A 70,200-nucleotide genomic window follows, 5' to 3' on the forward strand; every position below is an offset into this window, starting at 1 on the left:
GCTCTGTGGGGGACTGAGAAGCCCAACACGAAGGCAAGGCATTACGGCGCTGGGGGGCCGATGCTCCGAGCAATAGGAGGAGAGCTGGGGACCTGACCCCCGGGGCTGGTCATTTCCGCTGGAGGCGAATATGGAAACAAGTTCAGCAAAGGAGCTCCTGGGGATCTGGTGTCCCCCGAGACCACCCCTCGGGGCTCCTCGCTGAGCACTCCTGGGTGGAATGCAGGCGCGGGGGAGCACGGGGCCGCCCCTCCCCCCTCGGCGGCTGGGCAGGCACGCGGCCCCATCCACACGGGTGTACATTTCCTCGGTTTTATTATTACAAATGCCCCCGGGCTCTCACGCTGCAGGGTTTGGGGTTCTGCGTGCTCTACACACCCTTGCTTTTCTACCTGGATAGAGCCACAGAGAAGCGTCCAAGCCACACGTAGATGCGAGACACATCTGACAGAAGAGTTCCACTCCTAGCTTATAACGACACCATTTCCCCAGCCAGGCAAGAGCTTTGCAAAACTACACCAGCCTCCCCGGAACACTGACTTGCTCGGGTCACATCCTCGGAGCTCTAAATCCTGCAGCTCCCTCTTCCAGGCGCTTGGCACAGGCGGAGGATTCCAGGCTCGGGACTGGGCCTTTCTGGAAGTGACGATCAGGCGGTGGGCGGCATCCCAGTCTTTGCAAGTAGCCGTGTTTGGAGGCCGCAAAAAATAAAAGACTTCTCTCCCTCCTGCCCTCACTGCCCAAGGCTCAGGTCTCATAGGGTGCGGGCCATGTACACTGAAGGGTGATATTTGGTTTCCAAAACAGTCTCTTTGGCAAACAAAGATGCTGGTGGGAAGCTGCCACGGTGCCTTCCTCCTGTGGTCCGCCGCGTTAGTGCTTCATCCTCTCCAATAGCCTCTGATAGACAGGGGCTGGGGAAGAGCAGGGTGAAAGGTGAGAAAGCGCACGCCCTCCCACCGCTGTCTCCCAGCACTGCAGAACCCTGGGGAAGGGGCTGAGCAGCCTCCTGCCATGCTCACAGCAGGTGCTTTTTCGTTAGTGAAATCTCCCATCCCCATGTCTGATGTTCTGGGATTTTCCATGTCTACCAGTTTGGAATCACTTCCTTGCCAGGGGTCCTGAAAGCCCCCTGCAATATTCCCAAAGCCAGAGCTCACTTTAACCTCAAAAGGTTGTTACTGTTTTAATATCTCCATCGTACAGAGAGAGGCCTGGGGCTTTGGGTCTGGCCCTAAAGGCCAGGCTCGTTTTACTGCACCAGGATGCTCTTAGCTACATGAAACTGGTGGCAGGTTTGGACCCACATAGATCTGCAAGGACTCGGAGCCATGATCACACTTACCTAGTCGCACGGACCTCTGGGAAGCCTGAAAGAAAATGCAAGGCATCAGGTTTTGTGGGAAGACCGCACCTGCACGTGCCTACCGCTTCCTCTATTCAGGACAAATGCCAGGGCAAGGAAGAGGAGGGGCCAGGGGAACCAATGGGGCCCCGGAGCCCCTTTTTGGCCTCAGCAGCCCCAGGCTGTGCAGGCTTAGGAAGCCAGCAGCACTGCCTGGGCTCTTTCCACGGAATTGCAGAGATCAGGGCTGAAGATGTCCCAACGGCGTGGGCAAAGTTTTGTGAGCGGCCTGGGAGGACAGCCAAGGGAGACAGGCACAGGTGAGCCCCTCCACGGGCCGGGGCAGAGGACCCCGTCACGCTCAGGCCCGGCCTGGCCCCAGCACGTGTCTTACCCTGGAAAACGCCGACGCCTGTTTGAAGATTTCCAGAGCGGAGTCTGCGAGTTCGTCCCCGCGTTCCTGAGGTCTGTTGGCTGCAGAGGACAGAAAAGGCAGCCATGGTAAGAGGGAGGAGCCATCAGCACAGCACTCCTGCTGATGTGACTGACAGCTGGGTGGGTGCTGCTGGAGTCTCTGGGTCCCCTTTGCAAATGAATTCTTCCTCTAGAGCCTTTCACAACTCCTGGTGGAATCTGGCCCAGAACCAGCTCTGAAAAGGTTGCAAGTGAGGGGGGAGGAAGAGGGACTGACTTTTAACTACACTGCAGCTCAACACAAAGCCTGAGACCAGCAGCCACACGTTGGCAGGCAACCGGGCCGTGTCTGGGTGGGGCTAAGAAAGCCAGGCGATTCTGCAAGGAGAAATGTGTCCTCCAGGCCCTCGGGTCGGGTTGTGTGTTAGAAACCAAGGGCTCTCAGGCCACTCCTCAACCAGACACAGGAGTGTGGCCACGTGGCCACAGCGTGGGGGTCACAGCGACACGTGCTCTCATCTCTGCTCTCCTCTTGAGCACCGGCTGCCCCAAGGCCGAAGCACCAGCTGTGGAGGCAGGTGGCACCTTAGGGCCTTACCTGGAGGCTGCAGAACGCTGGTGATGGCATAGACCACGCCATTTGTGGCCATGATGTCACTTTCAGCAACAGGCTCCTTGTTGACACTCACCGCATTGTTTTTCTAAGACAGAGAGACAAGAACTGTTGGTGGGAGGGCAGACGTTGTTCACTCAGCAAATGTTTGCTGGGCGCTTACCCAAGCCAGGTCCTGAGTGCATACTGGGGATGCTCTGGCGAATGCAAAGGTCCCTGCCTTCCGTAGACCTTCGGTCTGGTGGATTAGCCCAGCCCCTTGTGTGGGTTCAGCACATGGCAATTTACAGAACACTCTGTTGGGTTAGCTACCTAACCCTCACCGTGCCATGTGGTAAGGAGAGCAGGCACTACTGTTCCCCTTAATGCAGGAGCAAACGGACGCAAGACAGGGAAAGGAAAGGGAATAGCTGAGAACGGAAACCAGACCTCCAGCGCCCAGCTCCGGACACCAGGTTCTCTCCAATTCTCCTGGATGCACCACTTAAGATTTTCTCCCAGGGGCCACCCCCCCCCCCTTTTGTCCCCCACTCAGGGTAAACCTCTCCCAGGCCGTCCTGACTGGCCAGGTAGCAGATGGAAAGGGGAAGGGGCGCTGAGGCTTGCAGCAGACAGAACCCCAACACCTGGAACTCCATGCTGGGAGTCTCAGGGACCTGCACATGCTGAACAAGTCATCCCCATGCCTACTTCCCTCTGTTGTTCCCCTGCTCCTAAGGGAAACTGGGAAGCCAGCTCTGGAGAGAGGAGCAGGGAACAGAAGCCAGGCACAGGGTGACGTGCAGTCCTTCCCTAGGGAGGTCTCGGGAGGGGTTGGCTGGCTGCTCTCCCCCCGAGGGAGGGGCGCTCTGAGCACAGCTCCAAAGGGCAATATGCTTCTCAGCAGGCAGAGCAAGAGAAGGCTCGTGGAGCCAGCACCTGAGCTGCAGAGGCTCCTGGGAAGTCTGGCTCAGGGTGCAGCCCAGTGAGCCCCATGTTGGGGGGTGGGAGGGGTGACGACAAACCATGGGTGATTGCCTGCCATCTCCCTAAGGGAGGGGAGACCTGGCAGCCGCTCCCAGATGCCTCAGTGTCCTGTAAGCCTGGGTGCTCTTACTCGTGCCTATCACCTCGCACCCTCACTTGAGTTCCTGGAAGGCCCCATACGCTTCTCTCCCTCTCTTTGGACACACGGCACTCAGAGACCCAGGATGCATCTTAATGGCTTGGTGGGTGCCCAATGCCATCCCCAGCTGAGATGTACCCGGTGCTGAAGCGCACCAGCCTCGTGACTCGCAGGCCACTCACCGAGCTGACTTCTAGCTTGTCGCCCTGGAGGGACTTCAGCCGCACCAGGGTCCCGATGCCCCCGCTCACCAGGATTTCTTCGCCCACGTGGTATTTCAGGATGTCAGCAAGTTCCTTGGCATTTCCTGCAGGTTTGTCAGAAAAGGAGGCAGAGTTGGTCCCAGGGTTGGTACTGGGTGTGGTCAGGGAGGGCCCAAGGGAGACGAGGCAAATGGTCACCCCGTCCAGTAACAAGCGGTCACTGAGCACCCACGGCGCGCTCTCTGACCCACTGCCTGCCTGGTGGGTGGCAGACACAAGGCGGTGAATCTGCCCGTGCAGCCGTGGGCTGCTGGCTTCATCGCAGGCAGAGAAGGGGTTAATCCATACTCCGGTGCGGGCATGACTCATGGTTCCATGAGCTAAATATTTGCCTGGGAAGCCAGGGACGTTTCCTGCACCAGCATCTGGGACATGTCATCACCAGTGAGGCTCCCGCCGCTTGTAACACGGTAGTGAAATATTTACACATTCTGCCCTCAAGTGCGTATTCGTCAGACGGCTGTTTCCTGCAGGGAGGACTTGAAAGAGCCAACAGCCGCGGAGCCGATGAGGTCAGGGCCGAGGGGGGTTCCCTCCGCGGCGGCATCACTCCCCGTCACGTCTCAGCGTTCCTTCCAGCCCACGTCAGCCTCTCCCCCAGCCATGAAGGCATCCGACGGCTCAAGAGGTGCACAGGCTTTTCCCAAATTAAGTGCGGCAGGCGATGGCGGAAGCTGCCAGCTGTCTCAGCTCTCGGATATTCTCGCTCTCAGACAGATGTCTGGGTCACCCCAGGGCTTGCGGATGGCTATTTCCAGCATCTCAGAATCGGGAAAGGTTAAGGCACTCTGCAGGGCTCTTTTGATTATCAACAAATCCATCTTGGCACCAGTGGGTGGAGCCCCTGGGCACTGAGTGACTTCCACCCTGCTTCCCTGGTTGGGGAGCTCTGCCTTGGAGGTACAGCAGGCTGCTTTCTGTGCATACCGCAGGGGTACCCAGACCTACCAACCCTGCCTGCAGGCCCTGGGGGCGGGGGTGTCTGGGAAGCCTGCCTTGAGCCCCTCCTCTGCCCCCACACAACCGAACAGGACAGGGCCGCAGAGCGGGCTCGGGCCACCTGGCCGAGTCCTCCATTCCGGCCAGAGAGAGGATGGGGAGTTTGTGCTGGGAGTGAACTTCTCCCCTGACTCAGGAACAGGCGTCAGCGTCACAGACACAGGCCCCGAAACAGGGCGGGGTGGGCGGCATGGGCCCAGGTCCTTCCTCTTCCTCACACTCGCCTTTCTGTGAGAGTGGCCCTGTCTCCCGTGGGCCTGCATCGGAGCTGAAAACCACAACTCCCACCCCACCTTGCTGTCACTCCAGCTGTTACTCACCGGGGACACGTGCCCACGACACAGTGAGCAAAGCTCAGAGGTGAGCAGCTGCCAGAGGTCACTCAGCAGGGAAATGCCTAGGCCAGGGTTTGCACCTGCTCTCAGGGAGCGCAGGAGCCCACGCCTGTGACCACCCTCAGCTCAGTGTGCCAAGGCCACCACCAGCTTCATGGATGGCAGGGGTGGGGTGGGAGAGCTTCACCATCACTGTACTTGCAGGTCCCCAGCGGGGAAACACACCTCCGTGACTGTGCCTCACTCTCCCCTGCCTGCTTGGTGGCTTCAGCATCCCGCTCCTTGGGGTCCTGCTTTAGCCAACGAGAGGCCTGGCAGGCTGGGGAGCCTAGTTGCCCCCTTGCCGTGGCTCTGACAGCAGCTGCTGTCCGTGGCACAAGCCCTCCTGGGTTCCTGCCCTTGCCCTGGCCTGGGAATGGTAGAAACTTCTGGGGGGGGGGGGTCATCATCCTTTGTTGGTCATGCAGCCCCACCCAGGCTTCTACAAATAGTCCCATCATTCAATTCTCAGCATCAACCCCTTGGAATGCGCCACCTGGGCCCCGTGGGGGCCCTGAGGACCAGTGCTGGGAAAGCAGAAAGATGGGCTGAGCCGGTCTTTACCCAACAGTTTGTTCAGCTCTCCTGGTGGCAGGGCTTGGAAGGCTTCGTTGGTGGGAGCGAAGACGGTGTAGGCCCCTTCCCGGTTGAGGGTCTCAGTCAGCCCTGCGGACTGGATGGCGGCCACCAGCATGCTGTGGGCACACACGGAGACGGTGTCACTGGCCTGTGGCTGACCCCTCCTCACCATGGTGGGTCATGGAGCCCGAGCACCAGGGAGCACAGCCTGCTGGTCTCCATGCCCTCCCTGTCCCACCTGCAGCTTCCCTCGCACCAGCACAAATGCCCTGCTCAGGCAAATGGCCCCAAGTCAGAGGCCAGAGTGGGGAGAGGTCAGAGGCATGGTGACCAGGAGCCTGGCTGAGCCATGGGACACGGGCGGCAGTGTGTGGTTCTGGGGAGTACCCACGTTGCTAGGTCTTTGTGCAGGTGGCTGAAGTCACTGACAGGGAAATGCTCAACACGTCAGCACCCAGTAGGGAATGAGCAAGTCAGGGACAGAGAAGGCCGGACTGGGAACGAGCTGGCCAGGGGCTGCAGCTGTCCTGAGCAAGTTCTGCACAGAGAGCAGGACACTTGCCGCCCACCTGCTCTGGTGACAGCCCGCTCTCCCCTGCCCCAAAGGTGAGGGCGACACTCCCCGAAGCGGCCCTTCTGCCCTACTTGTGCTGTCTGGGGCACTCGTCCCTCAGCATCCCCCGCCTAACAGGTGACACCGGCGCACGCCACTGTTAGCTGAAGCCCCTGCAGGGAGGGAGGCTGGCAGAGAGCTGAGGCCCAGCCCCTGGCCCTGGCGTGAGCACGAGGCAGGAGCCCACCCTGGCCTGGGTCTGGTTACCTAAAGCGGTTGTCCCCCTTCAGGACGTCCATGACGGTGCCCACTGGGGGCGTCAGCATCCGGTCCATGATGAACAGCGTCCCGTACCTCCCCCTCTTGTCATGGGCAGCGATGCAGCTGTTCTCAATGCACAGGCTCTGCACAGAACAGGGCCGGGGGTGGGGCAGAAAGGGCTGGTTATGCTCCCCGGCAGGGGCCTCCCAGTTCGCTCCAGGCCTGTGCTGACAGCACAAAGACCAGTGGACACTCATGGGGAGGGGGCAGCAAGAATGGGCTGTATTTCCCCAGGAGGAAAAACAGTAAACTTAGTGTTCCTTCTCAGGCAAGGAACGGCCACGAGGCCCCAGAGCATCCACCACACGTGAGGCTTTGACAATGGTCAAATCAGTCCATCAAGTCCACTGATTCATTGATTCAACAGACCACGCTGGCTGGTCCCAGGCAGAGGCTACGCTGAATTTAATTGAATTGTGCTTCCTATTTAATTCCAGGTGCCTGTTGCCTTTGAAAACAGGGAAGAGACAGTAGGGGAGAGAGAAGAGAACCTGTGAAGGTTCAGGGAGGCTGTGCTTTGGTTCTGCCAGCGTCTCTTCCTGTAAGCTAAGAGGCACTCACAACCTCCCCCACGTTGTGCCGCAACGCCGGCATCCCACATGACAACCGGTGCGAGTCCCAGCTACTTCACTTCTGATCCAGCTCCCTGCGAGTGTGCCTGGGAATGCTGCAGGAGATGTCCTAAATGTTCGGACCCCCACACCCACGTGGGAGACCCACATGGAGCTCCAGGCCCCTAACTTCAGCCTGGTGCAGCCCTGGGCTGTGTGGTCGTTTGGGGAATGAACCAGTGTACGGAAGACCTCTCTCTCTAACTCTGCCTTTCAAATAAATACATAAGTCTTAGAGAAGTCAACAAAAATGTCCATCCCTCTGACCATGTATTATCCCCTTGAGTTCAGGGTGGCTCAGCTGCTTAACAACCCGGCCAGAGGCGTGTGGATTATTTTCAAAGGCCTCCAGAACAGGAGGTGCCACTCCATCTGCAGGACCTCACGTGGTATCGTACGTGCTTTCCAGAAACGACTGCTTCCCTTAGCAGAAGCCGTTCTCGCACAAACTCTGGCCATGGAAGACATCTTCTTTTATCCTAATACAACTTCCACTTCTCAGGGCTGAGCCCACCAGGGAGTAAGACCGAGGGCCCAGAACTTACGTTACGATAAACAAAAACTCTCAGCTTTTTGCCTCCCAGCGTGTCCAAGGTCTGTCCGTGGTACAGATATTTGGAGGCCAGCTGGTCTTTAACAATGTGGTTCAGAAGCAAACTCTTCGTGGAGGCATCGATGGGAGGGGCTCCCTCTGCAAGAGAAGCTGGGGTTAGGTGCAGAGAGCCAGGCTCCTGGAGTAGGAGAACGAGGCGGGGCGGGGCAGGGGGTCAGGCAAGTGCAGGGAAAAGCCCGGCCCCGCCTGAGTTGGGAATGATGATTGGGAAATGAAATGAGGCTGCCAACATGCCTTCACATCTGGCATCATCTGTGAAGAGAAGGCGCTGAAAATGGAGGGTGTTTGGAGCGGCGCCCTGGGAGGGAGGGGAAGGCGCGCATACAGCTCGGCCCCTTCTCTGTCGCCCGCGTGGCTGCAGCTCCGTTGTCTCCTCACTCAGACCTCCTGACTACACCCTGGCAACTGACCTTACTAACAAAAGGCAAGGGAGGGGCGAGCGTTTGCCAAGCAGTCAAACCCCGACTTGAGATGCCCACGTCCCCTATGAGAGTGCCTGTGTTTGAGTCCTGACTCCGTTCTCTATTCCAGCTTCCTGCTACGTGCACCCTGGGAGGCAGCAGGTAAGGGCTCAGGGGACTGAGTCTGCCACCCCCATGGGAGACCTGGACCGAGTTTGCGGTTCCTGGCTTAGCTTGGCACAGCCTGCCTGTTGGAGACATTCGCAGAGTGAATCAGAGGATGGAAGACTGCTCTCTGTCTCCTTTGCTTTTCACATAAACAATTAAAACAAACAAACAAAAACCGCAAGGGAGAGCTCTGCTCCCCAGAGGCATCTGGGCTCCGAAGGGAACAACAGCGCCCCCTACAGTTCCTGCTGCAGTTGCTCCTGCTTTGGTGGAACTGGCTGGGGATCCGAACATTACACTGCAGAGGGTGGCAGAAAAGACAGCTGCCTCCAGGGACAAAACCCCAGGACTGCTTCCCTCAGGTTACCTTCGAATACAGAATTCAGGGGGGCCAGGAGGGTGAGCCGCTCATTTCCAGAGAGGTGAGTGCCGAGGCCAGCTTGTCCGAAAAGGTCGATGGCCGTGGAGACGTCGGACCCTGCAGCCAGCTCTGACAGCGTCTTGGCTACGAGCGCAGAGAGAGCAGGTTCAAAAGTTAAAAGTCCTGTTTTCACTTAGCGGTCATCCACCCAATGCATGATACGCAGCAGCAGGAGTGTCAGCTCGCAAGTCAACAGCCCCGCCGATGACTGCGGGTCCAGCGGGTCTGTCAGCAGAGGGCAGTGGCCCACCTGGGAGGTGAGGTGAGCTTCAGTTCTGCCCCAGGCCCTGGGCACAGGGTGGTCAGGGCACCGCCTAATGTGGGGGCAGAAGGCAGCTTCCAAAGAGCACGTAAAGTCTTCTGTGACCACTCTGGTGGGGAGTTTCGCTTTTTTCCCTGTGAGATTCCCTCCCTCACGGGCAGGAGGCCCCCCGAGATTCCCGAATGGGACTAGGACGCTGCATGAGCACCGGCCAAGGTCTGTTCATGGGGCAGTGAGCCTAGGGAGTCCATCAAATCACTTGTTCTGGCCCTGCCAAGGCAACCACAGGTGGGGCTCAAAACTCAATAAACAGAGCAGGCTCATTTTTAACTTGAAGATTCTATATGGCCTGCAAATGATGTCCTAAGTATCAAAATGGCCCTTGGCAGAAAATTGGTTCCCCACCCCTGGGCACTATGTAGAAAGCAAATGCCCTGAGGGCAGCATATGGCCCTCCATGGCCCTCCCAGCAGACAGGCCTTCTGAGAGCTTTCTGTGATTGGGACTCCCTCCCCAGACACCGTCAGTGGTTCCCCACTGCCTCCAAGGCAATGCTGGGCCCACCGTGCTCGGGGCTCAAGACTCTTCAGGATCTTTCAGTGGCTAAGAAGCTCTGGGCTGGGCCCAAGGGGGGAAGTGGCCCCACAGATTCCCGCATGCCCCCACCCCTATGGCCAGGGGTGGCAGAAAGGACCGTGGGCCAGACAGGACCAAGGTTGCCTGAGGCCTGGCTCACCGGAGTCAGGGATGAGCAGCTCGTCGATGAAGTGAATGACACCGTTGGTGGCCAAGACATCTTTATTGGAGATGATGGCCTTGCCGTTGATGGTGAGCATGTCCCCGCTGCAGCCCACCTCCAGCGTGGTGCCCTCCAGGGTCTCCATGGACAGCCCAGCGACGATGGCTTCAGCACACATGGCTGACTTCAGGATGTGGTTGTTCAGCAGGTCTGGAGGCCAAACAGGACACAGGTAAGTCTCAGCTGCTCCAGGCTGCCCTGGCTGGGGGTGGGGCAGAGCTGGGGCACCACAGGGCTCAGCGGTCAGGCAGCTGGACAAGTCCCTTGGCCTCTCTGAGTCTCTCCTTGCTCCTCGGGTGAGAGGAGGCAGGAGGAGCATCTGCCCCCCAGCCCGGGGCTGGGACAGCGTGAGATCCTGAGCATCAAGCCCTCAGCAGAGGTTGGCAATTAGCTTGTTAGAACCTGACCTTCGGGCTCTAATTAGTGCCCCAACTTCAGGGAGAAAGGAAACACTTTCCGAGTCTACTGTGGGATTTTTAAACAAAATCTACTGACCTTCAAAAAAAAAAATGCAAAATGTCAGAGGAAGACTGCAGCAAATGACAACCTTGAATTATCTGCAGATTTTCTTCCTACAGATTTTCTTCCATTGACCCGAGGGTCTGCTGGTCGTAGAGGCTGGGAATGGTGCTAAGACATGGCCTTGGCCGTCCCATTCACCACACCATAAACAACACACAGTTCTTTATTTGCTTGCCCAAGTGCCACGTGAGCAGACGGCTCTAACCCAGTCATGGCTGTTGCTGGCATCCATCAGCCCCAGGCTGGACAGTGGAAGCTACAAGGGTGGCCAGCAAGAACCTGCCCCAGCGAAGGTCCCGCCCAGGCCCAGCGGGCTCCCGCACTGCTGCTCACCGAGTTCAGCAGGGCCCAGGGCGCGCTCACCGCAGAAGCGAGCTTCTATCTGCCCCGGAGTGTGGGAACCAAAACTGCGCCATCACGGACAGAAGGAAGCTCTGAGGTCTTGCAGAGGCACCGCCTCCGGCACACAGCCCCGAAGTCAGTGCTGATGGTAACAGCCAGAGGGGCAGAGGCAGGACAGCAAGCATGACAACGCACCCTCCACAAGAGGCCTTGAGGGGTTTCTGGAAGGGGACCTGAAGCCCCAGGTCCGGTAGCAGAGAGCAGGGCCAGGATGGGGAGCGCCGGGCTGCTGCTCGCCTGCCTGCAACCCTGCCGGCAGCAACGGGAGCCTGAACGGGGGACCTGTGACCTTCTTCCTTCAAGGCCTCAGCCACAGCGGTGCACAGAGGGTGCTAGCTCTGAGCAAACTGGCCACTGAGCAGGAAATTAGACGACTTTCTTTCCTTAGAGTTTACAATGAGTGACGGTACCCAGGAAGATAAAAATGGGCTCTTCACAAAACATGTTTTAATGAGGCACACATCTCAGAAATGGAAGCAAAACACACAGAGAGGCACCTGAGTACCTCCTGCCCAGGAGGCCTTGGGACCCTGGGGGCCACTTGGCCCCAGCCCCGCCCTCCTTCTCGGGCTGCACGGTGAGGATCTGCCTGGCACTCCCGACTCACAGCTCAAGGGCCTGGTACTGCTGTGCCCAGGAGGCTTGAACTTCCTTGCAGGCCACATGGCCCTGTGCCCACCTCTGAGGCTTCAGCCTGGCACAGAGCAGGCACACAGGGGCACCACAGCCACACCCTCAGAAATGTGCCCTTTCCCGCCCGCGGCTCCACAGGGAGACTGCTGTCAACGTCTCGCCCGACACTGCCAAGGGGCTCTCAGCGATCCAGAAGGAATGACATCACCCCGATCATGTGTGGGAGCATGTGTGTGCCTGGGGCACACAGGGACCTCCTCCCCGTCCTGGTTGACTCAGGGCTCATGGCCCTCAGAAGTCCTGGAGCGGAAGGGGTGGGGGAGTGCAGAGCCCCCTCCTCAGCTCCCGCACTTGCTGGCTCCTTCCCTCCGCTCACCAATAACCAACGCCCCACCTCCCTCAGCGGCAGGATGGAAAGCCAGGGGCTGATGACTGCAGGCTTCTAACTGACCTTGTGGGCCAGCCCCGAGGCCCCCTGCCACACACAGGAAGAGGTGAGGGGTGCCACGGCAACTTCAGCTTGAGGGTGCCAGTACCTGCCACCCGCCACGCCCTCGGGCTGCCAGGTCAGCGGACAGCCTGGCTCTGGCTCTGGCTCTGGCTCTGACGTGGGAGCCCTCCCTCTCCCTGTGTCGGGCCAGGGCTGGCTGCGGGCCTCCAGCTCCACCGCCCTCCTCAGTCCTAGAAAAAGGCTGATGGGCTCTGTGCTCACCCCTAAGAGCCAGGGCTCGGCTCTGCTCTGGCTTCTGCAGAGACGCAGCTGGCGGGGAGCAACGGGACAGGATGGCTGCCAGCCATAGCTGTGGCCGACATCCTGAGAGTCACCTCAGGGCAGGCAAGGTGTCTGTCCCAGGCCAGAGTAGGTCTTGGGCTCAGTGTGGCTGCTCTAGTGAGGCGGTGGCAGCAGCAGCCAAGGGCACTCACCTCTCAGGGCCTCTGGGTCACCCAAGATACGGTTCAAAGTTTCGGTAGGGATTTTCTCGAAGGCCTCGTTGGTTGGGGCCAAGAGCGTGAACTGGCCATCACTCTCGAGCAGGGTGTTGAGCCCCGATGCAGCCACGGCAGCCTGTGGGGAGGGGAGGCAGGACAGCTAAGGGCTGCAGCAAGGTGCCTGCAAGGCCTCGCCAGTCCACCCTCAGGGCAGAGACCCTTTTGGAAGCCCAGCTGAAGACGGCCTCTTGCTGCGACCTTGGGTGGGGCTGGCCAGACTCCAGCCCCAGCAGCCCTGGTTCAGGTGCGGCATGCCTGCTGCTGCCCTGCCTTGCCCTGGCCTCCCTGACTCGGATCTGTGTTTGGCCTTGACTACACGCCATGTCTCTGGGAGGTCAACCTGGCTGGCCTGCACCCCTGGGACCCCCAGATGAAAGCGAGGCTGTCTGATGCAGACGTGAGCTTCGCTCGCTGTGCTATGCACAACCTCAGCAGGTCTGGGAATGAAGTCTGAGTGGAAGACCACCTCCCCTCATCTCTACCCAGCAGTCAGGACCATCTTCTAAGAGCCTGGGGGGCTTCCTCCCAGGGTCTATAAGGCCCTGGGCATCCACCTGGCTGCCCACCCTGTGTGCCCGCTGAGGCCCCTCACTCCAGCCGGCCAGCCTCAGTCCTACGTTTCCTGCTTCTAAGCTTTCCTCTTGGCCCTGTACTGGGTGTGCTCTTGCCCCTTCAGGCCTCAGCTCCCCTCTCCTCTTCCAGAGATGCCTTCCTGACCATCCCGTCCCACGTGGGGTCCCCCACCCCACTGCTCCTGCTGCCTTCACAGTGCCTGTCAGTGTGCGGCCATCTTGGCTGTTTGATCCTCGTGTCACCCGGGATAGAATGTGAGCAGTGCCAATGGTCTGTCTGGTTCACCCCTCTATCCCACCACGTGAAGCGCTACCTGGGCTGTAGCAGGTGCTTAGTAAGTGTGCATGAGAGGACAGGCAGATGGGAGCTAGGCAGGGTCACAGGGGAGGAAGGGAGGCAAAGTTGCCAAACCTCAGAGTTAGTAGTCAAAGGAGCTTGCTCAACACGATTGGCTGCAGTTCATCCAAGCGTACGCCACAACTTGGGGGCAGATCATTCCCTTGCAGACCACACCCCTTGAGTGACCCAGAGGAAAAGCAGGGAGCAGAGCTTAGGGGCTCAGGCTCCCCAGGACCCTCCAGAGCCACCTACGAGCCAAGCCCACTTGCTGAGGCTTGTCCCTGCCAGCTGCCCAGGCTATGTTTGTGGCTCTGTGTTGGAGATCTCCAGGGAGGGACCGTCCTACTCCCACTTGTACTCTTTGCATTTAGGAAGTTCTCCTCGAACAGGGGCAAAAACCCTGACCAGGCAGCCCGCAGTCACTTCCCCCGGGCAGCTGCTGCCAAGAGGAACGCCCGCCTGCCCCTCCCATTGTAAGACAGATGCCTGCTGGGCATGGGGGAAGGACAGTGCTCTTGTGGGCACGGTGCAATCAGCCGTCCGCCCTGACGTCCTTGTCCACAGCGGTGGCCACTCTGTGGGTCTGGGCTCCAAGGAAACGAGTCGGGCACTGGCGTTGGGACTCGGGGTCTGGAAGCCTCCTGCAGCCCCACAGCTTTTTCCTTCTAGTCCCCCTCGTTGGGAAGAAAAGGCCACGCCACCTCTGGAACCCACGGGGCAGCCCCAGGCAGCCCAGAGCTCAGAGGACCCACTGCTGGACCTCCTGGGGAGCCAGGGGAGGGAGAGCTTCACAGAGGAGAGACGGGTGGGGGAGGCTCACGGGTCCGTTCACGCTGAGCATCGGATAAGTGGGTTCCCCCCGCGCGCTCCGTGTTTCCCTGCGGGGAGCCCCGCCAGGTCCTCTGGGCAGGGGCTGTGTCCCCGGCTGGGCCTCTCCGGGGCAGTGCCTCACCCGCAGGGTCTCAAAGGTGTCCTCGATCTCGATGATTTGCTGGATGTTGTTGGTGACGGTGGAGATGACCTTGTCGATGAGGTGCACCACACCGTTGGTGGCATGGTGGTCAGCCTTCAGCAGCCGGGCGCAGTTCACGGTCACGATCTGCAGGGAGAAGCAGCGGTGAGCAGCTGACACAGCAGGGCCAGAGTCCCCCCAGGAGCGGGAAGCGGCGCCTCCAAGCCCAGCAGCAGAACACAGGCTGCACAAGCTGGGGAATTAGAGGCTGGAGGAGCAGCAGGCATGGGGGACGGGGGTCGTGCACAGCTTAACGACCAGTGCAGGACCAAAGCCCAGAGAGCGTGGAGCAAGGACAGCCCGGGTGCTGACGCAGTGGCCTACCCCGTTGGGATAGTGGTGGATCTGGATGTTGGAGTTCTGGTACATGGAGGTGAGGGCCATGCCGTGCTTCAGCTCGTCGGTGAGGACCCGGCGGTCCACCATGTGGTAGCGCAGGGCGTTGAGCAGCTCGATGTTGACGTTGCTCACCAGGGAGTCCAGCACCTCCTGTGGAGGAAGCGCGGTGTGATGGCGAGGGGGCTGCAGACCCCACGCTCAGGAGCTGGGTGGCTGCTGTCCTGGGCATGGTGCTGCTCACGCCCCTGTGACCCCGGGGCTTTCTGTCACCAACGATCCCTCCTCAGTGAGCCCCGAGCTCTGTCTGTCCCAGGGGGTGGATGGAGCACGGGAGGCCACTCCGTAGCTGTAGCTAAGGAGTTAGGGGAAAAGCTCCCTGAAATAGCAGGAAATCACTGCAGATCCCACTCTCCAGCCCGGCCCTGGGGACGTGTGTGAGGCAGTGCCTGGTGACAGCGCCGTGGGCAGAAGGAGCTCATCTCACCGCTGGCAAGGAAGCCCAGGCCTCGTTGCTGGGGGCGAAGATGGTGAAGCTGCCGGGCCCCTCCATCTCAGGCCTCAGTTTCTCCGTGCGGTCTGTGTACAGCTGGGTGGTGGTCGATCCAACAACCCCCAGGGTCTCGTAGAGGTTGGAGAGCGGGAGGGCTGAGGAGGCAGACGACAGAGGCGGGGTGAGCCTCCGGGACCCCCAGCTGAGCCACCCCGACCCTCTGGGCCAAGATAACAGCACGTAGGTCTGCAGGTGCCGAGCGCCCGAGCATGGGTGTGGGGAAGCCCAGAGCACCCACTGCTGGGGAGCCTTCACCCCAAGTCCAGGGCCTCCCAGGGGACTCAATAATTGCTCACTTCTCATTGCAAACCCAGCAGAGTAAGCTTTGGTTCTTGGCTAGTTAGCCAAGGCAGGTATGAAGTCACAGCAGTAACAGACATCCTAACCACAAACCAGTCTTCCAGAGCCAGCCGGTCGCTGCTGCTGGGTCCTGCACAGCCTCTACTAAGACGAAGGAAGCTTACATGTCCTTGGGGCACTTGGGGTCCTTGTAAGCAACAAAACGTCATTTTTTTTTTTTTTTTGACAGGCAGAGTGGATAGTGAGAGAGAGAGACAGAGAGAAAGGTCTTCCTTTTTGCTGTTGGTTCACCCTCCAATGGCCACTGCGGCTGGCTAATAGCGCTGATTCGAAGCCAGGAGCCAGGTGCTTCTCCTGGTCTCCCATGGGGTGCAGGGCCCAAGCACTTGGGCCATCCTCCACTGCACTCCCGGGCCATAGCAGAGAGCTGGCCTGGAAGAGGGGCAACCGGGACAGAATCCGGTGCCCTGACTGGGACTAGAACCCGGTGTGCCGGCGCTGCAAGGCGGAGGATTAGCCTGTTAAGCCACAGCGCCGGCCAAACGTCATTTCTTAAAAGTAGCCGGAAACATAGGAGGACTCTCAGACACAGAACCCAGTGCTGGCTTCCAGGGGTCTGAACGCAGGTTTCGGAGGCTGAGCCCCCCTTCTAAGCTCCACTGCTCCTCCTGCTCCATTGGCCCTGCACGCCAACCACACCCTCTCATGACAGTGACACCAACCGAACTGTCCTCCTTTAAGGCTCAGCCCCATCCTCTTCACTCATAGCTAACGTTAGGTGGAAACAAAGCAACCCCTGGTCAGAGGTGGCACCCCAGGGAAGGTCCTCACAAAATCCCCAAGTATCACGTGTTGCCACTGGTGGGGCCCTTCGTGGACTCTGGGTGAGCAACCTGGCCTGCTGCTCCCCTCCATGTTAAGATTAGACACAGAGTGAGGGCGACAGGGGGTGGTGGGGAGCCTGGTGTGCCCAGCCCAGCCACTAACAAGGGCCTCCCACCTGCTCTCAGAGGGGCTCATTGGAAGCCGAGGAGCCACCAGGCCACCCCTGCTGGACAGTTTTAGGATCCCCCACCCAGCTCTGGCCAGAGACACCAAGGCTCAGAGCCTGCATCTGCTCAGAAGAGCCGGGAAGGCCAGAACCAGAGCCTGCTCCACAGTCTGTCAAGTAGTCAGGAGTAGCTTGGGAAACACACTGCTCCCAGCCTCCACCCTTGGCCCCTCATGGGGAGTCGAGCCAGTACACATGTAGGGAGAAGCCATCCTCTCCCCACTCCCCTGCAGACCCCACAGCTTCTCCTGCGGACACTCATCCACCCTCCTCTCCTCTCCTCCTACTCTGCGGCCAAGGCCGGGCTCACTCACCTGCTGGACAGCCCTTCTCTCCGGGGACCTTCTCATAGCCGGGACAGCACTCGTAGCTGATGACGCTGCAATGGGAGGCGCACACGGGTGCATTAGCTGGGCTTCACCCCGCCCATGTGCCACCAGCCTGGCCAGGGCAGAGAGCCGACAGCAGACACCTCCGCTCCCGGGTCACCTGCCAGGTCTCATCTGTGCTGCTCATCGTTAAGGAGCCTCTCAGCCCTCCTTGGCCTTGCCAACACTGCAGTGAGCCAAGCAGGACACCGAGGGCCACGGCAGCACATTCAAGAGTGGGAGGAGGAAACGCAACTCGCCAAGAACTTCTCTGCACGGAATGCGTGGGAAGCCGGAGCCTGGAGCTCCTGCAAGGCCACAGGCAGTCCTGCTCCAGTCCCAGTTCTGATGTGGCCGCCACCTTAGCTAGAGCAGCCCTGCCTGGCACCCTCGCCTCCAGGGCCCCGGCTCTGCATCTGCAGATCATGGAAGGAGTCTTTCATGGTCTTCTTGCTCTCTGATTTAATAACCAAAAAGGGTAGCACAGCTAGGATCCGGTTGTTTTCAGTCTTCACAAACTTCTTTAAAATTAAACCAAAGCTCTTTTTAGGAAGATGCTACTTTTTTTCTTACTTCAAATTAAAAAGAAATTTTATTAATATTTTATTTTATTAAAAATTTAAAATTTTATTTTAGTAAAATTTTATTCAATTGAAATTTTGTTTAACTACAATTTATTAATATTATTTCACAGCTTTCAGCTGAAAATACACCGAGGCTTATACAGTGAAGTGTCCCCCAGTAGGGATCACTTGCCACCCATCATCCTTCCAAGCAGCAATCCACATGGCTCCCTGCACCTGCATGAACACGAGGCTGAAAGAGCACAGTTCTAACCTTTCAAAGAATTTACCCAAGAAAACCAAGAGCTTCCTCCTCTCCCAGCTCAAATCAGTCTATCCTGGGACAGGGACCATTTTCAGGAGGTCCCAAACACACAGCGGCCACTAAGCCAGTGTTCCAGTGAAGCCCCAGAAGCTGTGAATTCCCAAGAACATTACAAGCAGGCAGGGGCTCTGGAAGCCTGGCTTAAATCCAGGTCCCAAGTTCAGCTGAAGGTCACTGTGCACAGGCAGAGCAGGCCTCTCCTGACCCAATGTGTCCTTTCTTCCATATGGAGGGGCCCTGTGGGGCGAGAGGCTTCACCTGCAGACCTGCTCACGGCGGGACTCACTGGGTACTGAATGACATCACCAGCAGGGAGCAGACCGGAAAGGAATCTGAGGTGCGGCAGCAGGTTCCCAGTGCGCTCGGGACACCCTGCTTTTGAATACTTTTTGTTAATTTTAGAGGCAAAGATATATATGCATATATATACAGAGAGAGAGAGAGAGAGAGAGAGAGAGAGAAAGACACACGCTCTCGCTCTCACACACAGAGACAGAAAAGGAGCTCCTATCTACTTATTCACTCCTCAAATGACTCCAACAGCAGGGGCTGGGCTGGAGCCAAAGCCAGGAGCCGGGAGTGCAATCCAGGTCTCCCATGTGGGTGGCAGGAATCCAACTACTGGAGCCGGCATGGCTGCCTCCCAGGGTCTGCCTTGCAGTCAGGAGCTGGAGCCAGGAACTGAACCCAGGCATCCTAACAGCTGGGCTCATGCCCGCTGCTGTCCCTGTGAACTGTCTCAGGGAAGACATAATCAAGTGAAGACGAAGCCAGGTCCAGCTGTTAGGCGGGGTTTGCTGCAGCCTCTCCAGCTGCCGTAGGGGGTGGGGGGCTGCAGGCCCTGCTGGTCTGGAGAGGGACCCCCCCCCCCAGCAGTGACAGGGGAGTGCAGTCTCACTTTCTCCTGTGCCCTGAGCCCCCCAGCCTCCCACTTCCTCTTCCCTTTTCCCCCAGGCCTCCTCCCACTCTGTTCCTTTCTAGCCTTTCACCCCTGGACTCGTAAGAGCTAAACAGGCTGCGGTCTCGGCACCAACCCTGGCCCAGTCACAGCTTTGTCTTCTCAGACTGAAGTCGCTGAAGTGATTTCAGGGACACACAACTTGGAAAGCCAGCATGGTACAGGATCAGCCCCAGAAATAGGAGACTTGGCTTGGGCATCCATCAGTAACTAGCAGGGGGACCGGGAACTTCAGTTTCTCTCTCTGGCCTTGGTTTCCTGATCTATCAAATGGGCATGAAGTTAAACCTGGTGACTTCTGAAATTCCTTCCAGTCTCACACTCACAATTCTATGGAACAGAACAGCACGGTTTCAAAGGACAGCATCGGCCGACTTCTCCCAGGCAGATTTAAGGAGAGCTCCAAGCCTTGAGTGCACAGACCCAGGGCACCTCTGTGCCTGAAACCCCAGGCCTTCTCTGATATACACTAAGGCTCTGTGGCTGGAGATGGGAGGTGAGGAAAGGGCAAGACCTCCCCAAACTTAACTTTTCCCCGCGAAGCATCTGTGCCGTTGGAGAAGCACGGCTGAGGGAACAGTCTGGTCTGAAAAAGTCTCATTTCTGGGGCCCTGCGTGCAGGGGTGCTGCACACTCCATGGCATGGAGACCCCAGCCACGCTGGCCAAGACCCTTCCCTGATGCTGGCTCTTCAAAAACCCACGAGACAGCTGGCCTCAGGATTTCACTGAGGACTCATGAAACCAGTTCCCCAAATGCACGCCTCCTGCTCTCTGTGGGCAAGTGTGTGTGCACGCTGTGTGTGTGTGTGGGGGGGGTGGCAGATACAGCAGTGGGGGCCAAGGGGTTGGAGGGAGGAGTGGAAGTGGGCAGGACAGTCTCAGCAAGGAGGGGGGTAGTCAGGATGGAATCAGAAAGCTAAGTGCCCCCGACCCCCTGCCAGCATAGGCATTCGGGGAGTGAACCAGTGGATGGGCGTTTTCTCTCTCTCTGTCTCTCAAAAAAATGTTTTTAAGGCAAGAAAGCTGCAAGGGCTCCGAGGGGCGAGGGGGCTTCTTGAGGTCACAGGTGGGAAGGAGCAGGCCTGGGAGTCACCTCGCATCTCAAGTCCAGCCCATTTTCTATCAGTCGTGACACTGCACAGGCGCCTGGAAAGTAAAGGGATTTGAAAAGCTGATCTCTGGAGGACACAGTGGCACCTCCAAAGTGACCAGGGCCACACCCTGCCATGCCCTCTGCACCCGGGTCCCAGGGCGGCAGGACCCTGTGCTGCTGTCACATGTGGGTGGGTCATACAGCCAGCTCCCACCACAGAGGCTCGGTCCCCGGGGCCAGAGTGCTGCGCCCAGCCCCAGGCTTTTTCCTGGTCAATTGACTGCCACCTTCAACCTCTCCCTCCATTGCCCTCCGTGGTACAGGGGAGGGTTACGTCTCTCAACCTGTGCACAGCAGCCGTAGGGGTGGGATGGTTCTAGACCGGGTGCTTTCCTTGATCCTGACTGTCCCAACAATTCCAGCCCTTTTCAGAGCAGGTCCTCGTGGCCCTGGAGAAGCAGAGGGCATGCCCGGGACACAGCCCACTGAGACAACCCTAACCAGCCCTTTCTGGGCTGGCCCATCCCACCCGCCCCAGGTTCAGTCTACTAAGGCATGATCCTTAGGCCCTGGTGCTAGCACAGCACAGACACTGCGGGGATGTGTACTGGAGACAACCAGAGCGGTGAGCTTGATGCCCTCCCTCAGTGGGAAACACAGACCAGGATGGAAACCACAGGGAACCCAGGTCTGTGTCCTCCAGCCCTAGGTGTCCAGCCTGCCAGTGTCCAAATGTGACCATACCAACCAAGACTGTTCTGGCGAAAGGCTCCTGGCTTCTCCCTGGCCGGCCCCAGTCTAACAAGCACAAGCCTCAGGTTAGAGAAAGTCCGTCCTCCAGGACAATGATCGGCTCTCCAGCTCGGAAGCAGGGAAGGTGCCTGATGGACAAGGGCATTTATGGGAGGGGGACACAGACAGAGAGTGTCCACACGAGGGCTGAGCGTGGCCATGCCGGGAGCTTGCCTCTGCTCCCTTCCAACACGGTCCTTCCTGAGGGCATGGAGAGGAATTTTCCAAGCAGTTAATACAACAAGTTCAAGTGGACTGCACAAGCCTGGCCAGCCACTCTGGCTGTGGACGCTGGGGAGTCACCAGACTTGAGGGGCAAGAGGAGTGAGGCACCAGCCAGGGCGTCAGTCTCCTGAGACAGAAGGCAAACCACTCAGTGTGTCACGGTTTCCAAGAGAACTCGCAGGCAGACACAGACTGGTGTCGTTTGGAAGCTGGGCAGGCTTGAAGAGTGCCTACCGCATGGTTCCTTTCCTGTGCTCCCGGCCCTGGGAACGCAGCCGAGCTGATTCGGGGCTCTGGGGAGGGGATCGCAGGCTGCTTTCCCTGCTGTCTGCCCGGAAGGCCTTGGCCCAGTTAGGGAGAAGGACAGTCCTCAGGAAACACTTCAGTTCCTGTGGCAGTATGTGAGCAGTGGGTGAGGGCGTCTGGGGCTTCCTGGCCGCTGCCTGGGTCTCCCCAGGTCCCAGACCACCCTTCGTCTGACACGGGGTCTCAGGCATCAGGGCATCATAGCCACCAGCAGCCGGGGGAGGGGTGGTGAGATTCTACCAGGAGTAGGCTGTGGGGTTGGGGGAGTGATCTGGGCCAAGGCGCTTTTATGACCCTGCAAAGGATTCTCTCCAGGACCCATGGCCACGGATTTGGGGGCTGCAGAGAGACTTGGGGCAGTGTAGCCAGGCCCTACAGGCCTGCTTACGCATCCACTTCCCACACCACTGCCATCGGCTGCTGAGCGTTGTTCTCCCTGGGGACACACAGCAGGGTCCACAGACCTCCCCCAGTGACCAGCGTGGCAGGGAGGCTCAGAGCAGGCTTCTGAGGCTTTCTGAACCTCAGTCTCCCCATCTGCAATGGGCTAAAAATTCTACTCATGGTACGGAGCGGCTGAGAAAACTGAACGAGCCGACATGCAGGAAGCCCCTCACAGATGTGGGGGATTCACCGAGGGTCCTGCCAAGTGCTCAGCCTCTCCCACAGAGAACTCCAGGAATCCACTTTGAAGCCAAAGCCAGGTTAACAACGTCACAGTACGTGATGTCCGCCACGAGACCACTGATGGCCCAACCCTATGGTCATAAATGAGCCACAGCTAGAACTCAACACACAGCCCGGGGCTGGCTTCCTGTTGCTGGGGTGAGAAGTCACCAGAGACCACACAAATCAGCGGCCTCACACTGATTTTTTTATCTTAAAATTCTGGAGCTGGGAGTCAGAAGCTGGCCAAACGGAAGTAAAATCAAAGGTGGCCTCCTGCCTTCCTTGCTTTTCCCGCCATACCCACCCTGTCCCAGCTTCCCCGTCGCATCTCCTAGCCAGGCTGCCCCTGCTGCCTGCCTCTCACAAGGAAGCTACGACTGCACTGGATCCACAACAAACCCAGCGCCACCACTCCCCGCAAGACCTGCAGCTTCAATCTGCCACGCCCCCGTCCATGACACAGGAACCACGTGCACAGGTCAGCAGATTAGGGAGTGGCTATCTTTGGGTGTGTGTGTGTGTGTGTGCATTATTCTACCTGCCCAGTGTCTGCCCCCAGATGGTTCACAGGTTGATGTGAGGGCTCTACAGAACAAAATCCCACATCAGCACCGTCGAGAGGCCCTGCTGGGCAGTGATGCTGGGAATCTCTAGCATTGGTGTGATGTGCGTCCAGTCTGGGTTATCCCGGAGCACCTTAGAGTGCCTGCTGGCTGCACGAGAAATACAACACAAGAAGCAGGCACTGGTGGGGGGCTGAGTGTCCTCCAGGGGTCCCTACCACCCTCTCCTCTGTTCTCCAGGGACCAAGGTGGTGCCACATGGGGGAGGGAGGAAGAGGGGAGCTCTTCTCTGGCACCTGGTCCAGGATGGCCTCTGCTAGCGTGGGCCCAGGCACGATGGGCAACTCGGCCATGCAGCAGCTGTTCCAGGACGAGTGCCGCCTCCAGGCCTGAGGACAGGGCTGAAGAATGGAGGATGGTCCCGCTTCAGCCTGGGGCAGGGCAATGCCGGCTACCAGAGACAGGGGCGGGACTGCCACTCAGCCTGGCTCCAGAGAAGGGCTTCTGTGCTTGGGAGTGTGCAACCGATCTGAGACCTTCGGAGCACACGGCTGCCACCCCAGCTGCCAGCCCTGCTCCGGGCTCGCCTCGTGGGAGCTGGACTATGCCTATCAGCTCTCCATGGCGCCAGCCCCGACTGGCTGTGGACTGGCTCTGTCTCTCCAGGACCTGCACAGAGGAGGCCTGTCCAGAGGCAGCCGGGCTCTTGGCCACAGTTTCCGCACCATTGCTTGGGTCGCCACCCATGGAAACCTCCTGGTCACTCATCCAGCGTGGGCCCGGAATCACGGAGTGAGACACCATCTGAATCCCCAGCCTTGTTTGGTCAGCTGTCCGCCAACGTGTGGCTCTGGTGCTCTTTAGGATCGGAACTAAAAGCCGACCTGAATTCCCAAGTCAGAAAACTCGCTCACTGGCAACTACTTCCTGTAACAAAATCCCTCCTTGGAAAGGCACTCAAGCTGCTGTGTGGAGACAAGGCAGCCTCACCTGAGGAGAGCGGGGCTGAGGGGGAGGCCAGGACCCCAGGCGACAGACAAGTGTCTCCAGGAGGCTCCAGGAGACCTCACACGGCCAAAGCTTCACCTCCAAGTCTCTTCGGCCCCTTGATGCTCTGTGCTGTGCCCCCACCCCCCAATTGTCACCCTGTGCTGCCGTTCATCCCAACACTCCCCTGCCCCTGGGAAACCACACCCACCCCTGCCTGCCCCTGGGAACTGCTGAGAACTCCCCCCCACCCCGCAGCTGGTCATCTTCCCTTCGCCCCCCACCCCAACTCCTATCTCCTAGGCTAGGGACCCGCAAGCCCAAGGATGATGTCAGCTGCAGCCAGCACAGCCCTGGGCCCTTCCCACCCGACCCCCCACGGTGCACAGAGCAGGACGGGGTGGGTGGTGGGGATGGGTCCCCAGTGGTCTCCGAGCCCCGCACAGCTGCTCTGCCTCGGCTCTCGACGACAGCAGCTGAGTTCCCCTTCTTCCCTTCCCTCTCTGAGCTCGCTGGATCTCTCCCAAGTCGGCTCCACCTTCCTGACACTGCACGTGATGTTCCAGGAAGGGCCTTCTTGTCCTGGATCATGAAGTTTTAGATCAACTCATGTTTTTCCACCCTCATTTCCTCTTTTGGAAGTCGCCTAAAGCAACAGCCACATCCAATTGTGAGCTGAACGTGAGTGTGCCTTCCTCCGGCTCCGTAAGACCAGGTCAGCAGCCAGGCCTGGGGACTGACTTCGGTCAGCCTCTGGCAAGAACGTCACTTCTCTCACCCCATCCACACACCCTGTTAGTACCCCAGAGTCTGGGCTCCCCTGTGCTCCCTGGGGCCAGGGAGCTCAAGGCCCAACTTGCCTCAGAGGGGAAGACTCGGGCCCCAGGAACATTTTGCCAACCCATGGCTCTTGCTTGCACGACGCCCTGGGATATACATGGAAAAAGGCACAGGCAGCACAAGGCAGTGCCCTGGGGCCATGCGTCACTGACTAGTGCCACCTGGGCACTGCAGGGAGTGCTACCAGGCTACTGTTAGCCAGCCAGGGAAATGCTTCAAACAGGGCACCTGTCACAGCTCAGCACGTGCCAGCCATGGCCAGCTGGTCCTGCGTTTTGAGACGCTTGAACTAAGAGAAATGTGGCACCCTCAGACACCATGGGCAGAGCAGAGAGCTGCTTGCCTGGCATCAAGCTCTGGGCATCTTCCAAGAAGCAATTACGTGGGCCTGGCCAGGTAATTAGTAATTAATTGTTTATTTGAGTAGATAATGTATGTACATGGAAAAGTCAATTAGCACAAAGGGCTTTTCTTTTCTTTTCTTTTAACATAGGTCTCATAGACAGATAAGTGGTATAGAATTTGGACAATCTCCATTCATCCCTAGCAGCAATAATTATCACGGGGCCTCTGTTGACAGAACAGAGGTGTGTGCTCCTAGCTCACAGCGCTGAGCAGGGAGGCTGGGCCCTGCACCCCAGCGGCTACGGACCAGCCCTCCACAGCTGCCCCCACTCTGCCAAGATTGCTCATTTCCCTCCACTCAGGCTAGGATTGATGCGTGCCACCCACGCTCCAGGTCACACCGGGATCTGGATCTCCAGGAAGGTTTTAAGGAAAAAGTGGTTTTCTTTCCCCTAGTTTATGGCGTCGGAGGAGACGGCTGCTCAGAAGCACGTCACAAGCAATAAATTTTAAAACCGCGACACTGGACAGTGTGCAAAAGTCGGTTAGGCTCTCTTAAGCCTCTTGCTGTGCACAGCAGAGGGCGGTGAGGCCCCTGTAGCTCAGGAGGTTTTGCACAGTGCGTCTTCCTATCCAAGTTAGGAGATGTGTCGACAACACCCAGCCTACATTTCCACGGGATTCTGTTAGAACATGCGCGTGCCCTGATTCTACCTGGCACCTGGGTGGCTGGTGGCGCTGGGGTGGGGTGGGGAGGCAGGCCACCTCCCTCCATGGTGACAGTGGCACCCAGCAGCTGAACCGTCACCACCCCGGTCACACCCTGCATGCGCTCGCCCATCCGTTTACGTGGTCTCCACCTACACCTTCTGGGGTACACGCACGGCAGCTAGCAGCTCCTGACACTTACCAGGGCCGGGTGCCATGTCAGTCTCTTGTGCACTCAGTGTCATTCAGTCCTCACAACAGCTCCGCAAGATCCATCCTTTAGCCATTCCCACGTTACAGACGAGGCAACGGAGGCTTGGCAGAGCCAGGGTTTGCACATGACCTGCCTACTTGGTAACACCTCATCATAAGCACTTTCCTAGGCACCCATGACTTTGTGGGGTGTCTCCTTTGGACAGCAGAGCCAGGTGGCATTCTTCAGCATAGGTTCACCTACGGATTTCATTCCCAGTCACAGGCTTTTCCACTAATGTTGCTACCACGCAGTAGGGCTGAGTGCCTCTCTCTCTCTCTCTCTCTCTCGCTCTCTCTCCCTCCCTCCCTCTCTCTCTGTACGTATGTATGTGTTTCATTTTCGTAATCCCCAGCCAGCCCTGAAACATGCATCTAGCTTTATCAACAGCCTTAACCATGCAAGACAAATCGGCCAGCTTCCTAAAGACGCCACGCCCAGCACACAGTGCTCTGACCCTGCTGTACTTGCACCTACCTCCATGGCACCCTTGGCAGCCCGACCTTTGGGAAGACTGGCCGGGCCCAGGACCCCGGGACCCCGACACAGGCAGCTGGCGTGCCCATAGTGCAGCTTTCTTGGGGGTGGGCGGTCCCAGATACTCACGTTGGTTTGCCACAGATTTTCCTCTGGTACCACTGCTTGCAGTTGGTGAAGTACTTCCTGTTGGTGCCGATGACCTTCTGCACAGCGCACACGTTGGGGCTGGGAACCAAGTAGACAGGTTAGCAAGAGGGCCAGCACGCCCACCCTGCCCCGAGGTCCTTCCCCTCCTGTTGGCCTTCCTGGACCATCCGAACTTCGGAGAGATGGAGCACACATGGCCATTTTAGTTGTGGCACTGGCGTCGCCATGGGGCAGACCTTGGCCCTGCCCACCTGGATGTCTGCCCACGTGGGACCTGTGGTGGGACCTTCATGGGGAGCTGCTGGGGCAGCTCCATGGTGACAGCCAGGAGTGATCTTCCCGAACTGGAGGCAGGCAGTTTCCCTGACGAATCGCAAGACAGAGGAACGCAAAGCAAACACACCGAGGGCTTCCCCCAAACCCTGAGCTCAGGGAAGCTCAGGGGTCTCACAAAGCAGGGGGTGTACCTTCACCATCGACTCCTCAGTTACTTTACACGTGTCACCCACAGGTGTCATTCCGCATGCACAGTGGTTGGCAGGAAGCCTCACCCAGTGGCCCCATCACCTTGCCTACAGGAACCCGGCCAAAGCTTCTATTTGGAGTTGGGTCACAGAGGGAGAAGTCACCCTCATTACTCCTCTGTCCCATCTCTTATATTGTGGCTGTCACCTCCTGTCCTATAGGCAGAGGGGAGCGGCTCAAGAAAGCACAGTGACATAAGGACCTGAAGACAGGAGTGCTTAAGGCGGCAGAGGGACACACAGGCCAGCAGCGGGGAGGTCTGGGGCCCCTCAACCCAGCTGGGCCTGACCAAATGCCAGCAGATCTCTGAACCTCTGCTTGCTGCCTGGGATGCACAGTCCCCGAATAACCCCTGACGAATCCGTGCTGGCCACAGTCCAGCTCTACATCCTATTTATTGTTGTACGACCCTGGGAGTTCTTCTATCTGACCAAGCAGGAAACACTGACGGCTGATGGAGTCCCGGCCACTGGCCAGAGGTGTCTGGCGCAGTCTCTGTGGACGCAGCACCAGCATTCCTCTGCAGAGTGACTTTCCACTGCTGCTGTCCTCGGGGACACGAGCAGAGCTGGGGGCCGCTGGGGTCCCTTTCACACCAGGGGTGGGGGGTGGGGTGGTGGGAGTGGGCAGCAGACATAGGAAATTGGCGCTGAAGTATCAAGCATTTCTGGGCCTCCTGCCCCTAGCACAACAGCACTGCCATTGAACTTGGACTTGAAAGCCAAGTGCTTCGGGGACTCCGTCCAGTTTTTGATTGTTGATATTAACAAGTATGACTGCATTTTTAGCTCTTGGTATTATGTTTCTGCTTCCCTCCGGCAGCACCGACGCAGCTGGGAGTCAGGAGAGCAGGCCACTTAGGACTCTCCCTGCAGCTTTCTGTGTTGCACAGTTCCTCTCTGTCTCTGAGCTACAGTTTCACCACCTGTACAATGGGAGCGTGCAGGGGGAGATGGACGTGAAAGCGGAGATGGTGTTCCCGTGCTTCGCGGAGCACATGGCATTTCCTGGAAGTGGCAAAGATGCTCTCCTTCCCAGGTCACCAGTTCTCACTGTGGCGCTTGAACAAGGTCATCCTTTCCCACGAGGTGCCATGCCTGTGCGTGAAAGGCCAGGCAGCCCTAGGGTATTTTCAGAGACAGTGCAAGTCCACGCAACCATGCTGGTACCCTTTATATTCCACTTCTTGGCCCCGTGCGCCCACGTGTGACTGGGGCAGGGCTGTTCCTGTGCCCGAGATCACTCTGCCTGTCACTCTGACTATGGCCTCGCCAACTACACTGCAAGGAGCTCATCAAGAGGAGTGGCCTGCTGGGGTGTGGTAGGGCAGTGAGCGGATTTCTGAAACTTGTAATACAGAGCACGTGCTGCCCAGTGCCGCTCTGGGCTCCCAAGGACAGGAGGTTTGCCATAGCCAGGACCCTTGGTGGGGCCCTGCACTGTGGCCGGGTGGACAGGCCAGGCTGGGTTCCACGCTGCAGGGGCACCCCTGGGCTCTGCTTCTGACTCAGAGGTGAAGGGGCAGAAGGAACAGCCACTTCCCAGGCCGACTGTGGCATGGAACACAGCCTGGCCCACGGGTGAGAAAGCAGGGAGGGCACAGGCGAGCTGGCAGGGGTCATCAAAACGCCGCATGCGCCGTGGGCCTCACACCCACTCATCTTTCTGACCTTCCCTCCTAAGACCAAGGGGAGTCTCCCATTTCCCTGACGGTTCCTGGACACTCTGGTGCTCTTCTTCCCAGGATGACACTGAGGTTGGGAATGGATGTCATCCTGCTCCCAGCACCACCTCCCCTCAGACCGGCCAAGTGGTGCCAAAGCCACGGGCAGAGGATACAAGGGTAATTACTCCCTTAAAGAGGCCGCCGATACCCCTGGGAGCCCAGGGCACTGGCAGGTGTGGGGAGCCCAGGCCTTGGCAGCGCCTAGGCAGGCAACTTTCTCACCCCCAACAGGTGGTTTTTGGGTCTGAGGGCAGAGCTGCCCAAGGTGTGAATGCCAGGCCCCAAGGCAGTGGGGCTTCCCCTGGGGAACCATTGCGAGACTCTACCCACCCACATGTGGCTTTACCCATAAAAAGGAAGTCAGTACCACTAGGCTGGCTGGAAGTGGCAACAAAGCCGGCCCAGAAGTGAAGTAGCCACAACCTGCGTGAGCTGGGATGCAGAACACTGCCCACCTCCACCTGGTCCAGGCCAGGCTCCTCACCAGCTCAGACCCGCTGCCAGGGTTTCCCCCCAAACCAACACATCCCCTGCATCTCAAGGGAGTATCTGCAGTGCAATGTCCCACAGGTACAAACCCAGCTTCTGCTTTCAGATCACCCCAGGCCTAGTTTCAGTGCGTGCTCCAGGACTGCGGGGAGTGGACGGGGCCGTGTGTCTTTTCACGACTCAGTTTCCCCAGCCACACAATGAGCACAAGGCCCAGAGAATTCTGCTCTTTGTGGGGCAGAGGAGGAAGCACCCACCCCTGTGATGCCAGGTGGAGGGTGCAACTACAGCCAAGTGAACAGGGGCTTTGGGGCGCCTGGGGTGCTGCCACTTGGGTAGCCCCCGCCTCCTGTCTGGGGTCATGGGACAAGGGCCTGCACGGGATGGGTAGGGGTGCGTGCACCGCTGAGTGGGCTTGCCCTGGGCACCTTGCCACGGTGATTCTGGGAGAGCAGTTGAAAGCGCCACAGCCTCTGCCTTTTTGCTTGAGCTGGGGGTCGCTGGCCACTCCCCGACCTTTTCCTCCAGGCTTTCCAGCCTCCAAGCCGCACCTCCCTCCTTCCACCGCCTGCAGAGCTGGTCTTCCCCCGCGCCCCTGCCTGCTTTTCCTTCGGGCTTTGTCCCCTGCGCCCCTCGCCCTCTTGGATGCCTGCCCCCCGCGCGTGCGCTCCGAGCCCGGGGCCCCAGTCCGTCAGGCGCCCCCGGCGGGGCGGCCCGGCTTACCCGTGCTGGCGACCCCGGAGCCGGCTGTGCTGCAGCACCAGCTGGTAGGGAGACTTGGCGGGGCCGGCCAGGGTCGCGGAGGGGCCCAAGGCCAGCGCCAGGGCGAGGGCCAGCAGGCGCACGAGGAGCGCCATGGAGCGGGAGGACGCGCGCGGACCGAGGGACACCAGGACGCGCGAGCGGGCGGCTCCGGCGAAGTGAGGGTGCCTGGGCCGCCCGGGCCAGGTTAAGTAAGCGGCGAGCGGGAGGGAGCGGCCGCGAGGGGCGGGGTAGCGGCCGCGGCGCGGGGAGGGCGGGCCGGCCTGGCGCCTCCCCAGCCGCCGGCGCCCCCCGCCCGCTGCCGCGCCCGCGCTGCTGCTCCGGGCTCTGCCGGCACCCGCGCGCCCAGCGCTCCCAACCCGCCCTGGTGCTGGGGACACTGGGCGCTGAGCGGCCGCTGCCACTGAGGCTCGCCTCAAACCCCACTCCCTCCTCAGGCCCTTCACGCCCCAACCCCGGGGACCGCGCACTGCTCTGGCTAACAAAACACTACAGGGACGAATAGAGGCAGTGCTGGCCCCCACAACACTCCGCATGCCAGCCGCACCAGTGCTAATGGAGAGACCAGCAAACCTCGAGGCGGGGTGTGTGGGCCCCTAGCTGTTCCTGGAAACCTTGGGGAGGCCATGCACTCACTCATCCCCCCGCCCCCAGTAACAGCTATGAGCACCATGCACCCCTGGAGGAGCTCAGAGCAGAGAAACATAGTCACCTGTTGAGGAGGCAGGGATGCACCCAAACACCTATTAGTCAGGAACAAGCCACAAGGCACTCCTAGCCCTGAGGGGTGAGGGGAGGAGGAGGGGGAAGATGGGTGAGTAGACTCTTTTCGGTACTTTCTGAAAGAGCCCACAGCTGGGGAGATCCATGGGCCAAGCCATGGAAATGGGCCGAGGCTTTCAAGTCCAGAGGCCGCACCTGGCCCAGGCAGGTGACACTTGTCCAGTCTGAAGGATGAGAAGGAATTCGCTATGCAAAATGAGGTGCACATTTAGGGAACTCGAGTTAACTGACAGGAACACGCGGGGAGGTGGAGGGAGGGGTAGGGGAAGAAGGTAGGAGCACAGCAGGGCCCAGAGCCAAGCTCGGAGCCCTGGGTGATTGGGGGCACAGGCAAGGGCTCGGTCAGTGTCCTGAGCAGGCTTTGAGTAGATCAGACAAGGAAAAAGCAGGCTGCAGGCAGGATCAGGTGACCAGAACAGGCCATGGCAGAGCTTGGGAGTAGAGTGGGGATGGACAGTGGTGGGCCAATGGCATGGGTGTCGAGGAGGTTGCCTGTGTACCTCACCTGTATACCAGGAATGGGCGAGAAAGAAGCCACGGGCGAGTATGGTGTCTGGGGCAGGGGCATTCTGGTGGGAAGTGGTGCTGTTTTGGGGATGAGGGCCATGGAGAGAGGGGTCCAGGCCTGCTGTGATTTGAGGTGATTATGATGCATCCCAGTGGAGCATCCCGTGGGCAGTAGGACTGAAGATCTGGCATGGAAAGCCACGCCTGGGAGTCGTCCTGCAGCCTGGGGAAGGAGGGGGAGATGGGGAAGAGAGCAGGCCTTCAGGAGAGGGAGTGCCGACAGCAGCAGGGATGGAAGCTAAGAATGGGGAGCTGCCATGGGACCCAGGGAGTCCAGGAGCAGGGGAGCTGTCAACAGCCTGCGCCCAGCACGGTTCCGAATCGTATCCACCTCCTCAGAAACAGAGAGGTCACCGGGGACTTGGCTGTGGACAGCAGGATGGCTGAAGCCAGAAGTGGTGGCTGGTGGGGAGGAGAGCAAGTGAGTGTTTTAAGGCTGTGCTCTAAGAAGCTTGTCAGGGAGAAAGCCTGGGAAAGTTGAGGGAGGCTCCAAGATGCTGGAACAGCGCTGTCAGAAAGGAGGGGGACGGGGCAGGTCAAGGCCACCGGCGGGAGTGGGGTAAGGAGAGGGCTGAGGAGCAGGACGAGGCTGAGCTGCTGACTGGGGTGGGAGTGAGTGCAGGGCAGGACACAGGGTTAAGGGAGATTGTAGTTTGAGCATCGACCAGACTGGGAAATCTGTTGGGCATGGAGGGCAAGGAGAAGGAGGGGCAGAGGTAAGCTCAAGGCTTGTGCCTGGGAGGACCAGGGCAGGTTCGCTGCTCCCCTGGGAAAGGCACACCTGTGGGTGAGCCGTGACTGCAGCTCTCTGTGCACATGGTGCACGCACAGCCTCCTGCATTTTCAGGTGGCGGCAATGAACAGGAGGGAGCTGTATTCAGAGGTCTGGGGTTCAGGGAGGTGGAGGAGTCGGACACGCAGATCTGAGTCAAACACCCTAGTAGATGCTTGTGATTGTCATGGACTGATGCGCTCCCTTGGGAGGAGAAGCCAAGGGAAGAGGAGGAGGAGGTGGCAGAAGCCAGGGGGACACCCACCTGGAGAGGTGGAGGAAGTGGGGCCCCGGCCGAGAAGGATCCCTGGGGGGGGGGGGCACAGGGGCCAGGGAGGACACCGGGGAGGGCTTCAGGGAGCCACCAGGCAAGCAGGATTCAAGCTGAGTGGCTGGTTGCTAGCATATGGCTGGCATTCAGAAAGGCAGAGACCATAAGGCTATACCAAGTTTCCTGGAGCATTGGGAGCTGAGCCTGTATCTTTTGCATTGAAGACTAGGGGTGTTCTGCTGTGGCTTTGACCTTGAGTAGAGTGAGGTCCTTCTCGGCCTCCTCCTCACCCCATCTCCCCAGAAGGGAGAGGTGGGACATTTACTCCTCTGGCTACAACTGGGAACCAGTTCCTGTGTTGGGGACCTCTGCCACTTTGGGGAAAATGATCTGCTTGTCCTCTGTCCAGGTGGGGACCGTATTGCTCCCTGGGGAGCACAGAGAAGCACATACTTGGGTCTGGATGGAGTAAGTGGATTTTCCCAAACCAACTTTCTGAGAGAGGATAGGGTTGTGCTTGCTGGCTCAGGGTCCCTGGACTGAGCTGCATCTTGACTTTGCCTCCTTTTTCCTCTCGTGATGTTTATTACCATTTTCTCTTTACCCCTAGACCCAGAGATCATAGTAGGAAGAAGTGGTGATTTCCACCCCAGAAGATTCCATCTGCTGACTGCCTCAGCCCGTGAGCCAGTAGAGAGATGGGTGTCTTTGGCAATGAGTCCACTCAGTGAGTCAAAAGCATGGTAGCTATGCTTATAAGCTGGGGAGGTTGGACTGGCCGGGGTGAAGGTCCAAACCGCAGTGCCCCATGGATTGGCATCCGAGTATGAGCTGCTGCTCAAATAACCCCTTTGTGGAATTGGGGTGGTCCTGACCACAAGGCTGGGGGAAGAACTGAAAGGAAGTTCTTGGGATGGGTGTACACTCTGAGGGGAGGAAGCAGCAGTTGGAAATGTTGCTTGATGGTAGACACTTAACAGCTTGGATCCCTGAGCCAGTCTTCGCCAGTGAGCAATGGCACTGGTGTAGCAAATGTGTTGAGTGCTCTGGGAGCCCTGACTTGGGTTCCAGTTCCTGTCCTGCTACTTTTCAGCTGTGTGGCCTTGAGCAGGCTATTCAGCCTCTTAGAGATAATAATAAAACATATCAGGGCCAGAGTTGTGGCACAGTGGGTTAAGACACTGCTTGCAACACAGGCATCCCATATAGTAGCACCAATTTGAGTCCCATTGCTCCACTTCTGACCCAGCTCCCTGCTAATGCACCTGGGAGTACAGAGGACAATGGCTGAGTACTTGGGTCCCTGCTACCCACATGGGAGAACCAGATTGAATTTTGGGCTCCTGGCTTTGGCCTGATCCAGTCCCAGCCATTACGACCGTTTGGGGAGTGGCCAGTCGACATGAGTTGCTGCAATTCCTGTTCCCTCTCCCCAAGAATTATTCTAGACAGTAGAGGTCACTGAGAAGGCAGGAGACTTTAGTGGCTCTAGAAGTAATGACCTGAAAATGCTCATTTAATAGATTGAAAGAAAAACCTCTCTCTGCTGCTGTCTGATGGCTTGTCACAGGGTACTGGAAGGCACCCAGAGACACTGCAGCATCGGCTGAAGCCCAGACGCTGGCCCTGGGACCGGGCACGCTTGGCTGCATGACAGCTTGTAGGGAAGCCGCACCTTTGATGCACGAGGCCGGGAGCCTCCAGCAAGCATTAGGGCTCTGGGGCAAGTCAGGTGATCCCGCTGGACCAGACATCCCCCATCTGTAAACCTGACGTTTGATGACTGGAGTTTTTCCATGAGCTCAGGGAAGAGATTACAGTAATGCTTTACTCACTGTTCAGATATTTAAAGAAAAAAATCCCCACCCCGTGCCCTCCCCTGTCACCCCCTGCAGAGCCATACAAGGCAGCACCCCCCTAATGCGGGCGCGTCCTCCCACCCCGGAGCAGTGGTGACGCAGCCCTGGAAGGAGCCAGATCCTCCGTCCCAACCCAGGCAGGCGCAGCACACCAAAGAGCCTTTCACTGGGAAAGGATTTTTTTTTTTTTCTTGGTTGTTGTTCTTTCCATGTCAGACAATCTAAACAGGAGAAAATGAGGCTTTTTTTGGAAGAATAATTACTCGAAGTACTAGGTACTTTCAAGAAATGAGTGCTTTTGCAGCCTGCGGCACACACGAGATCTCTAACACAGTGTAGTGTTTGAAAATAACCCTGTGGTGCATGGCAACGGGGCTCGACCTCTAACAGTTCCCCACGAAGGAACCCTGGAGAGAAATGGGTCTGGGTCTGTTAGGGGGAGAGCTGGCAGTCACAGCTGCTGGCCCCAGGCCTGCCAGCAGCCCCACTTGCCCAAGGCCCTAGTGATGTCTGGGCATCAGCAGAGCTAGGGGACACAGCCAGGATCAATTCCAGAGGGTACCTGGTCTTCTGAACTCTTTACCATGTGGCTTATTAGGGAACTCTGGGAATCCATTCCCCACAAGGTGCAAGGGAGGAAGAAGGGTGAGGACAAGATCACATCCGGGGGGACAGTGCCCCACCCTTGTTAACACAGAGCCTGTGGCATAGCACTTGACACACAGCAGTCGTTCCATCCCAGAAACACCTGCGCTTCCTGAAATTAAGGAGCAAACACAGTATGTTTGGGGGATTACATATCTCAGTTTTCAGGAGTCGTCTTCTGCCATTTGGCCACGCAACATGAGATCTGCAAGTCGCAGCATGAACGCTACCCCAGAGCTTCATGGAAACACAGAATCCTAGACCTCCTCCAGACCCAGAGTCGGACTGCGCATTTTCACGAGCTCCTTCAGGAACTGTTGGCCAAGCATGGCCTACACAGTCATGTTAGATAGCCAGAGCTCAGATCTGATTAAAACAGGACTGCACGCATGTAGCCCTTGTCACAAAAAGGAGTACACCTGAAAACATGTGCCAGGGGCTCTCAGCTCATGCAGGGGGCCCGACACACACTGTGGATGAACGATTTTTTCCTCTGGGTGTGGTTGAATGTGCAGTATCTTCCACACACTGAACAGGGACAGGAAATTGGGTTCTGTCCCAGGCATTTTCCATTCTTCTCCTTTCAAGGCCTGCATAGGGTGCGGGTTTGGACCACGGTAATAACAGGAACTAACAACAAACCTGCGGCTTTGGGCACCATGATTGACAGCAACGTGACAGCTGTAGCTGTCCCCAGGAAGGCATTAGGTCCCCAGTGTTTATCTCTGAAATGACTGGCTGTTTGCACAACTTCTCCAAACACTGGCTTTCTTAATCAGGGCTTGCCAAATGCTACTTGTTGGTGGGAATCCAAATTTATTTTCTAGGGAAATTGATTTTTCACAAGAGAGTTCCATTGATTTGGCTCAGCTAAAATATCTTAGAAGAATCCAGAGGCAGTGTTGAGGTTGCTTTAATTGCCTGACCTCAAATATTTTGCAGAGTGATGCCTACAATTGGTTGCTGGTTTGAAGAGCAAAGCTTCCCTGCCTGTTTTCTCTGCTCCCCTCACACTTCCTCGCATGAGGGCAAAGGTGCCAGAGACAGAGACCCCACCCAGCAGCAATGCATTCTAAAGCATGGGGACCTCCCCCCCCACACCACCACTACAGCTCCTTCCTCCTGCTCCTCTTCATTCCTTTGATCTTGCAAGGTTGGAAACCTCGCACTCAGTTCTGCCTCTCCCCCTTCTTCCGGTCCCAAGACTCTGCAAGTGTTCTTTCCCGATCTCTCCCAGCCCCCACCACTCGAGTGCCTCACCTCCTCCACCACAGCACATGATGCTTTCCCTGCAAAGCCAGCTTTGCTGTTGGGATGCTTTGCTCAGGCACGTCCCCCGGCTGTTCATTCTGCAGGCTTTCTCATGGATGCAGTCTCTCCTTGCCCTCACAGCTGGTCTTTGCAGCGCGGCCTCCTGAGACTCTTTGACAGTCTCATACTAAGCCATGCTGGAGCACAGGTCACACATGCCGATCCGTTTTGAAAGGTCTGGCCTACATCCCTCCCAGGGCAGCACACGCCTAGTCCAGGGGGAAGGCCAGGACAGATGGAGACTCTCGTGGGTGCTGCTTTAGGCGGCTGTGCCATCATGCACCTTGCACTGCATTGATCCGTGTGGGCCTGGCTCCCTCCACAACCTAGTGGGCATTCGGTCCCAGCATGGAGCAGCGAGTGCTCCCACATCGCATCCTGATTCTCTGGGTGTTCCCCCACGCTCAGCGACAACATCTCAGCTTCCTCAGTGGCAGTACTGCGCTGGCGTCAGTGGAGAAAGGAAGGCAGGCTGAAGCGGCTGTGGCTGCTGGCTCTACAGCAGCCATTCTGCTAAGCCGCCTTCCAAGACCCCAAGACTTGACCCTTATCCTGACATCACCCCAACCCACCCGGCCACAGAACACTCTGGATGTTTGAGTCCATGGCATAGAAGCAGGAGTGTGTGCAGGTTGCAGAGCCTGCGTGGCGAGGGCCATAGCGTTTTGCCTGTGTGGTTTTACACTCTGCAGCCTTTTCAATGTCTAGCTCGACACCATGGCCCTGGCAAGAAAGGAGAAACTCATACCCCATGCAGATGGCCCCAGTGTACCCAGATGGACTTCTCTGGACTCTCCACTGCCCCTCAGCCAGCAGCTAAGAAGACAGGGCCTGGGGCAAGGTCTTAGTATTGACTGGCTGTAGCACCCCCTCCCCAGTTCTCCCCAGAATTTCTCCTCCAGTCGCCCAAGTGGGGAGCTCCTGATTGTCCTCTGGGCTCTGAACAAACCACACCGTGGCTGGCAGCTAAGAACACAATGTCTAGGATGATGCAGGGAGACAGGGAAAGGGACTTGGGCCACTGCTTCTATTCCACTGCTGGGCATAGATCCAAAGGAAACAAAATCAGCATGTTGGAGATTGCAGCACTACTGACAGTAGCTGAGATGTGGTGTCAGCCAAGGTGGCCATCAGTGCATCAGGGGCTCAGCAAAACGTGGAATGGCGCAGGTGTTGTGGCACAGCGGTTAAGCTGCTCTGGGGGAGTCCACATTCCATATCAGAGTGCCTGGGACTCTGCTTCTGCTTCCCATCCATCTTCCTGCTAATGTGCATGGCAGGCAGCACATGATGGCCCAAGGCCTTGGGTTCCTGCCTCCCATGAGGAGACCCGGCTGGAGCTCCTGGTTCTTAGCTTCAGATGGCTCAGCACTAGCAGATGGAAGATCTCTCTCTTTCTGTCTCTCTCAGTCACCTCCTTTCCAATAAACAAATACACAAACCTTTAAGAACACAGAAAGAAAATGTGGTATGTATACACAACGGAATCTCAACCACAGAAATACGCAAGTCTTGCTACTTGCAGCAGGGGAATGGGCCTGGGGGTTACTATGTAAGAGAAATAAACCAAGCACAAGAGGACAAATAGCACATGTTCTCACTCATTGGTGAAGGCTTACCAAGTCCATCTCCTAGAAGAGAGTAGATAGAGGCCACTAGAGACGACGAAGCAGAAGGGGAGTGGGGTGAGGGAGGGGGACATCGGGAGAAGTTCGGGAAGGAACACCAAAATACAGCAGGATGGGAAGGAGTTCTTGTCTTCTACAGCACAGGGAGGGAACTACCATCTGCCACAGGAAGAGTCAGACAGTGAGAGAGAGAGACAAAGGTCTTCCTTCCGTTGTTTCAGACCCCCCCCCCCCCCAAATGGCCGCTACGGCCGGCATGCTGTGCCGATCCGAAGCCAGGAGCCAGGTGCTTCTCCTGGTCTCCCATGGGGTGCAGGGCCCAAGCACTTGGGCCATCCTCCACTGCCTTCCCGGGCCACAGCAGAGAGCTGGACTGGAAGAGGAGCAACTGGGACAGAATCCTGCGCCCCAACCGGGACTAGAACCCAGGGTGCCAGTGCCGCAGGCAAAGGATTAGCCTAGTGAGCCACGGCGCTGGCCTGCCATGATTTTTTAGATTTCACAATGGCCAGAAAATAAGTCTAAATGTTCCTAATACATAAAAAGACAGCTCTGTTAGGAAATGGACATGCCATTTACCGATGTGATCGATGATCATACTGTGCCCCATAAACACGGACAAATATTGTGTCAATTAGAATCAAGACACCGCAGCCAGGACTGACCTCCAGGCGCCTGCAGATAAGGCTGTGGGTCCGAGAATGAAGCGGACAAGCAGTCCAAAGAGGACTCAGACAGGAATGCATGGGCACACATGGGCAGGTGCGACCCCGAGCCCTTCCTGCATGGAGTCACTCTGTCCATGCAAGGTTGGGAGAGGTGACAGAAGTCGGCAGAGCAGTGTTGAAGGCAGCAGGCAAAAGAACAAGGGTCCAAAGGGAGGCAGTCCGGCCCCCGTGTCTGCCCTACCAAAGCCCCTGTGTGCACTGTGCCTCCTCCCGGGGGTGTAACGCCATAGCTTCTGACACCCCTTAGACCTCCTTGCACAGATGTTTACTGAGCAAAGCGTCCCAGGTCCCAGGCAGCCACTGTGGTGAACGAGGTAGCTGGCTGGCACAAGGCCAGTTGGCCCTTCCCCAGACAGGCAGGGAACTGGGCTGCCGGAGCCCCAGTGTGGATTCCTCAGGAGACCAGGGTTCCTTTGAGTGAGTTCACTAGAAGTCTTCAACCTCCCTCAACGACCCCACCATCATGGCCCCAGCAAGAACGTGCTGTGCTTGGAGCAGAGTGGACTTGGGTGAGCCAGTGCTTCCCAGGCACGGGAGCCATGACGGCGTATCAGCCCAATGCTCCTCCAGTGCCCACTGGTGACTCTGGCCTCCCACTCACCCCGAGGTCTTCCTCTGATGAAGCCTGCAGAATTTCAGTTAAGTATGGAAAAGCTACTCACCTAGCACAGACAACAGGGGAACTGCTACCTTAAATCCGAGGTAAGCTCATGCCTGCCTTGCCCCCAGGGTCTGGAAAGAAGTTGGAGGGGTGTACAGCCCTGACACCTGGCTGTCTGTAGCTTGCCGCCTCCCGGAGGGAGGGAACACTTCCCAGCCCATCCCAACCTACCCCCAGGGGATCCTCCAGGCATAAATTTCTGGTCTCAGCTCCCATGGGATCCATAAGCAGGTGGGAACAGGAGTCAGCAAGCTCCTGCCATTCAGCACGAGTTGTCCAGATCCCTCCTGAGCCTTCTGAACTCTGTCTGACTTTCTGGTTGGCAAGACAGATCACTTTCTTTCCTTAATGCATTTCACACTGGGGACAGCCCAAGATATACTAAGCAGTCATTTCTCTTTAAGCACCAGGAAGATTTGTAAAATAAGAAGGGAAAGGTAATTTCTTTTTTGGGGTGGGGGAGTTACTTGGCATAATTCCAAGTGTGACAACACTCTGGCAGGACACATTAAAAACATCTTCTTTAATTCCTCTTTTACTTACTGATCAAATCTCAATGATCTGCCAGATAATTATTCAAACCAACATCATGGTCGCTTTAATATTTAATACACCGAGATCCTAAGACAAGAAAGGATGGGAATGACCCCTGAGGACTGTAGGAAAGATTGGATCGTGCACGGGAGCACATTTGTGAAGTAACAGTTGACCCAGAGGTTGTTAGTCTTGTTATTCTACATCCGTAAGAAATGGTTACGGCCAGCATACGGGCAACCAGCTTGCTCCAGAAAGCGGCTCTTGACCGAATCTACAAACACTTAACTCAACGCTGGCCAAGAGCCTGGTCCAGAGATGGCTGAGTCATTCTCCGGCCGGGAGGCGCTTGCAGTCTGGTGGGGAGCCGGCGGGGGTGGGGGGAGCACAGACAATGAAGGAAGTGGCGATTGTGGGGCTCTCTCTTGAGCAAGAGCAAGGAATGCCAAAGCAAAGCACCCAGCCTCATAGCACAAGGCAGGGGTGGGCGGCAGCAGGGCCTGGGGGGAGGGGAAGGAGGTGGGAGTGAAATGAGCCAGAGGGGGGTGGGATTCTTCCCAGAAGAGGTGATTCATCGTCTGCTTGGGAGCCAGGCCAAGGCGGCAAGGTAGACTGCAACTCATCAACCCAGAGCCCGGAGACAGGCTGAGCGCGAAGACAGAACCGCTAGTCTGCATGTCTGCTTCTTGTTAGTGCTTTACCACGCCTGAGACGCACGAGGACCTGCAAGGATTGCTACCCTGCACATTCGTTCTTCGTGGCCAAAGAGAATGGCCTTCAGATGTTCGCATTTAAGATCGCCCTTTTATCCCTCTCTGCTGTACAGAGCCCAAGACACTACACAGCCTAAGCCTTGCTTTGGTCCTTGTCAAAGAGAGACCCAAGTCTTCTCCACGGCACTTTTCAAACTCCAGAACTCACAAGCCCTGAAGCTGACCCCGCACGCCGCTGGGTTGTATTGGCATCTCCTGGGCACCATCCGCAGCTAACACCGCCTTGCCCTGGCGCTGTGCAAAACACAGTCCAGCTCCTTCCTCACCTCCAAGTTGTTTACAGACTTAAGGAGGCCAGGAAGGGCAACAAGTGTGTATTTGTGTGATGTGCAAATAACAGGCTTGCTTTGTGTCCAAATCCCGAACGTTTGTACAAATCCTGTTGAGCCCTAGAGACACAGGCAGCTGAGTTCTGCCAAGCGGGGGAGGGGTTTAAGCTTAAGACAGAGCTTAAAAGGACTTGGCTGAGTAATTAAAGTACTACCCAGTATGCAGCTCTGAAACCTTGTTTATTTAGACACAAAGTCTATGCGAGCCCCCCGGTAAGACCCTGGCCTGCTTTCATGGAGTGCCGGGACAGTCGTGGCCACTCTTCCTCCCTTCGGTTCCTGTAACTCACTCTGGGGACCCAAGCCGATCACTCTAAACCAGCAAATTAATAAACAGAGCGGCAGAAAGGAAGCCTCCAGGGTCATGAGACGCAGGCCTCCTAGCCTCTTCGCTCCCCGTAACTGTTTCCAGATGTGGGGGTTGGCGCGGGATCCGCACAGTGACGAGAACAAATGCAAGGCCTTTCTTCCTTGCTAAGAGCGGGCGGCTACTGGTCCCTGCGGATCGGCCTCTGTGGTTTCATCTCCGAGGACTCACTTGGCTGCAAGCACTCGCTGTTGTCGAGGGCTTACCTCGCACAGACCGCAGAGTGGATGGCAGCCAAACGCAGGAACCTCAGGGCAAGACACCTCCAGAAAAGGAAGGTCGTGGAAAGTTCCCTACTTATCACAGTCGTCCTAAACGACAGCGAGAGACGGAGGCTGGAGCTGGGAAGAAAACACCCCACCACCAAGGCAATGGCGCAGGGGACGGCGTTCGCTGGGAACCTGACCCATGCAACGCTCACTTCCTCTATGGCTCCAGAGCGGAGAGGTGAGGGACGGTTGCTCTTGACTTCAGGGTGCTTACAAACACACAGAGGTCACAGACCCGTGAAAGCAAGCCAGGGAGTGTCCAGCGCCAGAGGAAAGTAGCAAGCAAAGGCATCCTGGAGGACAGGCCTAGCAGAGGACTCGCCAGGGCGAGTGGGCCTGCTTTCGGGAGAGGAAAGTGGTGCGCAACGGTGGGTTCTGGCAGGGTGCGAGCGGCCGGGCTGCACGCATTGGGAGCTTCAACCTGAGCCCAGGTCTCAGGCGATGTCCCCGCCAGGCTGCAGCTGGCCCAAGGCCTTGGAGGCCAGGCCATGTGAGCCCAGGCTTTTGGGGAAAGTTGTCTTCTGTTGATTTCCATCGGTTGACCAACGTGCTTGCCACAACCACAGGGAAAATCACCTCTGAGTATTTGAAACCGGTGACATGGAAACGAGCAGACACACGCATGGCCTTCCCCAGCAGACAGATGGGCAGTGGCCGTGCCTCTGTGGTGGTACCCCTGACCGTCCTGGAGCCGGCCACAGCGTTCAGCTGCTGTGGGAGGGCCGAGGGTGCATTTCATCGCTCTCTAGAACACAAATAGCACTGACTTGTGGATTTCTAGGAAAATGTTGCAACTAGGAATGCTCTGAAAGATTACAGACAATCTTTGGTTTCATGCTTCATAAGAAAAAAAAAAAAAAAAACAAAAACCAACCCCAGCTGGCTTTGGCTTGTCAGGGACCATGGCCTGTGTCTCTGTGGCAGTTACTTTTGTAGACAGACCCAAAGGGTGTGTAAGAGAGAAAGCAGATAGTTGGCCAGGAAGATATGAGGGCCGTAAGAAAAATTCAGCCTGGAGGTAGGCATTGTGGAGCAGCAGGCTAAGCCACGGCATTCCACAGTGGAATGCTGGTTTGAGGGCCAGCCTCTGCAGCTCTTTGCTAACACACCTGGGAGGGCAGCAGATGATGGCCCACATACTTGGGCCCCTGCCAGCCATGTGGGAGACCTAGATGGAGTTCCAATCTCTTGTCTTCAGCCTATCCTAGACCGGGCTGTTGGGGACATCAGCAGATGGGAGATCCATCCTTCGCCCTCTCTGTCACTCTTTCAAATAAATGGATAGATCTTTAAAAAAAAAAAAAAAAAAAAAAAAAAAAAGACTAAGACTGTCTGATGGTGACTGGATCTGACCTGCCCGCGCTCAGGTCTGAGCAGACAATCCTGCTGGCTCACGCCTGCTGCTGACTTGGTGCCCTTCCCTGGCCTCAGGACAGCAAAGACAGGCCGAGACAAGCCAGGCCACTGCCATTCACCCAGCCCACAGGAGCAGCCCCAGGGCCACCAGGTGGGCACACCCGTTCTAGGAGCAGTACTCGCCCATAGTCCCGACTGGAAACCATGCATGAAAAGGCATTTGGGGACATGGCTTCCTTCACGTCACAGGAGCCAGTAGATGGGCTTCTGCAGGTGCCTCCTGGCTAGCCTGGGTTCCATGCTGCAGTGTCCAGGCCCAGGGGCTGCAGAAGATGGGCTCCAAGGAAGCTCCAGAGAGCTTCACCCGGTAAACAGGTGTCAGCTGTGCCTACTGAGCAGTCAAGCAAATGTGGGTCTAACACAAAAGTTGTGGAAGAATCTTTGTGTTTTCCACAAGCACATCACTGTCTGGGAGTGCCAAGAAGAGGCAAGAAATCAAGTTCAAATTCGGGAGACCCACCTCTTTGTGGCCAAGTGCACTGAAAATTTTTCAGTCCTCTGAATCCAGCATACTCTTCCTTACCTCCAGCCTCTGAACACACTGTTCCTGCTGTCTGCTTTCCACTTGCCCATCAGATTTCAGTTCAGACAACACTGCCTCCAGGAAGCCCCCTGTGCTGACATTCCTCTGGAGCTCACCAGTGCCTCTTCTCCTACCACCATAGCATGTGCCAGGGACAGGTCTGTCTTCCGTACCAGATGGCACGTTTGGCAAGCGTAGGGGAACGGCTGCCTTATTCACTGACCTATCCCCAGCTTTCATTCATGGACTTGCCAGCCAGCCAGCCTGCAGAGTACCTAGTATGAACCAGTCAAATGATGAAAGAGAAAGACCGTGCCCAAGCTCTGTTAACCAGGGGAGACATCTTGGAAGAGGTGCACTTAGAGATTTTCTTTGAGAAAGTTCAAAGAAGGAAGGCAACAGGGAGGCATGGGATCTGGATGCCTCATGGTACGGCCCCCACGAACTTTCTGGGCTCCCCTAGGGATCAGGGAATCATGAGTGAGGGGAAAGTGTGTTCCCCTTCACAGAGCTCCTCCCCATGCCCACGTGCCATGCCACCCATGGTAATAACACATGTCAACCCACCCAGAGCTGGCTGCAGGCCAGGCCGCTTCCTGGTCTCTCTGATTTGATCTTTTAAAGCTCCATTGAGTGGGGATGCTTGTCCTCATTTCTGCAGATGAGAGACTGAGCCTCAGAAAGGGTGGGACATGGCCAAGACTACAGAGCCACGGAGCCAGGAGTCACAGCCAGGGCCGTGCGGCTCCGAGTCAGTGCTCCTCCAATATCTCGCTCCCAAATCTTCTCCAAGAATGGACCCTCCTGCAGATTTTACTGATGGTTCTCACAGATGTCTGCCATCTATCTGGATACACCAGACATGCCTTGCATGAATTGTCTGTCCACATATTAGAACTGCAGGTTCAGTTCATGGAGTTTATAGAAAGTTCTGCCCCCTCACAAATCAAGCCCTCTGTAGCTGTGGGCAATCCACTCACCCTCTTCCGTGTCAGTGTGCTCAACAAATGTGGAATGATAATAGTACCTCCTCCTAGGGTTGTTGGATGGTTAGAGAAGTTAATTCCCATAAAGCGCTTAGGATAAATAGTGGTGCACACAGCTCTGTGAATGCTTGCTGTGGTTAGGCGATGCAAGCCGAGGCCAGCCCTCCTCGTCAACATCCCCCAAAGCAGCCTTCCTTTGGGGAGGAAAAGCATGATTTCGTTGGTTAACATTGCTCCCTGCCCTCCTGACAGCCTTCTCCCTTCTGATCTCTAATTCTAGGAGAGATGAAGAAGTGTGTATCTCACCTGGCACTGTTTGCCTGGATGAAGCCAATACGATACTGCCACTGTTGCTGGCTTTGATCTGGAAGCTTGCATTTTCTTATTTTATTTTATTTATATATTTGAGAGGTAGAGTTACAGAGAGAGGGAGTGACAGAGAGAAAAGTTTTCCATCCACTAGTTCACTCCCCAAACGGCCACAACAGCCGGAGCATTTTCTAACCTCCCTTTGCCAAGTGTTGGGCACGAGACCCCGAGGTGAACTGGTGAACCAAGTCTGGAGAGAGGGAAATCTTGCCTTTGTCACGTGGGAGAAGGGGGATGGGAGAGGAGCAGCCTCAGGAGAGTTGTGACAGCAGAGGGCTCCTGTGGATGCCAGCATCTGAAACTGATTCTGCCAAAGCTGTGCCCACTTCTGGACAGTCCTCCTGCAGCCCCAGGGACACGTGTGCTCCTGTACAAAGGGCCATGTGTCCCTCTCCGCAGGGGCAACGAAGCCCGAGATGTTCTCCATTTCCCCTTGCCAGAGAAGTTAAACTACAGGCAGGTGCTCTGCAGGTGAGGCACGGTCAGGCCTGGACATGCCTGCTGCTCGCAGAATGGCCTATGGGCCACCATCAGCCCTGCCTGGAGCCTTCCAGGACAGCCCCCTCCCCACTGCCTCCCAATCTGCTGCTCACCAGGGTTCGAACCTTGGACACTTCTTTGTTAAAAATCCTGATGCCAGGGCCACGCCCCAGGTCAGTTAAACCAGAATCTCTGGTCATGTGGTCCAGACATCATTAGGATTTGTTAACACACCAAGTACTTGAAACTGTGCCTGAGAAAATGATACTAAAACGTAAGTCTATTTGGTGCAAGGAGAATTTTAAATACACGTCTAGTTTTTTCATAGTATGCATTATTTTCATGGACTTTTGGAAGACTCCTGAATTTCAAATGTTTTTGCAACCAAATAGACATCTTTTAATTCCATTTTTAGGAGCTTCTTGAAGTGCCCTCATATCGTATGTATGCATTTTTAATCTAAAATAATAATTGCACATATTTATGGTATGCACCACGAGTTGTCCACACATGTGTACAGAGTGTAATGACAAGATCATATTAGCACCTCAGACATTTGTCACCTCTCTCATTAGGAACATTCAAAATCCTCTTTACTAGCTATTTTGAAACATACGATTGTAATCCTCCATAGTTACCCCACTGTGCAAGAGAACATTAGAAATTATTCCTCTTACCCAACCGCACCCTGTACCCATCAGCAGTCCTCTCTCCCTCCCGTCTCCTCCCACCTCTCTTACCCACCGACCCCGGAAACCACAATTCGAATCTTACTGCTAGGAGCTCCCCTTTGTAGCTCCCAAAGTGAGAACACACAGGTTGGTCTTTCTGTAGGTATCGCAAGCATCCACGCTCTCCGGGTGACTCCATGGAGGCAGCCCATCCCCCCTGGCTCTCGAGTAGTCTCTCCTCCCAGCCGCTGCTGTGTCCCTCTCCTCTTGCCAGGGCCACGCGGGCAGCCTCCTCCACTGCCCAGCTCTGACTGCTCTTCCAGACTTTTCTCCCAGTGCTCTCCTACTTTCCAGCTCAACTGGTGTCCTCCCTCTTTCCTGAACAGACCCAGCGTTCCCCATACGCCCACCTCTGTTGTGCTGTCCTCTTGCTCCATTTCTTGCCCACATTCTGTTCATTTGTCAGGCTCATCTTAAAGATCCCTCCTGCATTACCATCGTGGTTCCTGGGGGCATTTCCCACTGTGGGTTCACAACATGTTCTAGCTTCCCCGACTCCGCCCCACCCTGGGGGGAACCCATTCCACCAGGGCACAGCGGGGTCCCAGTTACCGTGTTTATCCTAAAGATCCAGCACTTGGCTGGGCACACAGGAGCTGCCTTGGCACAGCTGCCCCCTCACCCTGCAGAGAGCAGACTCAGTGCTGCTAGGGGGTGGGGGGCTTGTCTGAGGCTTGCAGGGTCCCAGACCATCGCCGCCACCGCAAGGATTATTTGGCATGCTGATTTGTTTCATTAAATTAAAGCTCTTTTAAAATTGCTACTCTCAGAGGAGTGGTTAAAACCCACATTAGGAGAGTTGCCTTGGTCCTTGCAACTTAAATGTTGCTTAGAAAGAAAAAGTTTTCTATCATTTGTAGCACTGTTAACCCAGAACTTCAAATGCGGGCTCCCTCCCTCCTAAATAATAGCCTTGCTCTTCAGCGGGGGCGAGAGGGGTTCATTACCTTGGCCGGCAGAAACCGACCCCCGACTTCAAAGGGAAGACTCCCCCGTGGCTCAGTCTGGCAGCCAGGGCCTGGCCCCTGCTCAAGCCCAGGATAAATGTTCTCTGAATGCAGAGACTCGCATCTGAACTTGGCCCACACCTCTGTTTTCCCTTCACGCTATGGAAATCGTTTAGCAATTTGCCCTTATAAATCTCAGGCAGCAGCCAGACACAGTTCGCATCTAGAAGCAGTCCTCACTGAGGAGGACCCCACCTCCCCACACGGCCAGCCACGTGCCTCTCTGCGGGGCCAGCCGTGCGCCCCACGTCTGGGCTCCTGGCATCCATCCAAGCTGCTGCTCCAGTACATGATGTTGATGATGGCCTTTTACACGCTCACCCCCTGCCCTCGCCCTGCACCCACTCCCTCCACCCACCCATTCCCCCCGCCCCATGACTATCTGGGTGAGCCACACTCAAGCACCAAGTCTTCTCTGAGGTCAGGATTTGTGCTGATGGAGCTTTATGAGAGAGCAGGTCATTTTTAAAATTACTTTCTCCTTAGACTGGCCCAGAGGTCTCAGGAGGAACTTCAGAAAGTGCTACCCCCCAGTCGCCACACCCTAAGAGAACAGAAGCACAGCAGAGGCCCAGTGAGTCTCATCCAGCACCCACTGGGCAAAGGCACATTTATCTGGCACGTTTATAAGGGCCCCGGCAGTGCTAGGCCTGGACCCAGCTGCAGAAGAGGAGGTCTTGAAGAGCACAGGGCTATCTACTACGCTTGGCCCCGGACGGCCCTGCAGAGCGGGGAGAGGAAATGACCTGCACACGCTGCGCTGCCCTGGGATTTTGTGGCACTGCGGCAGGCCTCACGCAGGAACTGCAGCCCGGAGGAGAAATAAGTCGAGCTTTCTGGCCAGAAACAACAACACGAAAAATGTGTTTGCACATGCCTGCACGGTCATCGCTTGGTAGATAAATCAGCTGCGAGGCGGCCAAATTTCGCTCCTTGCTTCAAAAAGCTGTTAAGAAAATGACACCTCAAAGTTAACTAAGAACGCAGAGATTAATATTTTGAGTTCACGATTTCTGATGAGAGTTGCGGTTTTGCCATTTGTCAAGGAAAGCACGAATTAGACACAGTGGGAAGAGGAAACAGCTTCCCCACTATCAGCGTAAATTCTCGGGACTCTGCTCTATTACACAACGCCTGACTTCCTCTTTGTGCAGTAACATGAACAAGCAGTTGTCTGAAATATTAAATACACAGATCCTCACCTCCTAGAGCTGTGCTTTTCATATGCAAAGGGGAGCCTGAGGCATTACAGGATGACAAGGTCACAGACCCAGAGAGCGCTGCTCCCTGGTGCCCTGACGTCCTGTGAGAGTCTAGGACATCGCTTTCCAAGTTCATTCTCATTTTCAAAGCCACAAGCTGATAACAATAAGAAGTCAGCTTTTCAATCTTCTACCACCCTCCTCCTTGCTCCCTTATGAACTCGGGAGAGTAATCACCAAGGCAAAGACGGCCTTTGTCTCCTGCGCCAGGATTCCTTCCAAACGCATTCATTCAGCCCGCATTCGGTTCTCTCACATATGTGAACACTTAGACCCTGGAATACGTAAGTTTCCTGTGAGCCATGAATGCTCATGGCTTTTCAATCCACTCCAGAAAAGATTTACAAGATGATCAGACAAAAACTATTTCAAAGCTCAGAACAGATCCTCTGACTGTCCCCTCGACTACCTGTGTCTCTTATCAGAAGTGTACGTTATGCACTTCTGGCTGTCTTCCCAAAGTTCCAGACAGCTTATGGGAAGGGTGAGTCCTGAGGGCATCACTTTCACGGCTCAGGATGGTCTCGGTGGGGCAGAGAAGTGGGAGAGTCTGAAGTGTTTGCAGACGACAGATTGGGGACTCCACATGGATGCAAGTGAAGAAAGCAGTAGGAAAATGTTGCTTGCCAACTTTAAATAAAGGGCTAAGTGTCTTATACGCGTTGTGTCAACTGGGCGGTATGGGGCTGTGGCAAGCCTGGAAAGAACAGAAGGCAGAAAGGAGCCCCCTTGTGAATGAAATGATTGAAACTCTACAGTAAATGGTGACAGGGGAAAAAAGATCTACTCTCTTTCTCCCATTAAGGTTGTTTTCCAGTGGTAAAGATTTATGATGGCAATTTTAATAAGCAGTGAGGTCAGTTATTTCCTGAAGCGTCTTTTAATCCCAGTGCCCCTTAGCCTATGTCTGGTGAGACAAAAATGATTACTATTATGAGACCACCTTAAAAATGAGTGAAAAATGGAAATAAAAGTTGAGTTTATTTTGGTGCAAAAAATTATGAAATCCAATGAATAGTTTTCACAAAATTCACAGAAATTTTATATTATGAAACAAAAAATTATGCATGGATTTCAAAAATTTTTGCAGCAAAATGAGCTGATACATCGATTTCGTTTTCCCATGGGTCCCTTGAAGTCCCCTTGGTTTGTGTCCAGGGTCTTTGCCCTTTGACATCCCATCCAACACAAGTTATTTCTCCCAGCATGCTAACTGCAGCACCAGTGCTTTTGAGTCCAGTTACAGCACAGGAGTGAGAATCCCAGGGGAAGGACAATGAGGAAACTTCCCAGTCTTCCTGATCTGACCCAGTGCTGTCTGACAGATACACGGGAGGAGCCATGTATGGACTTTCACTTCTCTAGTTGCCACATTACAAAAGTAAAGCAAAACAGGCAAAATTAATCTTATATATGTAATTATGCCTAACATAAAACACTATCATTGCAAAACGTGGTCAATATAAAAACTATTAGCTCCATATTTTACAATTTTTTTTTGTCATACCAAGTCTTCAAAATCCAGTGTGAATTGAGTTCCTGCCACCTACTTGGGAGACCCCGAAGGCATTCCCACCTCCCGACTCTGGCCTCCACCCAGCCCCTGCCATTGCGGGCATTTAGGGAGGAGACCTGCAGAGAGGATCTGTCTCTCTCTCTCTCCCCCTTCTTCCCTCCCTCCTTCTCTCTCCCCTCTCTCAAGTATACCAGAGGAAAGAAATCCAGTGTGTATTTCACACATACAGCACATCTCAATTCAGACCAACCAGATTTCAAGTGCTTAGTAATCACATTTGTAGAGGCTACTCTTTTGGACAGTACACATTTAGATGAGAAATTTATATTCTAAAGGAGAGATGGGAAAGAAGAAAAACATGTGAGCTTAGCAGCTGGGCGAGGGTGTGAATGTTGAGGGCCATGCTGGAGCAGCCGCGCCGTCAGGTGAGTGGGCAGAGTCACTGTTGAATACGTGACTGGACCCCTTTCATGATTTTCAAGGAGCAAAAATAAAATACGTGAGTTATTTTGAAGTCAGTTTGGGTGTGTGGACCGTGATTCTTTGGCCAGCACCTCCTTGGAACTGGTCCCCTGGGTCTGGCTGTGTAAGGGTTACGCGAGCATACCCAGTTAAGAACGGAGTAGAGGTAAATGAAACGGCAACGTACAAAGCCTCTGATTGACGGGTCATTGTCCATGTGAGAGAGATGGGCACAGGCCAGAACTCCATCATCGCCCTGATCTTCTCAAGGAATGCCCATCCTTTACCTGGCATGGACGACAGCCAAGCCGGGAGGGCATGGAGCCAGCACATCAATCACACGCAAGCAAGGACATCAGCTGGCACGGCTCAGCAGCATTAATCAGGAACACTGGGAGGACACAGCCCTTGGCATGTGGTACAACGTCGGGTGGTTACCTGGGCGCAGCAGGGTGCACGGGGCTGGCGGCCCTCAAGTGCGCCACAGTCAGAACACAAGCAGAAAAGACAGCCACTCGGGCCTTCACACGCAGCCAGAACCCGAACTCATCCTACAGTGGGTGGGAGTAGGAGCACCCCACATCAGCATGTCAGCGCCATCCTGGTGTTCCGGTCTCACAAAGGCCTGTCAAGGAGCCACCATGCTGCCCTGCCAGGCCATCTTCCTGGAACAGGGGCCTGGCTCCAGGGTCCCAGGATAAGCCCAGCGATCATCTTGAGGCTCACCCAAACATCTGGTTGACCCCACAGAAATGAAAGAAGGTCAGGTATCCCAAAGGGGTGAAATGAAGACCAAGGCCCATGTAGAGAGTTGTGTTGGGCTCTCTGTCTGGGCAGCACTGATGGCTTCAGCTACACCCAAGCTTCAGAGCAGACTTAGAGAATTTCAAGGAAATGACTCCAAACATGGGGCACTCGGAGGCCTGGGGCCCAGGAAAGACACCTGACATTCTACATCTAAGGACATTATTTTGGGGAAGCAGTCCCAGAACAAGAGAGAATAAAATCCACACACAGAGTGGAGCAGAGTAGGGGAGACAAAATGACAGTGACAGTCCAGCTGACAGAGCCCTCAGCCCAGCTCTACCCCTGCAATGGTCAGTTTTGACAGCCAACAAATTCTCTGTTTTCTCACTTTTACTAACTCACATTGTGTGACTTGCAACTGAAAGAATGCAGGCCGATGAGTTCAATGCTTTCAAGACCAAATCTGCAGATTCTACTCTCGTGGGAACCGAGGGCCCAGTGGCCAAGCAAAGGTCCAAACATGCGCCGGGGGCCGAGGAAGCACAGTTGCTGCCAATGCAGGCACAGCAAATGATTTTTCCCAACCAGAACACGGGAGTGGACGTGGAAGGTCAGGACCCTGTCCGTGAGGTCATCTCCAAACACTTCCGCAAATACACTTGTCCCACTCCCCCCGTCCTGCTCACAGCACCTCAGAGGCTGCCCAGGACATGTACAGTGATCTGTGAGACCTGGCCCCAGCCACTCTTCAGTCGCGTGCCAGCTGCTCCCAACTCCCATGTGCAGTCTTTGGCCACTCTGGAAGGCCTCCCATTTCTGTAACAGAAGCTTAGTTCCACCTCAGGGCCTTTGCACAAGTTGCCACCTCCATCTGGAAAGCTCTTTCTTCTGTGTTTCCCTGTGTCATACAGATCTCACTTTATTTTCCATCATCTTTTTTTGTTGTTGTTTTGTTTTCCAGATTTGACAAGCAGAGTTACAGAAGGTGAGGGGGAGGAAGACAGAGAAACACAGGTTACGTTCCATCTGCTGGTTCACTCCCCAGATGCCCACAACGGCCAGGACTGGGTCATGCCAAAGCTAGGAACCTGGCACTCTATAGGTCTTCCACATAGGTAGCAGGGGCCTAAGCACTTGCGCCTTCCTCTGCTGCTTTCCCAAGGAATTGAACCAGCACTCACACGGGATGCGGGCATCATAGGTTCAACCCGCTGCACCATCCCACTCCATCATTTTATTTTCATTCCCTTAACAACTGCTACTGTTCGATTTGTTTTGTTGGCTGTTTATTATCTGTCTCCCCAAGATATGTAAACTCCTTGAGAGGAAGAATTTCACTTCTCTTGTTTCTCTTCATTTCTCTCCCTGGAGTCTAGAAGAATGCCTGGCACAAGGCAGATGCTCAGTAAACATTTCCATTACACAAACTGAACAGTCACAGGCTGCTACTGCTGACAGCCATGCCCACCTTCTCCGGACTCTCGTCCTCTCAGTTCTTCAGCCAAGTCTAGAGCTCACTTGTCTGGCTGACCCAGTCACCAGTGGGCACCGCTCTGCAGACATTCTGTCTGAGGTCATAGCTGGACGTGGCTCTCAACCTGCAGGAGTGTAGACTGGCAGGCCAGACAGACACAAGACAGTGTGGGAAGTGCTGGGACCTGGCTGTGCTCCAGCAGTGCGCAGGGTGGGCATTGGGCCTGGCAGCTAAGACATGCGTGAGGATGCCCACATCCCACACCAGAGTGTCTGGGTTCAAGTCCTGGCTCCAGCTCTGGACTCCAGTTTGGGTCCCTGCTGCCTATGTGGAAGACCTGGATTGACCCTGGTTCCCAGCTTGAAACCCACTGGCCATGGTGGGCATTTTGGAGTGAACCAGCAGACAGGACTCTTCTCACTCTCTCCCTCTCAAATACATTGTTTGAAAAGATTTATTTATTTATTTATTTGAAAGTCAGAGTTATAGAGAGGGATCTTCTGTTCACTAGTTCACTCTCCAGATGGCCACAATAGTCAGAGCTGGGCCAGGCCGAAGCCACGAGCCAGAAGCTTCTTCTGGGTCTCCCACATGGGTGGAGGGGCACAACTACTTGGGTCATCTTCCACTTCTTTCCCAGGTGCATTAGCAGAGAGCTGGATCAGAAGTGGAACAGACGGGACACAAACTAACTGTTGGCCATATGGGATGTTAACACCGAAGGCAGTAGCTTTACTCACTACACCACAAGGCCAGCCCCTCAAATTAACTTTTACAAACTAGAAGAGTGTGGTCTTTCTGTTGGGCACAAGAAGTTCAGGCCTTGAAGGCAGGGGAAGCCACAGAGAAAGATCCTTAGGTATGTGCACGTCCTCCCTCTTGTACATCTCACAGATAGGAGTTATAAAAGCAGCCCTCCTGGTTCCCCCTCCCTCCAAGCGTAATGCAGGTGAGAGGGACAAGTCGAAGCAATTCACTCCAAAAGGAGGGGGAGCCGGAACCTCAAGTGCAGGGGAGAGTTTGGGATTATATATTGTATTTGTGCGTCAACAGTCAATTAGATTATTTACGCTCATTAAGTGGATTTTACATTAACCTGAATATCCGGGTTGGGCATTATCTTATGGTTTGCTAAATTAGCAAACTGACACTCCTGTCCTGATTCGGGATGAGGCGAGGCCCTGTGGGCAGGACATAGCCCAAGCCTTCACCCTCTGTCCCAAGGGCCTCACGTGTAAGAGTAGCCCAGTGAGCGGCAGGCACTACCCTACTCTCCATCAGCGGCGCCGCCTCAGCTCGGCCTGGCAGACAGAGGAGAGTATGGGATTCTGGAAAAAAAAACCTACTTGGAGAGCAGTAGAGGCTCTGGGGAGCCAGAAGAGTCTCCAAATAACCTGATGCCTCAGAAGCTACTGAGTGGAGCCGGAGACCTTTGATCTAAACCCGGCCTAACAAAAGCAGCAGGGCTCATTGTCAGAAGGAAGTAATACCCGACTCCCCATCGCTGAGTTACCAATCAGTCAGAACGGGCAGAACGCACTTCTTTTATAATGGGGCCAGAAGTGCGTTTTCAGCTATGTTAGGTGCTCTCAAAGCTGTGGCAAAATGGAATTAAGATTTCCCTGAGCATCTGGAAGACCCCTCCCAGGGTGAGGTAGGATGTCGGGCTTTGGTTCAGCTGACGTTCATTGGGGAGAGAGCCTGCTGGCTGCCGGGGGCAGGTTAGTAGCTGTGCCCCCACAATCTGCCATGCAATGACTTGCAGGGGCTCCTGAACAGCTCTGTGGAAAATGGAATGACAAGATACGCTTATTTTGGTGCAAAAAACTGAAATCCATATATCTTCATGGCAAATCTTCATCTTCAAAACCTTCATGGAAAACGTGTCCTAGGAAGAAACTGCGGAGATTTCCATTTTGGGGCCCCGAAATAAACTTAGCTTTTCCTTCCATTTTTTCATGAACTTTTTTAAGTGCCCTCAGAGTTCACAGGGGTTCTGACAGACAGTAAGAATCCAGAGACAGCAGCAAGTTCAGACAGCAGCAAGTTCAAGCCCCCAGCTCTTCATGGGAAATCAAGGGGTGCAGAAAGATCTTCCACTATTGGGAATGAGAGGTGGGGGAAGGGGATAAGGAGGAAAGACTCCAGAACTTCTGAAAAAAAACCCTCAGGTTTGCAACTGAAAGTATGTTTTAAACAATATTAGAAAAAAGAGAAAAGCTTCATTAGGTCAGCCAGAAGCTGTGCTGACACCACGGAGAAGTGAATCAGTTACCTGGCAGACAACCATGAGACTCACAGAGATGGCAGAGGGATGGCTGCATCCCATATGCATCCCATACAGGGGGCAAGTTCAAGTGCCAGCTGCTTTGGTTTGGATCCAGCTCCCTGCAAGTGTCCCAGAAAGGCAGCGAAAGATGGCTCAAGTGCTTGGGCCCCTGTCACTCATGTGGGAGACCCAGACAGAATACCTGGCTCCTGGCTGAGGCATGGCCCAGCCCTGGCTGTAGTAGGCATTTGGGGAGTGAACCAGCAGATGGAAGTGTGCTCTCACTCACTCTTTCTCTCCTCTCTCTCCCACACCATCTGTTGCTCTTTCAGATAAACAAATCTTCAGTGTGTGTGTGTGTGTGTGTATGGTGAGAGAGGAAGCAAGGCAACAAAAACGATACAGAAGAAAAGAATGCTTGGGTCCCTCATTCTGTCTCACCACATCTGAGAATCACAGACACTCACACAATGAGATCAGAAACAGCACTCAAAGACAAATCACTGGCGAGTAAATGGAAATGGCTCAGAGTAGTTTAGGTAAAAATGAAGTAGAGGGTGGGGGGTGGGGCAGGCATCCCGAGAAGCCTTATGCAACAGGCTGGCTGCTATCCGCAGAAAGGCCTACGTGCTGGCGCTGCAAAGCTTGGCTGGAAGCTGCTCCCTAGGCTGATACAAAACTTGAGTCCTGAGCCTCTTATGGGCTTCCCTGTGCAAGGACATCACATATATGTTGTTCCGTGCAGGGGAGGGGTGAGGCTGTGTGTGACCTGTGATGGGCGGGAGCCAGCGCAAGGAAGCTCAGGGGCTCTGCCAGACCCAGCCTGTGGCTGTTCCCCTAGGAGCCGGCCATATATCCTTACAGCACGGCTGCAATAAATCTCACCGAGAGCACGCTTCAGGCTGAGTTTTGTGAGTCACTGGAGTGAGTCTGCAAACACAGTGGTGGCCGTGGGGACTTCGGACACAGGCCCTTCACTTAAAACACAAACGATTTCAATTTTAAGAAAATAATCTACTTTTATACTACACATCTGGAAAGAAAAAGAAACTTCTCAAGGAACATAAAAATCGGTTGGCTCCAGGTTTTTTCCTTTGTCCCCTCATACGAAGCAGCTTAGAAGGTGCTGAGGAGGGAAATCTGAGAGTCAAACAATTTCAGTCTCGCAGCGAAGGCAGCAGGCAGCCTCAGATACCTACACAGACCTGCTGGTGGCTGCCACTTTGAGCTTTTGTATCGTGAGGCTGGGGGCCTCCGCATGCCCAGTTCTTCTTGGAGGGCACCCAGACCCCACATTCGGAAGTGCAGTGGGGTTGTTTCGCCGGAGAGCTCTGCCACCTGAAGCTCACCCTTCCTATTCCCCTCAGCGGCTCTCTTCCTTCCGGGACTTTATTGAGACGGACGCACGGATTCTGCGTGCCTTACCCTTCGCCCCACGATTCTGGAGGTATCCTCTGCCACGACTGGTGGTCACTCCCATGATTGTTTGTTCTCAATGACTGCTCCACACAAAGAAATGGGCTCAGCTGGCAGAGCGGCTGAACTGATTACTGGAAGGAACAAGATTCCAAGCCTCGTCCGAGGGCAGAGGGTGGAAGGAGAGAAGAGCCACTTCTGGCCCCCGGGGAAGCGGCGTCCTCACTTCTTCACCTGCTATCCCTGCCCTACACATTCCCGAAGCCGTGGTTTAAATAACAAACAAACGCATCTGGACTTCAGTCCACCCAAGAGTGGCTGCACAGCACAATGGAAAAGTCGCGAACATTGCAAGAAGACTGAATAATAATTTTTTTTTCTTTTAACAAATTCACTCCCATTGAATGACTTGGGTCATTTCACAAGTGCATTTCGCATGGTTGATAAACCACTCAAATGCAATTATTGCCTGTCATCGAGCCCTTCTCTCGCTGACTTCTGACTTGGCCGTCAGGTGTCTCGTGGTTAGCCATGCTTTTACAAAGCAATTCTACAGCAGGATCTCAACTGCATAAAATAAGAATATATATATATATATATATTTTTTTTTTTTGGACAGGCAGAGTTAGACAATGAGAGAGAGAGACAGAGAGAAAGGTCTTCCTTTTTCCGTTGGTTCATCCCCGAAGTGGCTGCTATGGCTGGCGCATTGCGGCCGGTGCACTGCACTGTTCCGAAGCCAGAAGCCAGGTGCTTCCTCCTGGTCGCCCATGCGGGTGAAGGGCCCAAGCACTTGGGCCATCCTCCACTGCCTTCCCGGGCCACAGCAGAGAGCTGGCCTGGAAGAGGAGCAACCGGAACAGAATCTGGAGCCCTGACCGGGACTAGAACCTGGGGTGCTGGCGCCGCAGGTGGAGGATTAGCCTAGTGAGCTGCAGCTCCAGCAAGAAGAGTATCTTGAAGAGTCATTGAGGACAGATGTCAATCGAGGTGGCCTCTGCATGGTAGACTGTTGACGGATCTTTATTATTTATCCAGCTGCTCTCTGCTCTCAGACTTGTTGGCGCTGTCCTGTCTGGCTCTGGGACCTGCTAGGATTCACAGGGCGCCGCTCGCCTGCCCTCAGGCTGCTGGCTGTATTGTGTCTACAGGGGTCTCAGGAAGAAGGCTGGGGAGGCCAGGGCAGGTCCGCACAATGCTGGGTGTTTCTCAGCAGCAGGGGGTCACTCGTGCACAGATGTCGTAGCTCTCCTGATATTCGTCCTCAGATATGTAAATAGTGTCATGTAATTTGTAAAGACTTTACAAACCAGAATCCCCCCCAAAACCTGCTCACCTACAGGATTCTGCTCCTTCCTGTAGAGAGAAACTGAGAAGGCAGAAGAAGCTTTGGAGGGGGAGGTGAGGAAGGGACTCTAGATCTGGTGACAGAAAACATGCTATGAGGTCTCCTCAAAGAACTGGTGGAAACATGTGATTGACAGACAAGCTCAGGGGTGGTGCTGTGGTGCAGTGGGTTAAAGCCCTGGCCTGAGTGCCAGCATTACATATCTGCACTGGTTCAGGTCCTGGCTGCTCCACCTCCCACCAGCTCCCAGCTAATGTGCCTGGGAAAGCAGCAGAAGATGGCCCAAGTGCTTGGGCCCCTGTACCCACATGGGCTCCTGGCTCTGGATCAGCTCAGCTCCGGCCATTGTGGCCATTTGGGGAGTCAGCCAGCGGATGGAAGACCTGTCTCTCTCTCTACCTTTCTCTGTAACTGTTTCAAATAAAATAAAACAAACCTTAAAAATAATTAAAATATAAAAAAGTTTACTTGGTACACAATTTTTGAAATCTACCCATAGATTTTTCACAATGCACATTTTCCATGAGTTTTTTGAAGCCCCTACCAAAATCTTAACTTTCAACAGTCTTAACTCTCCTGAGAATATTTAAATTGATCAGGTATTAGCTTCACAATAACTGTGAGGAAAATGAAGCAATTCTGATTCTTTTAAAGAAAACACCAATAGATTTCATTAAGTACATATGAAATGCTGAGATATTCCTTAAAGTCTAAAAATGCTCAGACCATTAAATGTATATAAACTTCTGACTGTTACATTATAAGCTAAAATAACTACTATTTGAATTTTAAATGGTAGGATAATATCAATATGCAATACTGATATTTATTTAGTATGATTGGGGAAACAGAAGCTTTAAAGATAAAACAAGGGAGAAAATACAAAGAAAAAGATTGATGTCGCATTTTCAAGCCTCTTTCACAAAAATACAAACACATGGTAAGCAAGACAAAGAGGCAAATGACAAACTATATTTGCAACACAGGTGACAAAGGATCCACGTTCCTAATGCAACAAGTTTTTGCAAGTCAGTTAAAAAATGAGTTATATGACTCAACTGAAAAAGAGCATGAAAAGTTAAAACTGACAACGAATGAGTGAAAATATTCACCATTTTGATTACTACAAAGTGAGTCAAAGGTCTAGAAGGTAAGTCACACGTTTTTTGAAATCCTTGGGAGTTTGAAGATGAAAGGTTAAATGCCCACTGTTATAAGGAGCACATCTTTTCCTAGAGGCATTTTGTCTCAACTTCCCAAACCTGTTCAAGGGTGCATGCCTGTTAGCTTAGGGATCCCACTACGGCCAGATCACCGGAGCTGGGCTTGAAGATGTTGACACTGGACGATCATCTCAGGATGATGGAACAATCCAGAATCCAGGGATTTCCTAAACAGGTTCAGGGAAGCCTTTGCAATGCAGCTGTTAACATCACGTGCACAGCGCTATGGACTGAGCAGGAAAGTACACAGCCCCGATTCCTTGCGGGGTGGAAAACAAGACAGAAACCATCGAGCAGCTGCCCAGAGGGTGTAGGAGGGGGTTATGCACTGTGGAATTTGGAGTCCCCGTCCTCAGCTGAGGCTGGCTCCTGCACCCCTCCCTGGGGAACCAAGGGCAGATTTCCTGCCCCACTGCACTGCATTCTTTGTAAAAATGTCCTTAGCAAAAGCACTACTTGCAGCTGCAGGTGACCCCTACGAAGTACTTAACATCCTGACTAACTCCGGAGCGTGCACCAGGCCATTTGTTCTTACATTCTTTCATATTTACGTCGAGTATCTCCAGTCTAAAAATCTGAACTGCTCCAACATCTGAAGCCTGGAGCTTGCACATGATGCCTCTAGTGGAGAATTCCACACCTTGAAACTTGGTGCACACAGTTATTTAAAATACTGTCTAAAATCACCTTCAGGCTCCGGTATAAGATATAAACGAACACAAGAGTCTCACGTTTGCTCTTGGGCCCCATTCCCAAGGCACGGACGGCATGGTACTGTGCACAAGTATTCCCAAATTGGAAAACGTCTAGAACACTCCCGGTCCCAGACATTTCAGACGCATTTCCCAATCTGCAAGGCTAAGAAGTGTCTAGAAGAAGGACTGCAGAGCTTAGGCTACAACTCCAAGGAGCGAGGCTTTCACCCCTGTGCACTCCAGCTTTCTGTATCAAATGTAGGCTGCATTTTTTGGAAGTTAACACGCATGCACACAATATCGCTTTTACGAGGAGGTCACCAGGAGTCTTGGGAAAACAGCTGAATCCCATCTTTCTAGGAAGAAGGGCCCAGCGGGGGAGAGCACACCCCCACACTGCAGGAAACCTGAGCCCCCGCCCGCGGCCACGCCCAGCCTGCCGGCCAGGGTCTCCACACCGGACACGCCCGCGCACCCTGCACACTGGCCCATTGTCTCCGCCGGCCCTGCTGAAGTCAACGAGAACCAGATGGCTCGCAGCGCGCCCGCCCCCGCGCACCTCCGAAGCCGGCTTGCAGCAGCCAGCGCGGCCGCCAGCGCCAGCGCGGCGATCTGCTTTTCATTGGACAGGCAGAAGAAAGCCGCAGAGGGAGGCCATGGTCCTGAGGGTGTCGGGGGAGCTGATGCAATAATTCGGTCCCATCTACTCTGAAAGGGCAGGCAGTCCTAGCCGGACGCCAGGGGCTCTCTTCCCACTACCTCTACCTCCGCAGAGGCAAGCCCTCCCCCGGAACCCGGGGGCTGGGCCGCAGGGTCTGCAGGCGCCAGTGCTGGTCAGCTGTTAGTGATCATCATGAACATAAATGCCAGGGCCTCGCTGGGTCTCGAAGTTCCCCTCGTTAACATGCGGCGTAATTTAACACCACCGCTGGTTCTTGTGCACGAGTTCTTCTGAATCCCAGGGGGCTGCAGTGTCTGCTCGAGGGTGGGCCCTGCCCGTGTGCCACTTGGTGGCGTCCACCTTGCAGGTGCCAGGTCTCTGGACAATGAGTCAAGTTGTCTTTGCAGTGCGTCTGGTCACTGGGTGGCCGTCCCCAACGTGGCCCAGCACACTGGTCCATCAGGCAGCTGTGTGGCTGTGGCAATAGTGTCCTGAGCCAAAGAATGGCTTGCAGATGGCCCCAGTAGGGAAGTGCCACCCACAGCCCCAGGGCAGGGAGAGAAGAAGTGAGCCCGGAGCACAGGGTGCGAGGGTGCTTAAGGAAGACGTCGGGGGCCCCAAGGGTGAGAGGAGCAGGTGGGCGGCATTTAAACAACTATGAGGGCAGCTGTTGTGTGAGAAGACACTGGGGAAGGGACAGAGCTCTGAAATGCCCAGCGAGGAAAAGGTTCTGGGGGCTTCTGGATGTGGTGGCAGAAAAGACCCCAAGAGAAAGACGCGGTCAACGTGCAAGTCTGGGAGAAACAAGAATGGTAAAGATGCCGACATAAGCAACAAACAAGCGACAGGTGCAAGAACCGAAGAGCGAGGGGCCCGGCAGGTGCGTGATAATTGAGATTTTTTCAGAGCGCGAAGACAAGTAAACTGCATCAAGGCAGGTGCAAATCAGATGACGCTGCGTTTGATTGACAGCTTCCCCTAAATGTGCTAATTATTTCTTTTTGTTCTTCAACAGGAGTAGCCTATTTACTGTCATGAGGCTTGAAGTCCTAGGGTGTGAAAGCGTCCTCTCTCAGCAGGTAGGTGGGGAGTTCTGTGTGAGTGACAGACAACACGCAGCTCTACAGCAACACAGAGACTTTTCACGAAGCTTGACTGCGATGGCGAGAGCTCAGGAAGTGTCAGATCAGGGACAAGGGAAGGGGGCGGCAAGCGTCACGGCAATGGCGTCCATCTCGGCATCAGCCAGCACAGGCCTGGTGGTGCAGCAGTAACGAGTAGTCCTAAATCTCAGGGACTTGGAGAACAGAGCTTCTCCATCACGCCCATGTCCACTAGGGGCTGGCTGCAGCTCGGCTTGGCACAGAGCCCTGGCTGATGGAGCAGCCACCATCACAAACACTGCTAAAATAGGGCAGAGCCAGGAGGGAAACGAAACCCACACGGGCTCCTCAGCTGCTGCTCCCAGGGACTACCCACACTGCCTCGCTGCAGCTGGGCACCTGGCCGCGCTGAGCTGGGTAAGGGATAGAGGACAATGACACCGTGGACGGCTCAGAACGTATGCGAGCGGCTAGGACGGCCACGACTACCCCTCCCAGGCCTGCCTGCCTGCTGTGGGGCTGCCTCTCCCCTCACTCTCCCCAGCGATTCTCAGGCTTCTCAAAGTGCTTGCCTAGCACAGCCTTCAGAGTCCACGCTGGACGAAATGATTGCTCATGTATTTCCAACTGGGCTCTAGATCTGGGCTCCAAGATCAAGAACACAGGCTCAGGTTCCGAGGACACTGCGTCACCCCTCTTCACAGGTGGAGGAGCAAGGGGTCAAAGGTGAAATCCCAGGTGGGGGTGGAATTCTGAGCTGCTCCAGGTTCCACCCCCAGGGTGCACACCCTGCATAGTCCCCTCCCCTCAAGCATAACCGCGGGCAGGAAGGACGGTGGGGCAGCACGCCAGTGTTTGCACCACGCACACAGCACAAGGGGTTCTGCAGGTAGGTGTGACTCAAGCAGCAGCAGACACAGCCGTATTGTGCAGGGGGACACATGCCCCGCACACGAGCAGTCTCCAGGACAGCAAGAAAGACGGATCTCAGCTGCAGGACCTGGCTCCCGACCAGAGCCTGGAGGAACCTGGAGGAGGGTCCTGAGCACACGGCGAGAACCCAGCCCTGTCCGACACCTTGATTACAGCATTGGGGTGGAGGACCCAGCTGCCCCGAACCTGCACTCCTGACCCATGGAAACGGAGCTTTCTAGAAAATGCTTTTGTTTAAAGCCATTAAGGTCCGAGGTAACAGAAAACTAATACACCAGGGCAGTGTAGCTTCCAGCCCTCGGCTCCCACTGAGGATGCCATTTGGCACTCCTATGCCACACGTCACGGTGGAAGGGTCTAGAAAGCAAGCTGGAACGAACCTTCCAAACTGTCACTTCTGTACAATGGGATACTGCTGAGCTAAGACAAAAGAATAAAGTACTGGTAACATGCTACAACGTGTATCCCCGAAACGCCATGCTGGGGCTGGCGTGTGCCACAGTGGTTAACGCATTCCTAGGATCCCTGTATCCCGCACCAGAGGACCTGGTTCAAGCCCCGGGTGCACAGCGCCCAATCCAGCTTCCTGCTAATGCACGCTCTAGGAGACAGCAGGTGAGGCTCAAGTGCTTGGACCCCTACCACCCGTGTGGGACATGCAGATGGAGCGCCAGGGTCCTGGCTTTGGCTCGCCTGGCCCAGCCCTGGCCTTTGAGACATCTGGGACGTAAACCAGCAGATGGGAGCTCGCTCTCTCCCTTTCAAGCAAAATGAAAACAAATGAAATGTAAAACCATTTATGCTGAGCATAAAGCACAAGCCAGTGTACCTACTGTATGACTCATTGATAGACAATACTAGAGAAAGCAGAACTGATTCATATCGACAGGAAGCAGATGAGTGGTTGCCAGGGGCTGCGGTCCGGGAGAAGATGGCACAGGCGATCCGGGGGGAGGACTCGGATGTCCCGTATCTTGATTGTGGTGGTGGCCACCTGGATGACAGTTCATCCAACTGTGTACCTAACGGGGATACAATCTATGATAGGTAGATAATGCCTCAATAAAGCTGACCTAAAAAAGGAAAAAACAGCGCTGCATTTTGTGAGTCACCTAGAGTTCTGTTGGAAAAGGACACATCTTTCTGGAACAGAGACACAAATGTGATTTAGAAAAGGTGAATCCAGGAAGACACCCACAGGCTTCCACGCAGGCAGAACCATCTCCCTGAGGCAGGTGAGCGCCCAGACTGAGGGCAAAGGTGTGGCTTAAAGGTGAGTGAACCCACTTAAAGAGGAATCGCTCAGCAACCTAAGTCTACAAAAAGGCGGGGCGTGGAGGGGGGCAACAAGGCGCTGTGGTTCAGGAAGAAAGGCCCAGGTTTGGAGGCTCCGAGATGGTCCAGCTGCCATCGGCTCTCCCCTCGCTGTGCAGCAGGGCAGGCGCTATCAGAAGCCCCACTGCAGACCAGCCACATCCCTCTGCTCTGAATCCACAGCCCACAGCTCACAGCCCCCAGCCTGGTTAACTTCTAGGGGAGCTGGGCGTTTGATCAATGTAGTCACCTTCCCCTGGGCTAAGCACCAGAGGGCCATGGACTGGGTAACGCTGCCCGTGTGGCCCTAATGGCCTTTGCCTCCGGTGGTAACCCAGGACACAGAGATGAGGCTCTGCAAGGGGTGACCGAGCCGGGTTTCTTGTGGCAGCCAAGAGAGCAGCAGGGCTCCAGCCCAGAGAGGAAGACTTAACACATTCCTATCTCTTTAAATTTTTTAAATTTATCTGACAGATAGAGTTAGACAGTGAGAGAGAGAGAGACAGAAAAGTCTTCCTTCCGTTGGTTCACTCCCCAAATGGCCGCTACGGCTGGCGCTGCGCCGATCCGAAGCCAGGAGCCAGGTGCTTCTTCCCGGTCTCCCACGCAGGTGCAAGGGCCCAAGCACTTGGGCCATCCTCCACTGCCTTCCTGGCCATAGCAGAGAGCTGGACCGGAAGAGGAGCAACCGGAACTAGAACTGGCACCCATATGGGATGCCGGCGCTGCAGGTGGAGGATTTAACCAAGTGAGCCACAGTGCCGGCTCCCACATTCCTATCTTGATAGTAGAAAGATGACTCCTGCCAGCCAACACCCAGGCTGTGCACAGGCAAGAACCAAGTTCTGATGCAGGAAGTGTGTGTGTGCGTGTAAAGACAAGAGACTTGGGCGATCGAGGGGGGGCAAGGGGTGGTGAAGCAGGTGCACCAGCCACCATGAGGCACAGTGATGAGATTCAAGCCACAGGAGGGACAAAAGCAGGGGAAGATGCTAAGGAGGAAAGGTGGTGGTGAAGAGCTCTGCCGGACCCTGGGCACACGTGGGCTGTGTGTGTGTAACGGCTGTGTGTGCACCAGCAGCTGCAGGCAGCCCCTGCACTTGACCAGCCCCCAGTGCTCTCCCTCTGCCCCTGAACTCCCAGATACAATGAACAGACTACCTTCCACCAGACACCCTGCCCGGAGCCCCTCAGTGCCAGCAGGCCAGACTCTGCGATCTTCTCTAGGGGGGCTTGCCCTGCCATCTTTGGGAAGGTTACTGGGTCCTCTTGAGGAGTGTCCTGCCTCTCCACGGGCTGAGCTGCACCAATGGGTGCTCAGCCACAGCGAAGGAAACCAGCCCTTCTGGGGCAAACTGAAGCCTCCCAGGCACTCTAACGATTCTCATAACAACCCTACCAGGAAGGCAGCACTATCTCCATTTTACTAATGAAGAACCTGAGACCCAGCAGAATTTACTTACTTTTCCCAAATCTAAGCAGCTGCTAAGAGGCCAGCTGAGCCAAGACCCCAACTTCCTCCCAGCTACTGCTCCCAAGTGGGTCTTCCATAGGAATCCATTCAGCTCATTTCCCGGATTTAAATGCTTCAGCCACTCCCCAGTGTTTGCAAAAGTGTTTTTTTTTCCCCCAATGTTTTGGGTTGTGATAGGATTGTTTTGTCCAAAAAAGTTTTTCTTGGTCTGTTTGTACTGGAATAATAAAATACTGCAGACTGGGTAATTTATAAGCAGTAGGACTTCAGTTCTTACAGTTCTGGATGCCAGGAAGTCCAAGATCAGTGTGCCAGTGGGTTCAGTAGTCCGGGACGGCTGCTCTCTGCTCCCAAGATGGCGCCTGGAGGGCTGCAGACTTGCGTGGGAAGGAATGTTCTGTGCATGCGGCGGAAGGCGGAAGGGTAAACGGGCGAACTCCCTGGGCCAAGCCCTTTCTTCAGGGCACCTAATCTCATTCATGAGGGCTCAGCCACTTCCCAAAGGCCCCACCTCCCCGGACGGGTGCACTGGGGCATAAGGTTCAACATGAATTTTGGAGGAGATCAAAACGCTGAAACCACAGCAAATCTTTGCACAGAACACCAACCTACCACACAGGTGACAGCAAGGCTGACTCAGGCTGTGGGGGCTGAGGCCCAGCACCCTGCTCGTCGGCTGTCCGAGTGGACATCTCCGCTTGCAGTCCCGATACCATGTTGGTTTAAGACTGAACTCTTTTCCAAGAAAGATTTATGTTATTCATTTGAAAGGCAAAGTGACAGAGAGAGAGAGACATATACACACATAGAGCAGAGAGAGTGAGCAACAGAGAGAGAGAGGAAGAGGGAGAGGGAGAGAGAGAGGGGGAGGGAAAGAGAGGGAAAGGGAGAGGGAGAGAGGGAGAGAGAGAGGCATCTTCCACCCACTGGTTCACTTCCAAATGGTCGCAAGGATCAGGGCTGGGCCAGGCTGAAGCCAGGAGCCAGGAACTCCATCCAGGTCTCCCACATGGGTGGCAGGGGTCCAAGCTCTTGGACCATCTTCTGCTGGGTTCTCAGGCACATTAGCAGGAAGCTGGATTGCAAGCAGAGCAGCAGACTTGTACCAGTACTCAGATACAGGACACCAGCACTGCAGGGCACGGCTTAATCTGCTGCATCACAACGCCAGCCCCAAACCTCAACTCAAGGAACTGCTGAACCAGCCAATCAGGAGCCAGAGAGCCACCCTTCTCACCATCTTCTCCCTCTTCCTTTATGAGCAGGCCCTCTAGATTTTGCCCTCTGCCTCTCTCTCGAAGTAGCCTCTTGCTTCTCTTTAGTATTGCCAGCATCTGACCCTCAGGAGCAAGCTCTTCAAGTCTCTTGAACATGGGTGCAGCTCCCAGCTTGTGCCCAGGCAGTCCAGCACCCACACAGCAGCTGCAGCGAGTGGACATGAAATTCCTAGTCAGAGATGAGGACCACCGTGACGTGGGTACGTCTTGTACTGAAGTGGTACGGACGTTTAACCACCCCTGCACCAAACACGGCCAGTGTTTCATCAAAAAACAATCTTTATGGCACTGAGTAGACCACCCCCAAAAAAGTAAGCTAAGGGTCAAAAGCATTAGGTGCTGGTTGCTCTATTTGCTTGTGACCACCGAGTTTCCCCAGCAGTAGAAGTTAATAGAATTCACTCCTCCTCTATTGGCTGCAGTAATGATGGGAATAACTTACATAAAATATTCAGAATTAATTACAAGGAACATATATATCCAAAGCACTTCCATGTTTCAGTGACATGCAATAACAAATCTGGATATGTGGACATCTGGTTGACACCGGGACATTCTAAGACCTAAAACAAATTGGATGTTGTAACTAAATACCTGTCTCTCTCTTTTACTTGTGTACAGGACAAGATCCCTCTCAGAATCTGTCTATATTTATACACAGAGTTGGCCCCACAGTCACATAAATCATGGGAAAATTTGGAGCAGATGTTGGGTTGCTGCGATCCTCCTGTTGGGGCTGCATTTTAATGGAAAGACGACACAGAGCAGACTTGCCACATGCTTTGCAGATAGAGTAATAGAGCTACTCGAGAGGCACGGTAACAGTCTCAGTACACTGGTTCTTAATCAACAAACGTGACTGCTTTATTGTCTGGCCTTGAATGAGTCAGACCTGGGAGCGTACAGGCATTTCCGGGCAGGAGGGGAGTGGGCCACAGGGGTGGGGTGGGGGTAGTTGGGGGAGCACCTCGTCTGTCAGGGTGGTCCTGAGCACTTTGTCCTCTTGCCGGTAACAGAGATCTTGTCCAGGGCCTTTCCCTGTGGCCTCCCATGGGCTGGCAACCTCTGAAACGTTTGTTCCAGAAGGAATGGGTAAGTGTGAGCTCAACCTGAAATTCCACCAATTACAGAAAGCAGCTCTTTGGCAGGGAACGTGCAGGCAAAGTGTTTGAAATCCTCTGTTCCACTGATGTTTACTCCTTCGTCTGAAGTCATTGTTTGGACCTTGGCTGCAAGAATTTCGCAGGCATGAGTTTAAGGGAGGAAGAATGTCCTGGTGCATGCCTGGGCCTCTGAGCTCAAGCAGCCTGTGTGCCGCCACCGTGGCCTCTGGCTCCCTCCTTCCATGTTTCCGAGGGGAACATCACGGAGCCACGGTCCAGAGTTCGTTCTTTTTTCTTCTTCTTTTTTTTTTTTTTCCTTGTTTTTGGCGATTTGGAAAATGAAGAAGTGAAGCTGCAACATTCCACGTGGGAGGTCGGGTGGATACATGGATCAGAAGGTGCCTTAACCCGAACAGGGACTCTGTTAGAGCAAGGTTGTTTAACTGCGATTTCCCAGCAGGCCGGGTGTTCTGAGTCATGGAAAATGCCTCCGCAGGGGAAGCCTGACTGTGGCTTTGAAGAGAGCTGGGTGGGCAGATGGAAGAGGGACTGTGCCAGGCGTCCCCTGAGTGCAGAACCAGCCTCTCTTCCCGCATAGGGCACCTGCGGGCAGAAGGCCCCTTGGTCAGTCTCTTCCAGAGATGGAGGCAGCCACGGACCCAGCCCCTGGCTTGGGCCACCTCAGAGCTGCCTGGGTTCAGGCTGGCAGAGTGAACGACAAAGAGAATGACTTCAGCGCCTTAAATCTTAAATTACATTAATCTTAAATTACATTATCGCAGAGCTTAGCATATTGCGTAGTACTTAGTAAGCGTTCAGCGAATTACCTCAACTGGAAAATGGGAGCTTTTTATGTTTTTATAATATTTCTAATTTAAATGTGCCAGCCACAAACCAGGATATGGTCTAACTCAGGCTGGCAGGAAAGTCCTCCCATGATGGACCACCTGCAATGGGCAAAGGTAGCACACTGCTGCTGTAGCACCCAGATCCTGACAGATCACTCACTGAATCCACTGACTAGAGGCTGGCTGATCTAGAGATAAATAATTTTAAAAAATTCTTTCTCTTTACAAGGCAGATATCTGTCTGTCTGTCTATCTGTCTTCCATCTACTGGTTCACTTCCCAAAAGCCTGCAACTTCTAGGTCTTGGTCAGGCAGCTATTCAAGTCCTTGAGCCATCATCTGCTGCCTCCCAGGGTGCTCAGCAGCAGGAAGCTAGATTGGAAGCAGAGCTGGGACTTGAACTCACTCACTAGAGGATGCATCCAAGAGGCTTTGTAACTGCTGCACCAAAAGCTCAACACCAGTTTTCTACTGGCAAATGTTTATTTATTTAGCAGAAAGAGGGAGAAGTACACAAATACTCACAAACACACAGAGAAACAATGAGAGAGAGAGAGAGAGAGAAACTTCTACCCACTAGTTCACTACCTGAATACTGACAGTGGCCTTGGCAAAGTTGGAGTGTCAGTGCCAGAGCTAGTGTACTCTGCCCTGGGAGCCAGGCGCTCAGTTCACGATCCAGGTCTCCTGTGTGGTGGCAGGAACTCAGTTCTCTGTGTCATCACTGCTGCCTCCCGGGATCTGCGCTAGCCAGAAGCTGGAGGCAGGAGCCAGAGCCAAGAATTCAAACAAGATCCTCTGATGGAGGAGGCAGGCACCTTAACTGTGACAGTAAATTCTTGCCCTTTTTGAAAGGCAGAGAGACAGAGAGAGACAGAGACAGAGAGAGAGACAGAGACGGAGAGAGGAGGGGAGGAGAAAGAAAGGGAGGGAGGAAGGGAGGGAGGGGGGAGAGAGAGAGAGAGAGAGAGAGAGAGAGAGAGAGAGAGAGAGAGAGAATCTTTTATCTAAATGCTTATAGTAGATGGAACTGGGCCAGGCTGAAGCCAGGACCCTGGAACTTCATCTGGGTCTCCCATGTGGGTGGCAGGGACCCAAGGGCACCATATTCTGCTGCCTCCCAGAGTGTGCAGGAAACTGAGTGGCAAGTGAAGTGGGGACTTCAACCTAGGCACTCCATGATGGGATGCTTGCTGCCCCACGGCACTAAACACCTGCCTCTCACCCTCTACTCTTAGGAAGGCCCCAAACTTAGATCTTCTTTGATGTCTTTATAGCTCTGCAAGGTATAGCCCCTACGTGGACAAGTTTGGAACAAGCTGAAGGTCAAGTCCCAGAGAACCCATACATCAACACTTAGATTATTTAGATCTATTTTATGTTCAAAAGTAGAATTTACATCAATTTTAGAACTAGTATGAAAACCAGTTGCTATGGCCTGAGTGTGCACACCCACAGCCCATATGCTGAACCTATAAGCCCCAAAGTGATGGTAACGAGAAGCAGGGCCTTGGTGCAGTGATTAGGGCATGCAGGTGGGGCACTGATGAGGGGGAAGAGGCCCTTTGTCAGGTGAGGATGCAGCCAGACTCCGCACTGCACAACCAGAGAGCACGCCCTGGCCAGCACTCTCACCACGGACCTCCCAGCCTGCAGAACCGTGGGAAATTCCTGAGAATTCTGGAGGAACACAGACATGCAGACCATAGCAACTGGCTCTGAGACTGATTTACATACACATAAAATATATGTGGACAAACAAGGTGTTGATACACGGGTTCTTTGGGACTAGGACTTTGGCTTGCTCCAAACTTGCTTATAAAACACCAGTTTATGGTATTCTGTCATAGAAGTCTGAATGGACTAAAACACTAGTTTTTTCATTTTCCACCAGAAAACTGTAACATGTTATTGCTTTTACTCTTTTATCTGGGACCCAACTAATTAATTTGTATTCATTTGAAAGGTAGAGAGTCAGGGACACACACATACACACAGAGAGGCTGATTTTCCACCTGGTGGTTTGCTCCCCAAATACCCCCAACAGCTGGGGCTGCACCAGCCCAAAGCCATGAGCTGGGAATTCAGTCCAGGTCTTCCTCAAGGGTAGCAGGGACCCAAACAGTTGCCCAACCACCTGCTGGCCTCCTGCATTAGCAGGAAGCTGGCACTGAGAGCAGAACGGAATCTTCAGTGCGTGTAACCTGATACGGGATGCAGGCATGCCAAGCGTGTCTTAACTGCTAGGCCAAATGCCTGCCCGCCTTGGGACAGGTCTAGACAACGTCAACTCTAGGTAATTCCTAATGCACCAAGGGATCCAGAGACACCTACTGCTGGTGTGCTGGGGACGTCAGTGAACACCAAGAGAGCCGCATCACCGGTGAG

The 70,200-nt window shown here is 55.0% G+C and overlaps 1 protein-coding gene across 1 annotated transcript; it reads right to left on the reverse strand.

The window, feature by feature from the left end:
• Positions 1–298: 298 nt before the first annotated feature.
• On the reverse strand, positions 299–29,788 carry TGFBI (transforming growth factor beta induced). The gene is made up of 17 exons (XM_062189100.1): positions 29,640–29,788; positions 26,156–26,254; positions 16,867–16,931; positions 15,136–15,296; positions 14,637–14,801; positions 14,253–14,399; positions 12,323–12,464; positions 9,779–9,991; positions 8,727–8,864; positions 7,723–7,868; positions 6,513–6,649; positions 5,678–5,808; positions 3,660–3,784; positions 2,358–2,460; positions 1,740–1,819; positions 1,346–1,370; positions 299–914 (listed from the first exon to the last, which is right to left on the reverse strand). Exons 1-17 carry the CDS (start codon positions 29,771–29,773, stop codon positions 874–876), a joined length of 2,052 nt encoding a protein of 683 aa, XP_062045084.1. The 5' UTR covers positions 29,774–29,788; the 3' UTR covers positions 299–873.
• Between the last annotated feature and the right edge of the window lie 40,412 nt (positions 29,789–70,200).

The sequence above is a fragment of the Lepus europaeus genome, chromosome 4, assembly GCF_033115175.1.
Source record: "Lepus europaeus isolate LE1 chromosome 4, mLepTim1.pri, whole genome shotgun sequence".
NCBI lineage: Eukaryota > Metazoa > Chordata > Mammalia > Lagomorpha > Leporidae > Lepus > Lepus europaeus.

What these genes read in the sequence shown, in the direction of transcription:
- TGFBI (XM_062189100.1), bottom strand. Translation starts at nt 29,773, where the DNA reads ATGGCGCTCCTCGTGCGCCTGCTGGCCCTCGCCCTGGCGCTGGCCTTG. An exon ending in AAAATCTGTGGCAAACCAAC is followed by an intron (nt 16,932 to 26,155) that starts GTGAGTATCTGG and finishes CTCCCATTGCAG; the next exon opens with CGTCATCAGCTACGAGTGCT. An exon ending in AAGGGGGACAACCGCTTTAG is followed by an intron (nt 5,809 to 6,512) that starts GTAACCAGACCC and finishes GTGTGCCCACAG; the next exon opens with CATGCTGGTGGCCGCCATCC.